The following is a 72089-nucleotide window of genomic DNA, read 5'->3' as shown; positions in this document are numbered from 1 at the left end:
CAAAGAGTTGGGAAAGTGCCTTGCATTGGGCCTAATCAGCGTCTCCTTCTCATCCTTGAAAGGACCGGTTAGTTGATAAAGGCTTCTGTTGGGGCCGGGCTTGTGAAATAAAGCTAATTGGTGGGCTGAAAAAAAAAACCAGAAAGTTTTAGCTGAGCCGGGTAGCGGTTTAGCGGTTCGACCTAAGGGTCTCCAACGGGCGGGCCGGGCCGGGCCGGGCCTGAAATAAGAGGCCCGCGGCCCAGCTCGGGCCGGGCCTATGGGCCCGTTGACCAGTCAACGGGCCGGGCCGGGCCGGGCCATGCAAGAATGGTAGGCCCGCGGCCCGGCCTATGAGCCCGCGGGTTGGCGGGCTGGTGGGCGGGCTTGGGCGGGCCGGGCTGGTGGGCGGGCTTGGGCGGGCCGGGCCGGGCCGGGCCGGGCGGGCTTTTTTATTAAAGCCAAAATGAAAGGGAAGGGAGAGGGGGGGATTCGAACCCCTCCCCTCATGGTTAAAGTTTAAAGCTTTAACCAACTAAGCTACAAACTTTTTATGTTTTATTAATGGACTTAGTTATATGTATATAAAAATACAGTATATTATTTTTAAAAAAAAAATTAAAGGCTCCAACGGTCATGTGACCGTTGGAGCCTTTAGCTCCATCCCATTATTCCCATATGACCGTTGGAGGCTCCAACGGTCACATGTCAAATTTTTTTTTTTTTTTTTTAATTTTTTTTTTTAAAATCTTCCTATAAATACATCTTCTTCCATTTCATTTTTTCATCAAATTCTCTCTATTTCTCTCTCTATTTCTCTCACATTCTACAATATTTCAAATTCTTTTATTTTTCCATCAAATTATACAATATTGTTGGTGGTGCAAAACAAGCATTGGTGGCTCCAAGAGTTCAAATTTGCTAGGAATTTCTGCATCGGTTCTCTAATTGAGTAACATACTTCACCCCTACTACTTTATTTTTTTGTTACATTTTTTTTTATATTTATTACTTTATTATTTTTGGCATAATATTTTATCAATAATTATAATATGACAAGTGCTTCTTCATCATCTAGTCCATGTGATGAAATATCATCAAACAAAAAATTTACTTCAAATATATGGAATTTTTTTGATAGAATAGAAATAATTTTAGAAAATAATAAAAAAGAAATAAAAGCAAAATGTAAAATTTGTAATAAATTTCTTACTGGTGGCTCAAATGCAGGCACAAGTCATTTAAAAAGACATCATGAAAATTGTAAAACTAAAAATAATGTAGATATTAGAAATTATATGCAATTAGGTAAAAATGAAAGTGGAAATTTAAAAACATTTTCTTATAATGAATCTAACTGTCGTGAAGAAATGATTGATTATATAATAAGAGCAGAACAACCTTTCAACATGATGGAAACTCATGATTTTGTAGGAACAATTCAACGAGGTATTAATCCTCAATTTAAAGGTTGGTCTGGAAATACAGTTAAAAGAGATATTATGAAAAAATTTTATACACAAAAAGAAATTTTAAAAAATTTTTTTGCAAATTTTGAAGGAAATATTTGTTTAACATCTGATATTTGGACATCTTTAACTCACACTGGTTTTTTATGTATAACTGCTCACTACATTGATAATGAATGGAAATTAAATAAAAGAATAATTTCATTTAAATTAATAAATGCTCCACATAGTGGTAAAAATATAGCATCTTTAATAAATGATGAAATTATAGATTTAGGCATTCGTGATAAAATATTGACAATAACATTAGATAATGCTGCTAATAATGATGCAGCAATACATAGATTAAAACTATATTGGCAAGTAAAAGAAGATCATGCTAAAATATTTCATGTGCGTTGTTGTGCACATATTTTAAATTTAATTGTAAAGGATGGATTAAAAAATGTTGATAGTACATTGGAAAAAATTAGAGGCATTGCATATAGTATTAATAGTTCTCAAGCAAAACATGAATTATTTTTTCATTGTTGCAAAATGTTAAATATGAAAAGAAAAAATATAAATTTGGATATGGCCATTAGATGGAATTCCACATATAAACTTTTACAAAATATTACAAAATATAGAAGAGTAGTCGAATTATATGAAATACAATTAATTAATAATGATTGTGAAGCAGATATTTATGCATTAAATGATTATGATTGGCATATTGCGGATCTTTTAAGAGATCTTTTTGAAGTTTTTGATATTTCAACAAACATTTTTTGTGGTGTATATTATCCAACTTCAAATCGAGTTATTACGCAAATAACTAATATTTTTCTTGTATTTCAAAAATATTTAAGTTTTGAAATATTTAATGATACAATATTTGCAATGATAGAAAAATTTAGAAAATATTGGGGAGAAATACCTTTAATTTTTTATATTGCTTTAATTGTGGACCCTAGATTGAAATTTGAAGCTTGTGATGAATGGTTAAAAGTTATTTATTTTAATGACCAAATAAAAATTGAAGAAATTAAAAATGAAATAAATTCATTATTATATAATTTATATAACTATTATAAAGAAAAATATGGTAATGATATTAATACTATTAAATTGCCACCTACATCTACAAACTCCTCATCTTTTTATAAAGGAGCTCTAGAAATGTTGAAAAGTCGAAAAAAGACAACAAATAGTTCTCCAAATAATACATCTGATTTAGATAAATATCTTAATACTGATACAATTTCATTTGAAGATCAAGAAGATTTTGATATTTTAATATGGTGGAAATCACATCAACACAAATATCCTGTGCTTTCTATAATTGCTCGTGATGTACTAACAATTCCTGTGAGTACAGTTGCATCAGAAGCTGCTTTTAGTGCAGGTGGAAGAGTAGTTAGTAAAAAACGATGCAACTTAGCGCCAGATGTTATTGAAGCAGGGATATGTGTGAAAGATTGGGAAATAGCAGATAAAAGGATGTATGATTCCATTCGAGAAACAGAGATGCTTGCCGATATGGAATCTTTAAAATTATCAAGATCTTCATGGATGCATGATAGTTCGCCATCACCGCCAGAAAATAATGACTAAATGTATATTATTTTATTTTTTTTATTTTTTGTGGTTGAAAAATACAGATGATTGACAAATAAATAGGTGCCAACCTAGTTGGGATGTATTTATTTTGTAGTGATGTAAACTTTTCCCACATTTTCAAATGTAATTATATATTCAATGAATAAAATTTTGAAATGAATATTTTTTTTAATAATTTTTATTTTTGTAATTTTTTTTTAAAGGGGCGGGCCGGGCCTACGGGCCGGGCCTACGGGCCGGGCCTATGGGCGGGCCGACGGGCCGGGCCGGCGGGCCGGGCCGGGCCTAAACTTAGGCCCGCGGCCCGGCCCGCCCAAAAACGGGCTCGGGCCGGGCTTGGGCCCGGCGGGCTTGGGCCGGGCTTTAGCCCGTCGGGCCGGGCCGGGCCTAAAGCGGGCCACGGGCCGCGGGCTTTTTGGAGACCCTTAGTTCGACCTTCAGCGCTAAAAATTTTCATTTTTTTATTTAAAAAATAAATTTTATATATATAAAAAAATATATTTATTAGCAACCAAGGGTACTCAGAGTGCATTTACACTAAACTTTAAGGATTGGGAATGAAATTAATCAAAATTTGTAATGAAAATCTAAAAATAAATAAAATAATGTATATATGATGTTATTTTTATATATAATTAATTAGTTAAAATGGATAACCAATTTACATAAAATTTATGTTTTTTCTTAAAGAGTAACCAATTTTTAATATAAATATTTATAACTATTTCAAATATTTACTTATAGGTTTTAAAAGAAATTTTTATTATTATTATTATTATTTAACAAATAAAAATAACTCATCCAATCTACAAAGAATAGGGAATGAGTATTGGTGGGGTCCTTTAATCAGGATGCTTCTCAGAAATGGGTGTGAGCATTGGACCAAAATCAGTCCACCGCACACGGGCAAATGGGAACGCTGACGGTTTTGGGGCTGGAAGTTGAAAGTCAAAAGTTGGTACCCTTTCTCTCTCTTTCTCTTTTGCCACATGGGAGACTTGGAACCAGTCGAAAAAGCAGGTTCATAAGTCTATTACTATAATACCCTTTTCTTTTCCGACACTACAAGCATAAGTTAGGGAGTGGAAAGAGTCAAAATTTGAATAGCCGAGAGACCATGCCCCCGACGCGTCATGGAAACTGAAAAGTTCAAAACCATTGTTTGATCGAACTCGTTCTCGTTTCTATATATATCTCGTGTGCATTCCAACTTCCAAACTCAGCAGAAAGCGTTAAGCGTTTCCAAATTGAGTGCTACCATGAAGGCTATTTCATCCTCCTGCATCCACCACCATCTCCCGGTGGCTCACCACCGCCGCACCAACCAGACTTTCATTATTCGTGGCTTTCAAGAAGTTGCCACGCTCCCCAAACAGCAGAGCGCCAGCTCTCGCCTATCCCAATCGCTCTCAAACCTCCTTCGTCTCCATGTTGACACCCCTCCTAGAACTGACTTTCAGAGTTCTACTGGTATTTCTCTCATTGATGAGAAGCACTCCACTCCAACATGTTCTCCCAAAGAAGACATATCGAACAAATGGAGCGAAATTCATGGTTCCTGTGATTGGGACAATCTTCTTGACCCTCTTCAACCTTGGCTTCGCAGAGAGATTGTCGAGTATGGAGAATTCGCGCAGGCGACTTATGATGCATTTGACTTCGATTTATTCTCGGAGTATTGTGTTGAGATATTATGAATGCTTTCCTTATATCATTATTTCCTTATATCATTTAGTGTTGAGATATTAGGAATGTTTAGATATTAGGAAAGTTGAGATATTATGAATATTGAGATATTAGGAATATTGAGATACTAGGAATATTAAGATATTAGGAATATTGAGATATTAGGAAAGTTGAAATATTAGGATATTAGTTGTTATTTCCTTATATCATTCTTTCCTTGTATCATTCTTTCCCATTCTTAGAATGGTGATTACCCTCTATATATACTCTGTACATGAACGAATGAAAGGATGAATGAAAAAACTACAATTTATCAATTTGAAGATGGTATCAGAGCCATGGAACTGAAATCCTGGATATTTTGTCGCTATGGTAGTCCGACAGCGATCAACCATCCTAAGACAAGCCCTAATATTGATAAGTCAACCTTCAAATGCACTCACTGCAATAAGACTGGTCCCACCAGTCTGGATATCCCACAATTTCAAAGCAACGACTCTTGGTATGACCAGGAAAACAATAAGGAACCGAGGGTTTGAACCATGGACCTTTAGATCATGTTTAGGCTATCAACACTTTGTTATTAATTATAATAATCGTGATCAACGGAAGAAGGATTCCAAGAAAACCTCGACTGCAATTGTTGCCGAAATAAAAACAGAGGCTAATGTTGCTGAGAAAGCCTCTGCATTGGTAGCCGCTACTGATCATGGTGGTAAGTTTTTAAATACTTTTACACCTGTTATTAATAGTACATGGATAATTGATTCTGGTGCTACAGATCATATGACTTTTGATTCTAGACAGGTTTCACCCCTTAGACCTTCCTCACAAAAAATTGTTTCCACAGCCAATGGTAACATAACCCCAGTTATTGGGGAAGGATCCTTAACTCTTACTGATACTTTGAATTTGGATTCTGTTTTAGTTGTTCCATCTTTAGATTACAATCTTTTGTCAGTTTCTCAAATCACTACAGCCTTATCTTGTATTGTCATTTTTTGGCCTAAATTTTGTGTGATTAAGGACATCCAAACAAGACAAACGATTGGTTGTGGTATTAAACGAGGAAAACTCTATTACTTGGACTTGCAGTCAAAGGATTCAAATAAGTTGCAACAAGCCTTGATGGCAGATGGATCTGAGGAGGAGAAGAAAAATTCTGAAATTTGGTTGTGGCATCGACGTCTGGGACATGCTTCCTTTGGTTATTTAAAAAAATTGTTTCCTAGTTTGTTTGCAAAGAGTGATATTTCTGGTTTCCGTTGTGATATTTGTGAATTGGCTAAAAGTCATCGTGCTTCGTTTCCGTTAATTTTGAATAAAAGTCCGTTTCCTTTTATGGTTATACATTCTGATGTTTGGGGCCCATCCAAAGTCCCAACTTTGAGTGGCTCACGTTGGTTTGTTACTTTTATTGATGATTGTACCAGAATGACATGGTTATGCTTGATGAAGACCAAAGATGAAGTGAACTTGTTGTTTCAAAAATTTCATAAAATGATTGAAACTCAATACAATGCAAAGGTTCGGGTTTTGCGTAGTGATAATGGTGGAGAATATCAAAGTTCTGATCTTCAAAAGTATTTGGAAGGACATGGCATCATTCATCAGACTACTTGTTCCAATACACCCCAGCAAAATGGAGTCGCTGAACGAAAAAATCGACACTTGTTAGAGGTTGTTCGTGCTTCCTTGATAGCAGCAAAAACACCAATATCTTATTGGGGAGAAGCAATCACATCTGCCGCATACTTGATCAATCGGGTACCTTCTAGCTCAATTAACTTTCAAACACCTCTCCAAACTCTTACTAATGCTGTAGTTGCCCCAACCGTCCCAAATCTACCTCCTCGTGTTTTTGGTTGCGTGGCATTTGTGCATCTACACAAGCACCAACTCACCAAGTTAACTTCCCATGCATTGCAATGTGTGTTTGTTGGATATGCATTGCACAAAAAGGGATATCGATGTTACCATCCTCTAACTCGACAAATGTATATTACAATGGATGTGGTGTTTCATGAAGATTCAATGTATTTTTCATCTGAGTCTGAACTTCAGGGGGAGTACCATAAGGAAATTCAGACTCTCGATTATGATTATCATATTTCTGAGGAAGATGAATCTGGACAATCTGAACTAGTGAACCAGGAAGTGGGTGAGTTGGATATGAGTGGTCAACAATTTGGGTCCGAAGATGTCTTCATTGAAATACCAAACCAATCGTCGTCTGTTGAGGGTGTTCTTAATTTGGAGCCTGATCCATTCATGAAACGGTTACCACATCGTCATAATAGAGGTATTCCTAAACCCACATATGAACCTGAATTGTCTACTAAAGTCAAATATCCCATGAGCAACTATGTGTCTACCCATCGTTTGTCTGAATCAAATAAGTCATTTGTAAATCAATTATCTACTGTAGCTATTCCTAACAGTGTGCAGGAAGCCTTAGCTGATCCAAGGTGGAAAGCAGCCATGAATGAAGAGATGAAATCATTGCAGAAGAATGAAACATGGGAACTCGTAGAATGTCCACCAGGAAAGAAGCCAGTTGGGTGTCGTTGGATCTATACTGTGAAGTACAAGGCAGATGGTAGTATTGAACGATTTAAAGCAAGACTGGTAGCAAAAGGGTACACTCAAACTTATGGAATTGACTACATAGAGACATTTGCACCTGTAGCTAAGATCAACACAATTCGAGTATTACTGTCTTTAGCTGCAAACCTAGATTGGCCATTACAACAATTTGATGTGAAAAATGCCTTTTTGCATGGCGAGTTATCTGAAGAAGTATATATGGATCTTCCACCAGGATGCATGGTGTCAGAAAAGCAATGTCAGAAGGTGTGCAAATTGAAGAAGTCATTGTATGGGTTAAAGCAATCCCCGAGAGCATGGTTTGGAAGGTTCACAAAGTCAATGAGAGCTTTTGGCTATCGTCAAAGTAATTCAGATCACACTTTGTTCCTAAAAAAGCAACATGGTAAGATTACGGCACTCATCGTATATGTGGATGACATGGTAGTTACAGGAAATGATCCTGAAGAAAGAAAAGCTCTACAAAATTATCTATCTAGAGAATTCGAAATGAAAGATCTAGGTCATCTGAAATACTTTCTTGGGATTGAAGTTTCTCGATCAAGTGAAGGAATTTTTCTGTCTCAAAGAAAGTATGCCTTAGATCTTTTACAGGAGACTGGAATGTCGGGATGTCAACCTATTAATACACCAATAGAAGAAGGTCTGAAATTGTGTGTTGAGCCTAATCAAGTATCAACCGATAAGGGAAGATACCAAAGACTTGTGGGGAGATTAATGTACTTAGCTCATACAAGACCAGATCTTGCTTATGCATTGAGTGTAGTGAGTCAATACATGCATAATCCTGGAGAACAACATATGAATGCAGTCATGCGTATTTTGAGGTATTTGAAGAATGCTCCTGGGAAGGGAATTTTATTCGCAAAAAATGTTGATCATCAGAGTATAGAAGTATATACTGATGCTGATTGGGCTGGTGCAGTGGATGATAGGCGATCTACATCTGGTTACTTTACCTTTGTAGGTGGTAATCTTGTGACATGGAAAAGTAAGAAACAGAATGTCGTCGCTCGTTCAAGTGCAGAAGCGGAATTTAGAGGTATGGCTCTAGGACTTTGTGAGGCATTATGGCTAAGACTCCTCTTACAGGATTTAGGTTATCTATCTAGGTAACCAATCCGACTGTTTTGTGACAATAAAGCCGCATGTGATATTGCTCATAATCCAGTACAACATGATCGTACAAAGCATGTCGAGGTGGATAGATTCTTCATTAAGGAAAAGTTGGATGATAAGATTGTGGAATTGCCTAAGATTCGATCAGAAGATCAATTGGCTGATATCCTTACCAAAGCTGTCTCAAGTCAAGTGTTCTCAAAATTTTTAGACAAGTTGGGCATGTGTGACATCTATGCACCAACATGAGGGGGAGTGTTGAGATATTATGAATGCTTTCCTTATATCATTATTTCCTTATATCATTTAGTGTTGAGATATTAGGAATGTTTAGATATTAGGAAAGTTGAGATATTATGAATATTGAGATATTAGGAATATTGAGATACTAGGAATATTAAGATATTAGGAATATTGAGATATTAGGAAAGTTGAGATATTAGGATATTAGTTGTTATTTCCTTATATCATTCTTTCCTTGTATCATTCTTTCCCATTCTTAGAATGGTGATTACCCTCTATATATACTCTGTACATGAACGAATGAAAGGATGAATGAAAAAACTACAATTTATCAATTTGAAGATATTGTGGGAGCTGTAGATACAATCAGCATAAGCTGTTCAAAGAACTAGGCCTAGAAAAGAATGGTTACATGGTGAGCAAGTATATCTACGCCATGTCCCATATCGATGTGCCCCAATGGTTGGAAAGGTCTCACCTGCTCGACACATGGAGCAAAGATTCCAACTGGATGGGCTCCGTAGCAGTCAGCGATGATCAAGAGTCGCGCCGGATTGGGCGAAGAGATATTGTCGTGGCATGGCGTGGGACAGTGGCCCCATCGGAGTGGTACGAGGATTTTCAGAGGAAGCTAGAGCCTGTTGGGCATGGAGAAGCTAAAGTTGAGCACGGCTTCCTTAGTATCTACACATCCAAAAGGGAGTCTTCAAGGTATAATAAGTCAAGTGCCTCAGATCAAGTGATGAAAGAAGTAACAAGGCTAGTGCAATTGTACAAGCAAAGAGGTGAACAAGTGAGCCTTACAATCACTGGACATAGCTTAGGCGGTGCCTTGGCCCTCCTCAACGCATGCGAAGCTACCACCTCTCTTCCAGGTCTTCCAATTAGTGTAATATCGTTCGGTGCTCCCAGGGTTGGCAACATTGCCTTCAGGGATGAACTCCACCAGCTGGGAGTTAAAACCTTACGGGTGGTCGTGAAGCAAGATATAGTCCCTCGGATGCCAGGACTTGTCTTCAATGAAAGATTACAGAAGTTCGATGATATCACAGGAACCCTAAAATGGGTGTACACGCATGTGGGAGCGGAGTTGAAGCTCGATATGCAATCTTCTCCTTACCTCAAGCGCGGGTTCAATCTTCCCGGGTTTCACAGCCTGGAGACGTACCTCCACCTTATTGATGGATTCCATAGTAAAACCTCGACGTTTCGGGAAGGTGCTCGGAGGGATATTGCCCTAGTGAACAAGGCTTGCGATATGTTAGTGGATGAGCTTAGGATCCCACATGCTTGGTACCAATTTGCAAACAAGGGCCTAGTCCGCAATGCTCACGGTAGATGGGTTAAACAAGTAAGAGACCCAGAAGACATACCTTCACCTGCCAGAGAAACCCATCATCAGGCTTTTTCAGTTGAGATGCTTGCAACTGATGAAGGACTCGCCCTTACTTTGTGTTAATTAAGCCATAAATTTTATGGGTTTATACAGCTTGAACCACAATTGTAAATTATGTTATTCATATACGGATCATATGACAATACCATATAAATTATTTTGGTTACTTGGATACTTTTTGAGTAAACATGTAGTACAATTTGGTATACTTTTTGAGTAAACACGTAGTACTGTTTTGTATTGGAGAAAGGACGTGATTGAGCCATTTAAGGGGTAAAAGATATGATTGGCCAAATAAATTAAGGATGTTCTTATGATATGTAAAAGCATATATGAAAACGCTATAGAACTGTAGTGATATGTATCGAGCAAGGGATCTAAGTCATTGAATACGTTAAATAAGGGCGCACACGAATAACATCGAGATATAATAATACAAATAAACGTATGTCTTAGAGTATAAATGAAAGGCTGTTTGAGTTTTTATGGTCATTGAAGGCTTAAATGTACTCCAAGACTGTTTGACTTGTGGCATTCACAATTAATGAAGCCGACACAAGATCATATTGGATCCTTGCGCCTTGACTTCATAGGCCTTGGAAGCACCAATCTGATGAAGGTAAGGGTCACCTCATATTCACTCCTCCTTGAAGCCCTTGGTAGAATTAGCTAAATTTTGTTGAGATTAAGATTAGCACAGAAATTGAATGAAACTTTGAGAAAACAGAACACATCTCAAGCTCGTATAATTCTTTTATGAGCAATGAACTTTTATTCATCTATTTGACGAACACTTGGTAGAGGAGAACTTATCCTTCTCCCCGGTCGAGAGGATGTATCTATGAGTTCCTTGACCATAAACCTTCCAAAAAATTGTTCTCTTTTATTTCTTGTTTTCTTTTACAGGCTTTGCATGTTTTGGTGCAAATAAAAGACATGTGATTTCTTATTATTCTCGTGCTTATTGTAGTCTTTTTGTATTTTTATACAAATCTTCATCATGCATAAGATTTTCCTCAAGCTATTTGAAGGTGGTTCAATTTGGAGGTGTTTCCCTTTTGTTGAGGAGGAACTAGTTTTTAGCAAATAAACTCTAAATTAAACAAAATTTAATACATTAGATTCATTAATAAGCCTAATAATTTTAAAACAAGTTTGGTAATTTTTAAAAATAACTTAAAAATAAAATAATGATTCAATCAATACTAGAAATTTTTGAACAAAAATTGGCTTAAAATGACTATTATTTCTCTAATCATTATTTTCTTTTTCTTTTTCACTAAGTGGATAAGTTCCAAATTAAACAATAATTAATGTGTTGAATTTATTAACAAGTTTAGTAATTTTTAAAAATAATTTGAAACTCAAATAATAAACTCTTTAAACTCTTTAATACTAGAAAATTATAGATAAAAATTAGTTTATAATAACTTTATTACACTTTGTTTTGAATTTGTTAATGGGTTTAACAAATTTTAAAAATAATTTGAAACTCAAAAAATAAATTTAATCATTAATAATAAATAATAAATCAAAACTAATATATTAATGTACATTGTTTCTGTTAGGAATTTGAGACTAATTCAACTTATGATAATCATCCTAGAGGGGGGGTGAATAGGGTGATGGTCTCTTTTTCACAAATTTAAATTATGCAAAAATAAGAGACAATTATATGCAAGTATATAATAAACAAAATAAAGACAATTGCATATAATTTAAAAGAGTTAGGGAAGAGAGAGTGCAAACACGAGAGTTTATAGTGGTTCGGCAGTTCCTTGTCTACGTCCACTCTCCTCAACCTTATAACCGAGTGAGGGTTCCACTATCTTGAAGTTTCAACCAAGCTTCCAGTCTCTTTACAATTGGATTATGGTTTCAATTCACCCTCTTAGACTTTTGGCTCCAAGCACCCTTTACACTTCTCAAGAGTTATCCCACTCTTGAATAACCTCTCAAGTGATACCCCTCACTTGAGAAAATTCCTCTCAAAGAAATACAAAGATTGGATCTCACAAAATCCTAGTACAAGAACTTTTAAGCTCAAAGATACAAGAAGAACTAGGATTGAATGGTGCACTAAAAATATGCAAGTTATGAAACAATGGTGCACTAAAAAACACTCTTCCAAGGCTCAAATATAATCAAGAATGATTTGGGAAGGTTAAACTTATGAAACAATGAAGATTGGAGCCTTTTTATAGAAGAAAAAAGTCAAACTAGCAATTGGGGGTTCGATCGATCGAGCTAGGGGTCGACCGGTTAATTAGCCATTAGCATTTAATGTTTGGCAAGTGACCGTTGGGTCTCAACCGGACCTCAACCGGTTGAGGTTCAACCTTGACTGATAAGGGAAGGCCACTAGGAGAGAGAGAAACTTTTTGGCTTCCCTCAACCGGTCCTCAGCCAAACGAGCACAACCGGCCGACCAGTTGAACCGATTGAGCCATTTTTTGGCTCAACACCCAACCTTTTTCAACTTAAAACCTTTTAACACAAGTTTGAAAATCATTTAACATAAGGTTTTAGTTGAAAACATGAAATCATCCAATTCTTAAGATATTTAAAACAATATTACTCTTGGATGATTTTGGTGCATAAATAAAGAATGAAATACATGAAAGTCCTAGTGCACCAACAACCTTACAAAGAGATCTTATGAAACTTTAGTCTTGAAAAACTCTTCTCTTTGAGGTGGTCTTCTTCTTCATGATTTCTCCTTGGCTTGATTTGTCTTTGTGATTGTCACTTTGGAAATCGTCTTACCTAATCACACTTGAAATATGATCATTAGTTCTAAACCTAGTTTTGTTATCATCAAAATCAAGATTAACCAAACATTGGTTTCACAATTTCTCTTTTACAAACAACCATATTTTTTTAATTTAGGCAAATAAATTATAAATTAAATAAGACATAATTAATAATTAAAATTATTTAATAATTTCTTTTAAAATGTTAAGAGTAATTTTGAATTCAAGAAACCAATATAATTAATTCCAAATTAAATCAAATCATTTTAAAATATTATATTTGTAATTCTAACAAAATGTGTACATAAAACGAACTTGACTTATTTAAATGTTAAACTTTATTCACTACTTATTTTAAATAAAAATATCGTTATAAATTATTATTATTATTCATTTTTAACCAAAAAATTTAATAAAGATGTTAATATTCTTACATTTCTAACATATAATAAAATAATATATTTTTATAAAAAATATAATTTATAATTTTATTATAATATTACTATTCATTTTTATTAAAAACTATCTAGTTTTTAATTTATTTGTAATTATAATTTTTCATTTTTAATAGGGTTTGAATTAAATTTAATATATATTTTATAAATTGAATTTGTAATATTTTTTATAAAACAAAAACAAAAAAAAAATTATATTTTTAAACACAATTTATCCCAATAAGTTTTTTGTTTTTTATTTTTAAAAACAACTTGTTAGACATCCTTATTTTTATAAAATACACAAATTAAATATAAACATAACATATCACATTGTATATAATATATTAGGATATCATGTTCATTGGATATACTATCCAACACGATATCATATTAATAAAATATAATATCCAAAGATATCATATCTTATAAAAAATCATATCTTACGATATTTATTTCTTATTTAATAAAATATAACATCTAAATATATACATATTTGTAGACCCAAAATTTATCATAATTTTATTTTTACATTGATTTTGAATCCAAATTTTTCCTAAGATTTCAAATCCAATTATATTTTATTTTTTCTCCTTTTCTTTGTTACCTCATCTACTCCACCTACTCTCCATTTTTCTCTAATCTCCCATACCTTCCCATTCCCAATACCATCGCCCCCTCCTTTTCCCCTAATTTTATTTTATTTTATTTTTTCTTTTTCAAGCTACCCACTTCTTTTCGACTCCCCATTTTTTTTTTCATCTCTAGTTCCTTCCTTCCCACACACTGCCACACCATACCTCACAACCGCACACGACCTCTTCATTTTCCTTTTTTTTTTTTTCTTTTTTTTTTCTTTTTTCTTTCTTTCCTTTTCCCCTCATACCCATTTCTTACCTCACCCATAAACCCATCAAAGCTCAGCGCTGCCTATAACACCGTCCACCAGCCGACAATACCACTGCCGATCAGCAACACCACTCCGACAATCCCTTTCCACCCATCACTCATTTCACCATTTTTTTTTTTTTCCAATTTAGCTGGTTGAATACAAATTTATGACATATGGATAATAGAATTTCATGGAAGAAAGTAAAATTCAAAAAAATATAAATGAAATATTAAACTTGTTGTAAACATATTAGATATACATTTTATTTCTAATTATTATTTGATTTTATTTTTATTTATTTTTGTAAATATTTATTTATATATGTTTATTCGTTGCGTGTACAAAATTGAATATCAAACAAATCATAAAATTTGTTTAAATCAGAGAAACAATTCAATACACAAGTTTTAATGAAATAGTAGTTCAAAAAATATTCTTTTTAATAAAAGTAAGCTTTCTTAATAACAATTTAGAAAAGTGTTTTTAGGAAAATCTTGAAATTTTTTTAATAAATTTTTTATAAAAAAAAATGTTTTTAATAATGATTGTTCGAAAATTATTTAGTAAATAAAGTTGTCCCAAAAATTAATTTTTAATAAAATTGTCCAAAAAATATTTTTTAAAATAATTTTTATTTAGGGAGTAAATATTATTTTCCTTGATCTTATTATTTAATAAATACAAATATATTGTTTTAAAATGAAAATAAAGAAATTGTTTTGAATCATACATAAATTAAAATCACTAAATTCATTTGTCTATAAAGAAATCAATTTTTGTTTTTAGTCTAAAAATTTATACAATAATATTATTGTCTGTCTATTTTTAAAATTTAGAATGTAGAAAGTTGAACTATTTATTTGGCGAATTGTTGTAATTTACCAAGATAGCCTCACTATACTTTGAGGCTGATTTTGTACAACCAAATCATATTTGCATATTAAACGAAATCCATCTTCTCAGTTATTAGACTTTACCTGCCACATTAAAATAATAAGACTTGAGACAAATTAATATTGTTGAAACTAAAGTCAACTTCTAATATTTGGGGCTAACCATCCTCATTAGACAACAGTTGATGTAAAGAAGAGATTATTATTAATTTAATCAACCCTTGAATAGATCCCATAAAGAAGACAGCGCCCAACAAAGTCTTAAGTCTTTAAGACGATATGCTTCATCTCAATTACCTAACCTAGCTAGGTTAAAAACACAATTTTCCCGTAAAAAAATAAAATAAAAATACTACATTTAACAAATAAAAATTACCCATCCAATCTACAAAGAATAGGGGATGAGTATTGGTGGGGTCCTTTAATCAGGATGCTTCTCAGAAATGGGTGTGAGTATTGGACCGAAATCAGTCCACCGCACACGGGCAAATGGGAACGCTGACGGTTTTGGGGCTGGGAGTTGAAAGTCAAAAGTTGGTACCCTTTCTCTCTCTTTCTCTTTTGCCACATGGGAGACTTGGAACCAGTCGAAAAAGCAGGTTCATAAGTTTATTACTATAATACCCTTTTCTTTTCCGACACTACAAGCATAAGTTAGGGAGTTATTCCCGATGGACGTCATGACAATTTCTTGGAAACCAAGGTCTACAGTCTAATACTTGGGAAAGAGTCAAAATTTGAACAGCCGAGAGGCCATGCCCCCAACGCGTGATGGAAACTGAAAAGTTCAAAACCATTGTTTGATCGAACTCGTTCTCGTTTCTATATATATCTCCTGTGCATTCCAACTTCCAAACTCAGCAGAAAGCGTGAAGCGTTTCCAAATTGAGTGCTACCATGAAGGCAATTTCATCCTCCTGCATCCACCACCATCTCCCGGTGGCTCACCACCGCCGCACCAACCAGACTTTCATTATTCGTGGCTTTCAAGAAGTTGCCACGCTCCCCAAACAGCAAAGCGCCAGCTCTCGCCTATCCCAATCGTTCTCAAACCTCCTTCGTCTCCATGTTGACACCCCTCCTAGAACTGACTTTCAGAGTTCTACTGGTATTTCTCTCATTGATGAGAAGCACTCCACTCCAACATGTTCTCCCAAAGAAGACATATCAAACAAATGGAGCGAAATTCATGGTTCCTGTGATTGGGACAATATTCTTGACCCTCTTCAACCTTGGCTTCGCAGAGAGATTGTCAAGTATGGAGAATTCGCGCAGGCGACTTATGATGCATTTGACTTCGATTCATTCTCGGAGTATTGTGGGAGCTGTAGATACAATCAGCATAAGCTGTTCAAAGAACTAGGCCTAGAAAAGAATGGTTACATGGTGAGCAAGTATATCTACGCCATGTCCCATATCGATGTGCCCCAATGGCTGGAAAGGTCTCACCTGCTCGACACATGGAGCAAAGATTCCAACTGGATGGGCTACGTAGCAGTCAGCGATGATCAAGAGTCGAGCCGGATTGGGCGAAGAGATATTGTCGTGGCATGGCGTGGGACAGTGGCACCATCGGAGTGGTACGAGGATTTTCAGAGGAAGCTAGAGCCAGTTGGGCATGGAGAAGCTAAAGTTGAGCACGGCTTCCTTAGTATCTACACATCCAAAAGGGAGTCTTCAAGGTATAATAAGTCAAGTGCCTCAGATCAAGTGATGAAAGAAGTAACAAGGCTAGTGCAATTGTACAAGCAAAGAGGTGAACAAGTGAGCCTTACAATCACTGGACATAGCTTAGGCGGTGCCTTGGCCCTCCTCAACGCATACGAAGCTGCCACCTCTCTTCCAGGTCTTCCAATTAGTGTAATATCGTTCGGTGCTCCCAGGGTTGGCAACATTGCCTTCGGGGATGAACTCCACCAGCTGGGAGTTAAAACCTTACGGGTGGTCGTTAAGCAAGATATGGTCCCTCGGATGCCAGGACTTGTCTTCAATGAAAGATTACAGAAGTTCGATGATATCACAGGAACCCTAAAATGGGTGTACACGCATGTGGGAGCGGAGTTGAAGCTCGATGTGCAATCTTCTCCTTACCTCAAGCGCGGGTTCAATCTTCCCGGGTTTCACAGCCTGGAGACGTACCTCCACCTTATTGATGGATTCCATAGTAAAACCTCGACGTTTCGGGAAGGTGCTCGGAGGGATATTGCCCTAGTGAACAAGGCTTGCGATATGTTAGTGGATGAGCTTAGGATCCCACATGCTTGGTACCAATTTGCAAACAAGGGCCTAGTCCGCAATGCTCACGGTAGATGGGTTAAACAAGTAAGAGACCCAGAAGACATACCTTCACCTGCCAGAGAAACCCATCATCAGGCTTTTTCAGTTGAGATGCTTGCAACTGATGAAGGACTCGCCCGTACTTTGTGTTAATTAAGCCATAAATTTTATTGGTTTATACAGCTTGAACCACAATTGTAAATTATGTTATTCATATACGGATCATATGGCAATACCATATCAATTATTTTGGTTACTTGGATACTTTTTGAGTAAACATGTAGTACAGTTTGGTATAATTTTTGAGTAAACACGTAGTACTGTTTTGTATCGGAGAAAGGACGTGATTGAGCCATTTAAGGGGCAAAAGATATGATTGGCCAAATAAATTAAGGATCTTATGATACGTAAAAGCATATATGAAAACGCTATAGAACTGTAGTGATATGTATCGAGCAAGAGATCTAAGCCATTGAATACGTTAAATAAGGGCGCACACGAATAACATCGAGATATAATAATACAAATAAACGTGTCAGAGTAAAAATGAAAGGCTGTTTGACTTTAGAGTTTTTATGGTCTTTGAAGGCTTAAATGTACTCCAAGACTGTTTGACTTGTGGCATTCACAATTAATGAAGCAGACACAAGATCATATTGGAGGATCCTTGCGCCTTGACTTCATAGGCCTTGGAAGAACCAATCTAAGGAAGGTAAGGGTCACCTTATTCACTCCTCCTTGAAGCCCTTGGTAGAATTAGCTAAATTTTGTTGAGATTAAGATTAACACAGAAATTGAATGAAACTTTGAGAAAACAGAACACATCTCAAGCTCATATAATTCTTTTATGAGCAATGAACTTTTATTCATCTATTTGACGAACACTTGGTAGAGGAGAACTTATCCTTCTCCCCGGTCGAGAGGATGTATCTATGAGTTCCTTGACCATAAACCTTCCAAAAAATTGTTTTCTTTTATTTCTTGTTTTCTTTTACAGGCTTTGCATGTTTTGGTGCAAATAAAAGACATGTGATTTCTTATTATTCTCGTGCTTATTGTAGTCTTTTTGTATTTTTATACAAATCTTCATCAGGCATAAGATTTTCCTCAAGCTATTTGAAGGTGGTTCAATTTGGAGATGTTTCCCTTTTGTTGAGGAAGAATTAGTTTTTAGCTCCTCCGATGTCCCTTTTAATCGGAGTAAAACTTAACCTTCTACTAGAAATAGAAACTAAAAAATCGTACTACATTGCACAATTTAAATTTCTATGGTATTTGAGATTGAAATATACTCTCAAGATTGTTTGAACTGTGCCCTCATCAACAATACAACAATCACAAGCTAATGTTATATTAAGATTAGTTTGATACGGGAAAATACTATAAAAATGATTTATTGATTTTAAATCTAGTTTTTATTTTTCTTCTCATTTTCCTCTTTATTTTCTTTCTTTTGCATTATTCTTTCGAATTTTCTGAAACCAAACATAACATAACTGTGGATCCGCATTTTTCACGTGCGTCCCCACTCGATCAATAAGACTCGCTTTTTATTTGTGAAAAAAATATTTAGTTTTGGAAAAGTTGGAGCCGCCAACTATTTTATTTTTATTTTAAAGAGAAAATAAAATAAGAAAGAAAAACCTTAAAAGTGACTCCCTAGTTTTGGAAAAAGCATGTCTTTGGGAAACCTGAGTCTAGGTCCGGGGATCAGGTTACTTATTGGGAAGGTACCTCTAGGAGGTAGCACCCCTCTAAGCCCTAAAGATGTCTTTACTGACTAAGTTGTGAGAAATATAACAATTAACCGATTAATCATGGATACCTAAGTAGGCTAGGTGATTTCAAAAATAGTATGCTTAGCAGGAAAACCAATCACAGTCATGAAGAAGATTTAGGGTACGTACCTGGACTGCTTCTTAAGCGCTATCACAAGACATCAAAGGTTAGTTTGAAAATATGATATAACATTTGTTTCAATCAAGCATATATCTAAACACCCAAGAATCACATCATGTATGGATATAATCGCCAATAGCATATGTGCCCATATAATTCTCGAAAAATAGGTGAGGAGGAGCGTACCTGGATAGCAAGCTAGTACTCCTTTATGGGAAACAAAATTAGCCAAATAACATATCCAAAATAATATCATATATACCACAAAATGAAGCACAATCAATCGAATATCAAATAAGAAATATTTAAGGAAATATCATGAATGTCAGGCCCCTCTCCAAAGCCCTAATCAATTTCGCATGAGTTGATCCTATGAATTCCATTGTTTGGAATCGCGAAAGTTATTCATGCTTGTGAAAAATCAAGAAGATCAAGAAAATGGTTGAAAGTCAAAGAAAATAGTGAAAGTGCGTGCCGAGAGGAAAAAATGGCAGCAAGGGATTACTAAAGATTGATTTTTTTTTAATGCTGAGAATATTTAGTTGAAAAAAATGATTCAAAAATTCAATTTAAAAAAATAATAAATTCCCAATCAAAGAAGCAAATAGAGGAGAGGATGGAACGTTGGCCGGACAGAATTTCGGATGTGAGACATCCGGAGGAGATGGAATGTTTGGCCAGACAGAATTCCGGATGTGAGACATCCGGATGAGATGGAATGGCGGCGGGACAGAATTCTGGATGTGAGACATCCGGATGAGATGGAATGGCGGTGGGACAGAATTCCGGATGTGAGACATCCGGATGAGGTGGAATGGCGGCGGGACAGAATTCCGGATGTGAGACATCCGGATGAGATGGAATGGCGGCGGGGTGGAATTCCGGATGTGAGACATTCAGATGAGGTGGAATGGCGGCGGGGCGGAATTCTGGATGTGAGACATCCGGATGAGATGGAATGGCAGCGGGACAGAATTCCGGATGTGAGACATCCGGATGAGATGGAATGGCGGCGGGGTGGAATTCCGGATGTGAGACATCTGGATGAGGTGGAATGGCGGCGGGACAGAATTCCGGATGTGAGACATCCGGATAAGATGGAATGGCAACGGGACAGAATTCCGGATGTGAGACATCCGGATGAGATGGAATGGCGGCGGGATAGAGTTCCGGATGTGAGATATCCGGAGAAGGGGGACCGTTGGCCGACCAGAATTCTTCCCATTCTAAGAGTTCTAGAAATTGCTGCCTAACGGAGATAGGGTACCCCAAAAAAGAAACTAGAAAAAAAAAAAACGAACGCAAAGAGAAATAGCTCTAGAAAACAGAGTAGAGATAAGAAAAAATAAAAATAAATAAGAAAAGAATAACCAAGCCAAGCCACATTCCATTGCTTTGTCAATGGGCTTGGAATGGTGAGAGAGGTACGAGCAGACTCCAACAAACAAGTATAGCCATAATTCTCATGTAATGCACAGGAAATTAAAAAGAATAGAACCTTTCACCCCTAAATCAAAATTAGAGAACTCCAAAGAGACAAATCAACAACATCTATAGAAGCAATCAAGTACCAATTAGACAAACATATGACCTCCGTCATTCTACCCCCTAGCATCCAAACGAGACTCAAAATCCAACTAAAATTCATTCATCAGAAGGATAATCGGAACCAAGAAGGGGTCCATAGTAAACATACCTGGAAACACTTGCTTTCGGTGAGAAAATCTCCACTGGTTTTTGTATTCTCATATTTTTCCCACTGGTCTTTTCCGTGCTTTCTTCCTCTTCCCTTGACAACCTCTCCTTTTGCCCTCGACAATCCCAAAATTTTTCTTCCTCTCTCACGTATATATATCAACCTTTCCAAAAGAGACCCTCCAAATCTGCTCGAGAAAAATCCCCTCCTTTCTTCCTTTTTTAAATCTACTTTCCTTTCTTATTTTCTTCTCTTTTTATAACCGATTCCCCCATAGAAATAATATATGTGCTATCCTTCTAAAAAACAAAATCTCCTTTTTTTCAAAATTCTGTTGATTCTCCTTCCAAATAGATGGCGGCCTATTTCCTCATACCTAAAAGCCAAGAAATATGATTTAGAAAGCTTGTAATAAGATGAAATAAAATAAAATAAAAAATGATAAAGAAATCCGTATAAGTCACACAGGTCATGTAGGTCATGCAATCATGCAACCATCTAAGAAAGTGAGTCAATAAATGAACTAAATGGGTTGAGGCCTAGTGGTGCCTAACGAACTAAGTGTCTTAAAGTGATTGGGATATTGTCTAAGTGACCTAAACATGCTTAAGAACTATCCTAAAAAGGAATGGAAGGCTTAAGTCTAAATCAAAACTGCCAAGGGTCACAATAAGGGGCTAGGCAATCCCTCAACCAGAGTCTCCAAGGTGGCTCAAGAAAGGTAAGTAACGTGAGTAGCTATGGGCCACCAAGGAACTACTGTAAAGTATCGAACAAGTATCTAATAGGACATGTTCCAGGAGGACAAAATTGAGGGTCTACAATAACATAAAGCTTTACATATTAGCATTATAAGCCATGTAAGAACAAATCTGACCTAAGGGTCACCTCATATTCATTCCCCATTGAATCTTTTAGGAGAATTAGCTAAACATCTTTAAAATTAAAATTAAGGTGATGTTTGTTTTTTATTTAATTTTAAATACAACTTAAAACTAATAATATTTAATAATGTTAAATATTAAGTTATTTGTTTTTTTATTAAACATTATAAAATAAAGAAAAAAATAACATTTTATTTTTTCTATTTAGAAAAAAATAAATATTTTGACTTTTTTAATTCAATAAAAAATTTATAATAAGTCATGAAAAAATAGAAAAACAAATAACCTAAAATCTCCAAACAAATTGCTTTCAACAAAAAAAACAAGCACCCTCTAATACAAAACGAAATAAAATTGAACCTTCTATTGAAAATTCAAATTAAAAAATGATGCTATAGTGGACAACTTAAAATTCGAGAAGATATACAAAAATAAGAACAGTTAAAGATGCAATAAACTATGGCTTTCCTCAAAATTACAAAACCCAAGGAATACTCCCGAGTCCTAACTGAAGCTCTCCCATTTGGTAAAAAATAAAGGTTGCAACAAAAATTATAAAAAAAGAAAAAGGAAAAAAAAAATTATACTTCAATGGTGGGATTGTGAACGTAGTTTCCAAGAGTTAAAGAACAGATTAGTGACAATTCCTATTTTGACTATCCCTTCAAGCTCGGGAGGGTCTGTAGTGTATAGTGATGTCTCTCGTCATGGTTTGGGTTGTGTTCTTATGCAACATGGGAAAGTTGTAGCTTATGCCTCTAGACAGTTGAAACCTTATGAACGAAATTATCATACTCATGATTTGGAGTTAGCTACAGTGGTTTTTGCACTTAAGATCTAGAGACGTTTTCTTTTTTGTGAAACTTGTGAGATATTCATAGATCATAAGAGTTTGAGGTATTTATTTTCCCAAAAGGAATAGAACATGAGATAGAGGAAGTGGATTGAACTACTTAAAGACTATGACTGCATTATTCAGTATCACCCAGGGAAGGCGAATGTTGTGGCTGACGCCTTGAGTAGGAAATCTGTTGGTTCCTTAGCAGCTATTAGAGGTTGTCAGAGGCAATTATTGGAAGATTTGAGGAGTTTACATGTCCATATGAGAGTTTTGGACTCGGAAGCTCTTGTGGCGAACTTTAGAGTACAATTAGACTTAGAGGAGTTTACATGTCCATATGAGAGTTTTGGACTCGAAAGCTCTTGTGGCGAACTTTAGAGTACAATTAGACTTAGTTGGGAGAATTAAGGCCCTACAAAAGAACAATTTGAATTTAGTGCAACTTATGGAAGAGGTTAAAAAGGGCAGTAAGCCTGACTTTGTTTTATCAGATGATGGAATTTGAGGTTTAGGGCTAGACTGTGTGTCCCAAATGATGGAAAGTTAAGAAGAGAGCTTTTGGAGGAAACTCATTGTTCTAGGCTTGCGATCCACCCAGGAGAGACAAAGATGTACAAAAATTTGAGACAGAATTATTGGTGGTCAGATATGAAGCGAGATATTACGCAATTTGTGGCTTAGTGTTTGGTGTGTCAACAAGTGAAAGTTGAGCATCAACGACCAGTAGGGTTTTTGCAACCACTTTCTATTCCCGAGTGGAAATAAGAACATATTACTATGGATTTTGTGACAGGGTTACCAAGGACCTTAGGGGGCAACAATGAGATTTGGGTGATTGTTGATCGATTGACAAAGTCTACTCATTTTCTACCTATGAAAGTCAATTTTTATATGGATCGTTTGGCTTCTCTTTATATTAAAGAGATTGTGAGAATGCATGGTGTACCTATTTCTATAGTATCTGACAGAGATCCTCGTTTCACTTCTAGATTTTGGCATAGTTTATAGAAAACATTAGGTACTAAGTTGAGTTTTAGTACTGCTTTTCATCCGCAAACTGATGGTCAATCAGAGAGGGTAATTCAGGTCTTGGAAGATTTGTTGAGAGCTTGTGCTTTGGACCTAAAAGGTAATTGGGATTATTATTTTCCCCTAGTGGAGTTTGCCTATAATAATAACTTTCAAGCTAGCATTAGGATGACACCTTTTGAGGCGTTGTATGGTAGGAGATGTCGATCTCCTGTTTGTTGGGATGATGTTGGAGAGAAGAAACTTTTGGGGCCTAAACTTGTGCAGTTGACTGTTGTGAAGGTCTCTTTAATTAAGGAAAGATTAAAAGCAGCACAAAGTAGACAAAAGAGTTATGTTGATAATCGCAGACGAGATTTGGAGTTTGAGGTGGGTGATCATGTTTTCTTGAAAGTTTCACCTATGAAGTCTATAATGAGATTTGGAATAAAAGGGAAACTCAGTCCTCGTTTTGTGGGACCATTTGAGGTATTAGAAGGAGTAGACATTTTGGCTTATAAAGTGGTCTTGCCCCCAAGTCTATCTAAGATTCATAATGTATTCCATGTTTCGACTTTGAGGAAATATATTTATGATCCTTCTCATGTTGTGGAGTTGGAGCCTGTTCAAATTTCTGAGGACTTGACCTATGAAGAGGTACCCATTCAAATTGTGGATGTGATGCATAAGGTACTACGACATGCTGTTGTCAAGTTGATAAAGGTCCAGTGGAGCATTCATAGTATCCGAGAGGCCACTTGGGAGTTAGAAGAAGAGATGAGAGAAAATCATCCTCAATTATTTCAAGACTCATGTATGTCAAGTTTAGAGGACTAAACTTTTATTAAGGAGGGGAGGATGTAACGCCCAAGTTTTTTTTTTTAGGGGTAATTTAGGAAAATATTAATAATAATTAAATTAATTAATTAATCAATTTAACAAAATTGAAAGAGTGGTAAAAATGTAATTTTATGAATAAATACCCTAGGTATAAATTAGAAATTCTTTTCTTCCTGTTTTTTTTCTAAATAGCGTTCCTGTTCACATAATTCCAGAGAACGTAAGGTTGGAATCGAATTTCAGGGTTTGAAGAACAGATCTCTATAGGTAAGAGATTATAACCCCTATATTAATATTTTAGATTCATTAGTTAATTTCAAGCACATTAGATTTTTTTTGGAAAACCCAAATCTAGATTAGGGTTAGTTTTTTTTTTAAATTCGTTTTAATATCAAAATGGTGAAAATTTAAGATTTTGATTTATTGTTGGAAATTGGGAAATCTTAAGTTTTTAGATGAAAAAAATAAAAAAATAAAAAGGATTCTTTGGAAAATTTTGATTTAGGTTAGGGTTAATTTATTTATTTTTTAAAAAAAGAGTAAATAAATATACTATTAATTGTGGCTTAAGGGATTAGAAAAGAAAAGAAAAAAAAAAGAACGTGTGTGCACTGGTTGCATGCGTGTGGGAATTGTGCATCCACTTTTTGTAGCATTATGTAAGAATTTCATGGTTGAAATCTAGTTGGTGGATTTTATTAGACTTTCATGGATACTTGGGTATGTAATATTTAATATTAGCAGGATTTCGCATTATTAGACTTTGATGGGTAGTTGAGTACTGTATTATTTAATAATGGCAGAACTTTGTGTTATTAGACTTTGATGGGTACTGTATTGTTTAATAAAAAAAAAAGATGTGTACGGATGGTATTGGGGTGGTTAATATATATATATTAGCAATGATGGAGAGTTGTTGCGTATAGGCTATGTTTGGTGAAAAAAAAAACTTGAAAGTGAGAAAATGTAATTTATAAATAAAAGAAAGTAAAGTTTTTGGTATTATAATTATATTAATGATGGGTGTAAGTTAATAAATACCATATAATTTAATTAGTGAAATAAATTACAATTTAATTAAATTATGTTGTGTCCCAAAAAATAAATTGAAAATAAAATTTAAGTTTTATATGAATTAGAAATTTATTAAAATTTCTAAAATAGGAATAGATTAAATTATATTTCATAATTAAAAAAAAAAACATTAATTTGAATACCTAAAATTTTAGGATTGTCAAACCTATAATTTTAGATAAATAGTAATAGTTATTTCTCTTATATTTTGTTAGGTGAAAAGTAGATTTTCAAGATCATTTTTCTCCAAAATTTTTGAGGACTTCTTTTAAGGTAAGGGAAATTAATGCAATTATTATTTTTTTTATAAACAAATTTTATATACATCATTTGGAAACATTTTGAATTATTATTCGTTTTATGCATGGATTAAATGTGTTTTGCATGAAAAGTATATTAGAACCTTATATTTTATTTACAACAGAGAAATGTGGAGATATTATGTTTTGCAAATTTAAATAATTGAAATAAGTGTTTGGCTCTGATTTGTTTGGCCCTTATCAACGGGATACAATAGTTGACTTTTGACTTTTTTGCCCTTGTCAACGGGGTATAATAGTTGACATTTACATTTCTTGGTGGGGAATGTACTTGATTTGGATCCTAACCTCTAGGGGTTTGGTTAGAGGTTACTAGTACTAGTAGTGTTTGGTTTCGTTTACCTTAAAGGAACAATTTGAGGCTAGCCACCTATTTGAAAAGTCTCACCTAATTGGGCACCATTTGATGTTTGATGACCAGAGTAAATAAATAATTTGAATGTTTTGATCGAATTTGATATGAAAATGCTTGAATAAAAAATAAAAGTGTACAATTAAAAGTTTTGAATGTATTGGCAAAACTGACTCAAAGGTTTATGAAAATAATTAGTTATAATATCTCTTATTTTGTAAGTGAACTTGAAATATTTGATCAATGGACTGCATTAATGTTCCTTATTGGGCTTTGAGCTCATTCCCCTTGTTGATAATTTTTTTTCAAGTATCCATAGTTCGGGCGAGGAGTGACTAGGTCGGGAGATGGTCATCATTAGGATTTTGCTTAGGATGTTATTTTTGAACATTGTTAGCTTATAAGTTTATGTTCATTTGGATTATTTGGTTTTTGGAAGCTATTTAGATATTATTGAGCTTTTAAATATTTTTTTATGATAGTTTGAAGTTGAGATTTGGAGATTATGAAAATTTTGTTAGCACTTGCATTATTTCAGTTTGCAATATATTAGATAATGGATTTTGATCGATGGATACTTAGTTTTAAAGTTAAGTTTTGAAGATTTAGAATTTTGTTCCACTATCCTGAACAGATATTTGGTAATTGGTTACTTCCAGTTACAAGTTGATTGTTTGGGTTAGGTTACACTTTAAGCCTTCGGGTTTGGGGTGTAAAATGACCGTCACGCCCTTAGAGTGGGTCTTGGGGCGTGACACAAGGTCCCTCCTAGCATTCCACCAGAATTTCAACCTCTTTCCCACGTACCCATCTGTGAGATGCAGGTAGATCTCTAGGTTATGAAAACCTAGCAAATCAAATTCGCGCTTCAAGTAGGGAGACAATGACATCAAGTTTCAGCTCGCTTCCGACGTGTCTGTACACCCATTTCAATCTTCTAGTAAGAGCGTGGATTTGGCGAAGAATCTTGTTACATATAATCCCTGGAAGTTTTGGGACTATATCTTGCTTCACCACCACACGCAGTATCTTCACTCCCATTTCATTCATTTTGTCTCTGAAAGCGATGTTCCCCACTCTTGGAGCACCAAACGAGATGACGCTGATGTGATCAAGATCCGGGAGAGAGGACGCGGCTTCATACGCATTGAGGAGAGCCAACGCACCACCTAGGCTGTCGCCAGTGATGGTGAGACTGACTTCTTCCCCCCTTCCTTTGAAAAACTCAAGCAGCCTTTTCACTTCTTCCATGACCTGTTCAGAGGCACTCAACTTGTTATATCTAGTCGACTCACTCTTAGATTTGTAAATGCTATGGAAGCCGCTTTCAACCTTGACACCCCCTTCCCCGATTTGCTCTAGCGATGCCTTCATATCCAAGAACCATTCAGATGGGGCCACTGTCCCTCTCCATGCCACAACTATGTCTCTTCTTCCAATCCTTTGGGACTCATTGTCACTGCTCACAGCAACATAGCCCATCCAATTGGAATCTTTACTCCATGTTTCACCTGTGTTAGGCCTTTCAAACCAACTAGGAACATCAATGTTGGTCATGGCGTAGATGTACTTGGTGACCTTGTAACCATGTTTTGTGAGATGCAATTCATCAAAAAGCTTGTGTCGATTGTGTCGACAACTCCCACAAAAGTCCGAGAAAGAATCATAGTCGAATGCATCATAAGTGGCCTGAGAAAATTCTTCATACTTAACAATCTCTCTTCGAAGCCATGGGTGAAGCGGGTCCAGAAGACTTTCCCAGTTGAACTGGCCATGAATTTCACGCCATTTCGCCAATATATGCTCCCTGGGAGACCTGGTTGGTGTCATGTGGTTGCCCCGATCGATGAAATCCGCTGCTATATACGCCACGCGCATGAGGCTTTCCAGTGATTTACCCCCACGAGAAACATGTTTCTTAGGCTCTTCAGATTGAAGTTGTCGGAGGGGCGTCACCATGCCTCCATCGCTGATTCCGGAGAGCTGTTTTAAACTGGATGCACATGTCATATGAAGATGATGCTTCTTCATGGCAGATGATAGAGCCTTCTTGATGGCACTCCAACTGAAGCCAGACTTACGTGCCCTTTGTGTGGCTCTTATTGGTGCATTCTAGAACCACACGTGTAGGAAATACTAATTGTTTAATGAACAAATTCAGCAGCGTATTTGTTCGCAGTACGTAATTCTTACTAAATTCAAACCAACTACATTTCCTTCATTGAAACTAACCAAAGTTGAATATTAACCGATATTCTTACTAAGGAACTTAATTTTGTAGTATTTGTAATATTAACCGATATTATTAGCATAGACAAACATTAATGTCCAACATTAGAATGAAACATTAACATAATTGAGAGTCGTTTATATATATTTAACAAATTGAGATGCCGTCATATTAGATTACCGTTAATTAAATACCCGGTTTAGTGGACTTGACCAATCAAGACATAGGAAATTACAAATTCTTGAATTTAGCAGACATCTAAGAATGGCTACTGATCCCACAACAATGGTGTCTTTTTGAGGAAACAAATTGGGATCGACACACCATAACATCTAAAAATTTAAAATTATTTTTACTCACATCCTAAAAGTAAATCAATGTTTTCAAAATCCGACTAATCAATATATTAAAGAAATTATCAATTTATGATTCACTGGCTAAACCAATTATTGAACTACAATCAAACTGATAATGTTATAAATATATAATTTATATATTTTTAAAAATTAAAAACTTTTACATATTTCATCATTTTACCATTATTATTTATATTAAATTATAACAAGGATAACATGAAGACATATTAAAATTTTAATATTTCTAATTTTATTATATACCAATTTTATTACTTAAAGTTTTTTTAGATTTTAATAGTTCTATATTTTATTATTTTCAAAACTATTACTTGTTTTATCTATATTGTTTTGATATTTATTATCCTATAATGTTAGATAAATCATAAATGGTTATATTTATTTTTGAGTTTAGAATTATATTATATATATTTTAAAATTCTTTACAATGCAAAAATGTTTTGGTGCAATACCCAGGTTCAATCCTGATTCCCGTGCGCTCACAAGGCTTTTAGCCCTTAGAAAACAAGCCCCTTTGAATCCCACATCGAAACTTGAATGATCAAAACAATATTCGGAAATGGACTGATCAAAACAACACTATAAACTATCTATTCATGAGTGCAACAGTCAGCTCAGTCAAAAGAGTTGGGAAAGTGCCTTGCATTGGGCCTAATCAGTGAGTGTCCTTTTCATCCTTGAAAGGACCAGTTAGTTGATAAAGGCTTCTGTTGGGCCCGGGCTTGTGAAATAAAGCTAATTGGTGGGCTGAAAAAAAATTAAAAAAAACCAGAAAGTTTTAGCTGAGCCGGGTAGTGGTTTAGCGGTTCGACCTTCAGCGCTAAAAAAATTCATTTTTTATTTAAAAAATAAATTTTATATAAAAAAAAATATATACATATATATATTAGCAACCAAGGGTACTAAGAGTGCATTTACACTAAACTTTAAGGATTAGGAATGAAATTAACCAAAATTTGTAATGAAAATCTAAAAATAAATAAAATAATGTATATATTATGTTATTTTTATACAAAATTAATTAGTTAAAATGGATAAAATAATCCTCATATTTATGATTTTAACCTCTTCTATGTTTTTTCTTGAAGAGTAATCAATTTTTAATATAAATACTTATAATTATTTCAAATATTTACTTGTAGGTTTTAAAAGAAATTATTATTATTCTTATTATTATTATAAAAAAAAATAATAAGGGTATTATAGTCAAAATATGATTAAAAAAATGGAGTATTAGATAAATACTATTATCTAACTTGAGTTTAGCTTAACCAACCCGAATTTAACCTAAGTTTAAAAAAATGAGATTAGATTATATTTAGGTTGAATAGTTGGAGTAAGAGGTTGAATTGAGTTGATTGTTTCTTAATCGAAGTATGGTATTTGATTACTATCTCTTGATTCTTCATTTTCTCAATTCTCATTTCTCAATCTATGTTGTTTTTAAAAACTGTTCTGGAAAACAATTTTTTAAAGTGGTTTTTAAGAACGGTTTTTGAATATATATATATATATATATATCTATGTGTGTGTGTGTGTGTGTTTGGAAATGTAAAACAGTTTTTGTTCTTAAAAAAAAAAAAAAACATGTTTGATTGAATTAATAAAAAAAAAAAATTAGAATAAGTAAAACAAAAAACATATTTGAAAATTTATTTTTTTTTAATTAATAAAGTGTTTTCTTCCATTAACTTGATCTTATAAATATATAAATAATTTTCATATGCACAATTCATTTTAATTTTTTTTTAAATTCATTTTGAAAATTTTACACTAATTATAATTTTCTTAAACAAATGATAATTTTGTAACTATGTGTAAGTATATCAATTTTAATAATTTAAGGAAGAAGAAAGGGCTTGCACGGGTGGAGGTGTCGTATTTGGGTGGAGCTCACCTTTGTGGAAATATAAAAAGCAATTAGAAAAACACAAAAACAAAAAAAAACAAAAAAAAAACACGAAAAATAATATATTCTTTAAACAGTAAAAAAACGATGAAAACATTTTTTTTATTATTCTCAAAAAAATGGTTTTTGAGAACACAAAAAACAAATATACACCCCCTTCCCCAAACAAGTTTTTTTTGTTTTTTATTTTCAAGAACAAAAAATAGTTCTTGAAAACAGAAACTAAACAGACCCTTTGTATAACATAAACCTATCAGGTTATAAGAAGAATTGATAATTGAAACTGTGCTTTGGGCTCAACCTAGCCCCCATGGCGAATAGTTTAACCCACATAGATCTCCTGTTCAGTTTGGACTAGCCAAGCCCAATTTGCAGCCACATTAAGCCCACCTTGTTTGGTATCATACTATAATTGCATCCCCGAATCTCAAAGTTCACTTGTGGGCTTGGCCCCTCGCTTCCTATTCGATATTGCCTCTTGGGTCTTGGCCATATTTTGATTTCGAAAAAACCTATGAGCGGTGTTTGAGAACTCTTTTTTAAAATAGTTTTCTCTAAACTTAAACATCTTTGATAAATTTTGACAAAATAATAGAGCATATGTGGCCATATAATTTAAAAATAATTTTATATTCTTAAAAACAGAAAAAATAATTTAAAACCTAAAAACCTATTTAATTAATATTAAAAAGTCATAAAACTGAATAATATTAGAAAGTCATAAACCTATATATATACTTCAAATTAAATAAAACTCAATACATTAGATTCATTAATGAGTCTAATAATTTTTAAAAATAATATAACTCAAATAATGTACTAATTAATACAAAAAATTTGGTTTCTAATGATTTTATTGTTTTTCTTTTACATTGAATTATTATTTTCTGATTTTTTTTCATTAGGTAAATGAATTCCAAATAAAACAAAGCTTAAAGGTCTAATTAATTTAAAACTCAAATTGTAAATCAATTAATATTAAAACTCAAATAGTAAACTAATTAATATCATAAATTTATAATAAAAATTGGTTTAAAATGATTTTATTTTTTCTCTTTTATATAGAATTATTATTTACTCATCTTTTTACTATACAAATCAACTCTAAATTAAACAAGACTTAATACGTTAGATTCATTAATAAGACTAGTAATTTTAAAACAAGCCTGGTAGTTTTAAAAAATAACTTAAAAATAAAATAATGATCCAATCAATATCAAAAATTGACCTAAAATAACTATTATTTCTCTAAATGATTATTTTCTATTTCTTTTTTCACCAAGTGGATAAGTTCCAAATTAAACAATAATTAATGTGTTGAATTTATTAACAAGTTTAATAATTTTTAAAAATAATTTGAAACTCAAATAATAAACTCTTTAATACTAGAAATTTATAGATAAAAATTGGTTTATAATAACTTGATTACAGTTTTTATTGAATTTATTAATGGGTTTAACAAATTTTAAAAATAATTTGAAACTCAAAAAATAGATTTAATCATTAATAAAAAAATAATAAATCAAAACTACTATATTAATGTACATTGTTTCTCTTTTACAAACAACCATATTTTTTGAATTTAGCTAAATAAATTATAAATTAAATAAGACATAATTAATAATTAAAATTATTTAATTTTTTTAAAATTTTTAAGAGTAATTTTGAATTCAAGAAACCGATATAATTAATTCCAAATGAAATCAAATCATTTTAAAATATTATATTTGTAACTCTAACAAAATGTGTACATAAAATGAAAAACTTGACTTATTTAAATGTTAAACTTTATTCACTACTCATTTTAAATAAAAATGTTGTTATAAATTATTATTATTATTATTATTATTATTATTATTACTATTCATTTTTAACCAAAAAAATTAATAAAGATGTTAATATTCTTATGTTTCTAACATATAATAAAATAATATATTTGTGGACCCCGCATTTCGGTTCATGCGTTTCCCACTCGATGGCGAGCTCGATTTTTGTTTTGAAAAATGAATTTATTGTTGATTAAGAAAATGACTTGGAGTCGCCACTTATTTTTGTTTTATTTTTAAAAGGGTAAACAAAATAAGAAAGAAAAACCCTAAGTGTGACTCCTTATTTGGAAAAGGTGGTCTACGAAAAACCGGATCGGGTTCGGGAGTTAGGTTACTTATCGGGAATGTACGGTAAGGACTGTAGCACCCTTCTAAGCCCCTAAAGTCGGGTTTCTACTAATAAAATGAAGCAATCATGACAATTAATTAATCGAGCATGGATACCAGATAAATATTACTCAAAACAAAATAATTGAATGAATAGGAGAGGCAAAGAATTTACCTGAGTGATGAACCGGTTTACTTCAATGAAAGCGAATGTTAGCAATTAAACACAGAATAATCACCTGTGTTATCTCCCCTTCAACTCATTGCCTCTTCATGCCACTTTCCCTTTCTTTGTAGCAGCCTCTCTCTAAGTTCCAGAACACCTTTCATAAACGTACACCTTTCATAAACGTATCCTTCTTTTTTCTTTTTTTTTTTTCAGTCATTGCCTGCCCTCCCCCTTAGATAAAAATCTCTCTCTGTTCTCCTTTTCTTCAGCTGTTGCCTGCCCTCGAAGACTTTTTTTCTTTCTTTCCCTTTTCTCTTTTTTTCTGTTTCTATCTTCTTTGTCCAGTCACTACTTGCTTTACTGTTCCTCCGCTTAGCAAGCATGGCGTCCCTGACCACCAGCATGGCTCTAGCCACCTGCTCTGCTACGCGTCTCCAGCAGCTCCATTTCAAGAAGCTGGTCCCCCACTTCAGATGTCCTCCTCTGGGTGATCCTTAAAGTGACGGGAAAGCTTAGAATGAATGAAACAAATATATATATAAAAACAAAGCCAAAAGAGGGGTCTACAATATTTTTATAAAAAATATAATTTATAATTTTATTATAATATTACTATTCATTTTTATTAAAAACTATCTAGTTTTTAATTTATTTGTAATTATAAATTTTCATTTTTAATAGGGTTTGAATTTAATTTAATTTATATTATATAAATTGAATTTGCAATATTTTTTATAAAACAAAAACAAAAAATAATTATATGTTTAAACACAATTTATCCAAATAAGTTTTTATTTTTTATTTTTAAAAACAACTTGTTAGACATCCTTATTTTTATAAAATACATAAATTAAATATAAACATAACATATCACATTGTATATACTATATTAGGATATCATGTTCATTGGATATACTATCCAACATGATATCATATTAATAAAATATAATATCCAAAGATATCATATCTTATAAAAAAAAATCATATCTTACTATATTTATTTCTTATTTAATGAAATATAATATCTAAAAATATAAATATTTGTAGACCCAAAATTTATCATAATTTTATTTTTACATTGATTTTGAATCCAATTTTTTCCTAAGATTTCAAATTCAATTATATTTGTTTTTTTTTTTTTTTTGCGCACTTATATCATTTAAATGTTAATTTTTTGTTATTTTATTTTATTTTATATTTCGTTTTATTTTATTTTTTCTCATTTTGTTTTTTACCTCATCTACTCTACCTACTCTCCATTTTTCTCTCGTTTCCCATACCTCCCTATTCCCAATACCATCGGCCCCCTCCTTTTCCCCTATTTTATTTTTTTATTTTTTTTCTTCTTTAAGCTACCCATTTCTCTTCCCTTCCCATTTTTTTTTTCATCTCTGTAGGAACCCCTCCCCCTGATGACATGTGGCACACATTTCTATCCTGATTATCCCCATCCGGATTTCCCCAAGAGTACACGTGGCACACTTCTCCTATCCGGACTTCCTAAAAGGAGAAGCATATGACACTCACAAACATCACATTCGGACGACCGCCATAGCACATCGGGACAACCAACATAACCTATCCGGATATGTTTGTCCGGATCATTGACGGAAGTAAGCAGGTCTTGCACGTCATTCCAACAGTCCGCCATGGCCCACATTCCGCCACCTGCAGAGTGAAAGGACATGAATGAAGTGACAGCAAGTCACTTCCCACGATCTCTGACAGCCGCGGTGCCTCCCACGTCTCTGTCAGCTGCCTGTAAGGTGATAATGGCCCTGCCATCACCTAGAGGCATCATTACAAGCCAAAATATCTCCCTACCATTAAAAAGGGAAACAAAGCTTCTGATACTATATATATGGACCTTCATACAAGAAGAAGGTAAGTTTTGTTATACCTAGTAAAAGACCAACTGATTATTCTCTCTAACCATGGCTGACAAAACCATCGGAGGGTGTGTCCGGACACCCTGTCCAGACGCCTTTTGTAGGAACGACTGAGCTAAGAATCTATATTGGTTGAGATCGTGCGTCCATCCATTTGGCAACTACGTGGATCATTAGGGACGCGAGCCCTCAACATTGGCGCCGTCTGTGGGAAGATCACTGATTCAGTCACCAGCAAAGATGGTCACACCTTCCCGAAGCCGTTCATCTAGTAGAGGAGAGGAAGATAATTCTGAGTGGCGCCGAGCCATCGAAAGGAGACAGTTGGCAAGCGAACGACAACTGCAAGCTCTCCTCCAGGAGACAGTAAAATTGAGAGAAGAAAACGCGGTGCTACGCATCTAGGCTTCATCGACGGGGCCTCCCCGTCATCAGCGTTCAAGATGCCAAGTAGCAAACTCAAGGCCAGAACCAGAGTCAATATACCCTGGGATAGCGGGAGCTATCCCAGAAACAGGCAACGTGAGACCACACGAGCCACACACGCCCATGCACAGAATTCCCCATGAGGAAAGCTCAGACTCTACGCATTTTTCAGCAAAAAGACAACGCGAGAGAAAATCTCAGTTGTCAAACTCAATGCGCGCAAGACTAGGCCCACAGGAGCCTGGGAGGCCAAGGCCACCAGTAGCCACAACCTGGGCAGCGCGCTCTGACCCTATGGTCACCCCCATGGTGCAGAACGTACTCCCGCACCGTGACCCCATGGTCACCCCATGGTGCAGAACGTTCATCCGCACCTAGCGGTACGACAAGTTGGGAGAAACCTCCCAAACGAGCCACCCATTGGCTCCATCAGCAAAAGGCTGGACGACATGCTCTCCACGCCTTTCTGCTCTCATATCATTCATTACGAGCCCCCAAGGGGATTCCTTGTACCAAAATTCTCCACATATGATGGGTCCAGCGACCCCTTCGACCATATCATGCATTATCGATAGCTCATGACTCTCGATATAGGCAAGGATCCGCTGCTATGCAAAGTATTCCCCGCCAGCCTACAAGGGCAGGCTCTCTCATGGTTCCATCGCCTACCTTCCAACTCTGTTGATAATTTCAGAGACCTATCGAAAGCCTTCATGGGACAATACTTATGCTCCGCTCGACATAAGCAGAATATCAGCACTTTGCAAAACATAAAAGTGCAAGATAACGAATCCTTAAGGGAGTTCGTGAAGCGGTTCGGTCAGGCCTTACTACAGGTAGAGGCTTACAGCATGGACGCTGTCCTACAGATCTTCAAGCGAAGCATCTGTCCAGGCACCCCATTTTTCGAATCACTAGCTAAAAAGCCTCCCACGACGATGGACGACTTATTTCGACGCGCAAGCAAATACTCAATGCTCGAAGATGACGTACGAGCAGCCACCCAGCAAGTCTTGGTTGCTGGACAGACATCCAGAGGGGGTGCCCAAAGAAATGCCAAACTTCCAGATCGGCCAAGGCCATCCGATCGAAGGCAGGAATGGCCAAGTCGCCCGGAAATGCCACCCCTCACACCCCTTTCCATATCCTATGAGAAGCTCCTCCCTATAATCCAAGGCATGTCCGACTTCAGGTGGCCTAGACCCCTTGGAACGGACCCATCCAAACGTGATCATAGTAAAAAATGCGCCTTCCATAAGGAGCATGGTCACACAACGGAGGAATGCAGATGTCTCCATTATTTGGTGGAAAGGCTCGTAAGGGCGGGACATTTAAAGCAATATCTCCGCTCAGATACCGGAGGTAGAGACGCTTCCCGAAATCACAACTCAGAAGCCCCCAAGGCCCCAGCCGCCCCCAAAGCCGTTATAAACTATATTAACGGAGGCCCATCTAACGAGGAGTACGACTCTAAACGAAAGAGACAAAAGTTGTTGCGGGCAGCATCGGTTCTTGAGCGTGTCAACTCCATCCAGCCTGGGATAATTGGGGGGGAGGGGGGGGGGGCCCTCGCCCCATAGATGGGACAATCATTTTCCCACCAGTAGACCCCACCCGAATATTGCAGTCGCACCACGACGCCCTCATCCTATCCCTAGAGATAGGAGACTTCGACGTGAGACGTATTCTAATTGACCCAGGCAGCTCAGCCGATCTTGTACAAGCGTCAATCATTAGCCACATGGGACACAGTCTCACAGGTCTCGAAAATCCTGGGTGAATCTTGTCCGGGTTCAACGGGGCATCAACTACTTCCTTGGGAGATATTGTACTGTCGGTCCAAGTTGGCCCAGTCACTCTCAACGTACAATTTTCGGTGGTACAAGATTTATCACCCTTCAATGTCATCTTGGGGCGCACATGGCTGCACTACATGAAAGCCATCCCCTCTACATATCATCAAATGGTAAGCTTCCTTACCAAGGATGGGCAAATTGACCTATATGGCAGCCAGTTAGCTGCTCGCCAATGCTACCAGATAGCACGAGAAGCAGGGACCAGCCAGGAGGATGCCCCCCTCCCTGAATCCAGCCATGCACGTGACCAATAGCAATTATTGAGTCCAGCGGACAAAGATCCCCCGGCAACAGATCCCTTGAAGGCGATCCAAATTTCGGAAGAAGGTACTCACCTTACGAATGTCAGTTCCCTCCTGACACCAAAAGAGACCCTGAACATGCAGAACGCCCTCAGACAAAACCATGACATCTTCGCATGGGCATATTCTGATATGAAGGGAATTCATCCTTCCATCACCTCTCACAAGCTTAACGTCTTGCCAACAGCAAGACCCATCCTGCAGAAAGTTCGACGTTTTCACCCGGACAGGCAAAAGATTATTCGGGATGAGATGGACAAGTTGCTGGAAGCCGGATTCATCAAAGAGGTGGAATATCCGGACTGGTTAGCAAATATTGTGGTAGTGCCCAAAAAAGAAGGCAAATGGCGGGTGTGCGTCGACTACACCAACCTCAATAATGCATGCCCAAAAGACAGTTTCCCATTGCCGCAGATAGATCAAATTGTGGACTCCACTGCTGGGCAAGGGATGCTCTCTTTCTTGGACGCCTTCTCCGGATACCACCAAATCCCCATGTCCCCAGCTGACGAAGAAAAAACAGCCTTCATAACGCCACACGACCTCTATTGCTACAAAGTCATGTCATTCGGACTCAAAAACGCTGGCGCCACTTATCAGAGACTGATGACAAAGATCTTCAAACCTCTAGTCGGCCGCACAGTAGAGGTATATATTGAGGATATCGTGGTTAAAAGCAAAACCTGAGAGGAGTATGTCCTCCACTTGCAAGAAGTTTTTCACCTCTTGAGGAAATATGGCATGATGTTGAATCCTTCTAAATGCGCCTTTGGCGTCAGTGCTGACAAATTCCTGGGATTTATGGTCAGTCAAAGGGGGATAGAGGTTAGCCCAGATCAAGTCAAGGCAGTCATGGAAACACCACCCCCCAGGAGCAAGAAGGAACTACAGCGCCTCACAGGCAAGCTCGTCGCGCTAGGGCGTTTTATAGCCCGCTTCACTGATGAACCGCGACCCTTCTTCCTGGCAATACGAAAAGCCGAAGTAAGCGGATGGACAGACAGCTGTCAAAACGCTTTTGAAAAAATTAAACACTGCCTCATGCAACCGCCCATCCTGAGCAGCCCCCTCCCCAGAGAAAAATTGTATATGTACCTGGCTGTGTCAGATTGGGCAATTAGCGCTGCTCTGTTCCGTTGCCCCTCACCCAAGGAGCAGAAACCTATTTACTATGTCAGCAGAGCGTTAGCAGACGTAGAAACAAGGTATTCAAAAATGGAGCTAACGGCCTTAGCTCTTCGAAGTGCCGCCCAGAAACTCCGTCCTTACTTCCAAGCTCACCCGGTGGTCGTGCTAACTGACCAACCCCTTCGCAACATCCTGCACAAGCCAGACCTAACCAGAAGAATGCTTCAATGGGCCATAGAATTGAGCGAATATGGAATTAAGTTCCAACCCAGGTTGTCCATGAAAGGCCAAGTGATGGCTGACTTCGTGCTGGAATACTCCCAAAAGCCTATCCAGCACAAGGAACCAAGCGAAGAAGAATGATGGACTTTGCGAGTCGATGGAGACTCCCGATCATCAAGATCCGGGGTAGGGCTCCTGCTGCAATCCCCAACAGGAGAACACCTAGAGCAAGCCATCCGGCTAAGGTTCCCCGCCTCTAACAATGAAGCAGAATATGAGGTCATCCTATCCGAATTGGACCTCGCCCTGGCTCTATCCGTCTCCAAGCTCCGAGTCTATAGTGATTCTTAACTCGTGGTAAGACACGTCCAGAAGGAATACAAAGCTAAGAATGCGCGCATGACGCGATATCTAACTAAAGTAAGGGACACCTTACAGCAATTCGCCGAGTGGACGATCGAAAAAATTAGGCGAACTGAAAATGGGCGCACCGACGCCTTGGCAGGCATAGTTGCCTCCCTCCCCATCAAAGAAGCCATATTGTTGCCTATACATGTGCAAGCCAACCCTTCCATCACGAAAGTCTCCACTTGCAATACCATTGAGGCAAATTAAGCAGACAGCCAAGAATGGACGAACGACATTATAGGGTACCTCCGGACAGGTACTCTACCCGAGGACCCCAAACAGGCACACAAGGTCCGGGTACAAGCCGCCCGTTTCACCATGGTTGGGGGGGCACTTATACAAACGGTCTTTCACAGGTCCCTACCTTCGGTGCCTCAACCATTCAGAGGCCTTGTATGTATTAGCCGAATTGCACGAGGGAGTATGTGGAAATCATTCTGGAGGGTGATCTCTGGCGCATAGGGCCCATTCGCAAGGATATTACTGGCCCACAATGAACAAGGACGCGGCAGCCTATGTCAAAAAATGTGACAAATGTCAAAGGCATGCCCTCATTCCACATATGCCATCGGGGGCATTGAAACCAATTTCAGGCCCTTGGCCCTTCGTGCAGTGGGGCATGGACATAGTGGGACCCCTCCCAGCCACACCCGCCTAGAAGAAATTCCTGCTCGTCGCCACGGATTACTTCAGTAAATGGGTGGAAGCTGAAGCATATGCTAGCATCAAAGACAAAGATGTCACCAAATTCGTATGGAAAAACATCATCTGCCGCTTCGGAATCCCCCAAACCATTATAGCCGACAACGGTCCACAGTTTGATAGCATCGCATTCCGGAATTTCTGTTCGGAACTAAACATCCGGAATTTATACTCCACACCGCGTTAACCTCAAAGTAATGGGCAAGCGAAGGCCACAAACAAGACTCTAATAACTGCCTTGAAGAAAAGGCTCGAGCAAGCCAAAGGAAAATGGGTGGAGGAGCTACCCGGCATCCTATGGGCTTATCGAACCACACCCGGACGTCCGACAGGAAACACTCCCTTCGCCCTCGCATATGGTATGGACGCAATCATTCCTACTAAAATAGGACTACTTATTATCCGGACCGAGGCATGAAGACAAGATGATGCAAATGCAGAGTTAGGAAGAAACTTGGACTAAGCAGACGAAGTAAGAGAAACTGCATCCATCCGGATGGCAAACTATCAGCAAAGGGCATCAGCTCATTACAATCGCAAAGTAAGGCCCATAAGCTTTAAAAATTACGCTGGTCCTTAGAAAAGTTTTCGAAAATACTGCTGATATAGGAGCGGGAAAATTTCAAGCCAACTGGGAAGGCCCCTATATAGTATCTAAGGCAAGTGAAAGTGGAGCTTATCATCTACAAAAGCTAGATGGAACCCCATTACTCAGACCATGGAATGTGTCTGATTTAAAGCAATATTACCAGTAAAAGAAAGAGACAAGTACAATTTGAATAAATATGTTTTATTAATACTTGTAAAGTTGTATACAGAGAGTTCTTCGGACTACAAAATACAGGGAGAAAATAGCAGTAAAAAATTACAAAAAGAAAAAGCTCTCATTGAGAAGGCTTGCCGCGCAACTTCTCATCATCACCCGGAGGAATCGAAGGGACGTCCTGCTTGATACCATGTTTTTTCATACAGCAACGGTAGCCGAAGAAGTACATTTCGTCTACTTGTTTCTGGTAGTCCGCTTCAAGTTCCTCCCTTTCCGCAGCAAACTCAGCATCCAGCTCTTCTTTTTGCGCTGATAAACTCAGCCTCTGTCCGGAGTTGCCTCACCTCTCCCCTCAGTTGGGCCATCTCGCCCTCCGCCTCATACAGACGGGCATCTATAGATTCCTCCCGACTCTTTGCCTCAGCAAGCTCTACCCGGAGAACTTCGTTGTCCTCTCGAGCAGCAGATAAACTGGCTTCGGCCTGCTCCAGTCTCAAGCACAGCTTTTCTTCATTGTTTTTTCGCTGAGAAACGAAGGCCTTCATATAATTAGCAGTCCACAGCAGGTCAGAAAAAAGATCACGTTGTTGAGCCATGCTGCGAATACCACTCACCAGCTGTAGAAAAACACACAAACAAAAAGAGCAAAGTTACAAACCATGCGACAAACACATCAGTATGGCGAGAAAAATCAAGAAGTAAACTATACCATTTCCACCGCTTCGAACATTTTTGCTGAAGGCATAGCAACATCTGAGCCGGATAGAATCCGTTTCAGCCTCTCTTCCAACTCCGCATAGCTGAAAGGGCTAGCGGAGATGCAAGCTGCATCATCAACAGAACTTCCCCCTGACGAGGCATTAAGGAGTGACTCCTCCTCCGGGTCTAGGGCCCCATCATTCTCGGCCGATTGGGTCTCTCCGGGTGAAACCCCATCCGGGACCAGCACCGGGGTGGCTGGGTTCTCTTTTGTCATCTCCGTCTCACTACCTTCCGGGTGATCCTCCTGGATGGACGAGCAGCTGACTTCGATGGTTTCCAGAAAACGATCCTGAAGTCGCCCAATGAGGCCAGACTTCAAGTCACGCGCTGGACGCGACCTCCTTGTAGCTGGCCCCTTCACCAGTACAGGGGCAAGGGGGCTTGGCTCGCAAGAAGGCAAGCCCAGACTTTCTACCCCCATTTCTTCCGTTAGGGGTGTCGAAGGAGGCAATGTTGCAGGACAAGAGGCCCCGGCTGCATCCGCATCCGGATGGGGAGAGCCGGGCTGATTTATTGAAGTCGCTTCCTCAGCTAGAAGAGCCAAACGTCCAGCCACTGACATTAAAGGCCTCGAATGGTTTAGACCCGCAAGGCGACCGGAGCCGCTTGAAATAGAAGGCAAGACGGGGTGATCTGGCTCTCTTATTGTTATTTCCTTTACAAAAGTTGAAGGGGGTGCTACAAACTCATTCGGGGGATTGAGACTTTTATTTCTTTTCCTTTATTCAGAACCAGCTTTCTCTTCTTTTTCGCTGGATCGCCAGCAGGTGGAGAGGACGCGGGTCGTTTGTCACCAGGAGCCTTCCGCAAAAGACCTTCTTGTCTTTTCTTCTCCCGCTTGTTGAGACGGGCTTTGCGTGACCGGGCATCTGCCTTCCGCACCGCCGCGTAGAATGGAAGGTCTTTAAGAACAAAATGCTCCATAGCCACCACCTCTTTGGGCAGCCGCCTCGGGAGAATGTTCAGCACGTACGGCTGGGGCTCTTGGGTGACCGAGCAGAGATTCCGCGTGGACAAAAACGTTTCACAACTCCGCTCGGCCACCGCAATCTCAAAAAGCCTGTTCAAACGATTAAACGAGGCTTTCTCCACCCATTCCACCAGCTTCCCCTTTTTATCCTGGCCTGCACTCAAAAAAGCAAAGTATGTCAGCTACCTAACAATGCTGACCTACACTCACAAGCCACGGAAAGACAGGAAGTAATGTAGTCATACCTGGGACCTTCAACGACTGGTTGGGAGCGAACGGCCTGTTCGGATGCATCGCCAAACCCGCCCATGAGCCCTTGACCAGCACATGTCCCTTGGCGACCCCCTTGATCGAATCCGGAAGGCTGGTCACCAACTGCAGGGATGGGAGGCTGGCGACAAAACTGAAGATGTCGTTTTTCACCTTCTTTATCGAATAGATAAAGAGAACCTCCAGCAGTGAGAGGTCCAAATTGAACAGCATGCCCAAAATGCTGCACCCCATCAGCACCCGGACCATGTTGGAATGAATATACGTCGGGGGAATCTGGGTGAAATGAAGAAACTCTTTGAAAAGCGACGAGATGGGGAACCGAAGCCCAGCATTGAATTGTTCCTTGGTAAAAACGATGGCATTGCCCTCAGAATTTTCGGTCGAGACGACCTCTCCATCCATAAGTTCAACAGACATACCGTTGGGGATGCAGAACCGTTCGCGGAATTCCTTCACACTCAACTTATCCACAGACTTCTCGGCATGAGCATCGCCGGACGAGCCAGATGAGGTAGCTTCTTTGTTCGCAGACATTTTTTAGCCTGGGGCTGAAATGGAATCTGCATGAAAGAAGACCAACAGTCAAACACAGCAACCCAACCCCACAAGCTTAACTCTACCACAAAGAAAGATTGACAACCCACAAAAAATACAGGAGGGCAACAGAAATCCTAAAACACACCCAAAACACAGACAAAAACCCCTCGAAAAAAACCCCTAGAAACCAATATCAACACTTAGTCGCAAGCAACTTGCCCAAGCAAGCCAAAAACAACCCAACAAAGCAAACACAACAAGGAGAAGACAAGAATAGTGCATGTACTAAGTGTAAACTGGAAAAATAGGGTTGAAAACCACAAATGCAGTCACCGTCACGACGCGAATATTACCGGTAGAAAACCCTAGAGCTTCACTAAAAAACGAAGATACGCAGAAGGTAGAAAAGAAAGCACTAAACAGGAGACAAGCACAGAAGGAAAAATGCTAAGCGAGGACTCAGTCTACTATTTATAGGGAGACAACCCCTCAGTATCCCAAACGCTCAGCTAGGTCATCATTGAAGCAACACGCTGCCTCGGAATACCCAGAGACGGCGGCTCATCATAAATACTCTTCTCTCTCTCTTCGCCCCTGCTCGCCACGTGGCCCAATGAGCGCAAAAAGTAACCTCAGTTTCAAAAATAATTATTTTTTAACCCGCCCATTCTGCTCAGGCAAAATCGACAGGTTAAAAGGGGGGCATTGTAGGGACCCCTCCCCCTGATGACACATGGCACACATTTCTATCCGGATTATCCCCATCCGGATTTCCCCAAGAGTACACGTGGTGCGCTTCTCTTATCCGGACTTCCTGAAAGGAGAAGCACACGACATTCACAAACATCACATCCGGACGACCGCCATAGCACATCCGGACAACCGACATAACCTATCCGGATATGTTTGTCCGGATCATTGACGGAAGTAAGCAGGTCTTGCACGTCATTCCAATAGCCCGCCATGGCCCACGTTCCGCCACATGCAGAGTGAAATGACAGGAATGAAGTGACAGCAAGTCACTTCCCACGATCTCTGACAGCCGATGCGCCTCCCACGTCTCTGTCAGCCGCCCGTAGGGTGATGATGGCCCTGCCACCACCTAGAGGCATCATTACAAGCCAAAATATCTCCCTACCATTAAAGAGGGAAACAAAGCTTCTGATACTATATATATGGACCTTCATACAAGAAGAAGGTAAGTTTTGCTATACCTAGTAAAAGACCAACTGATTATTCTCTCTAACCATGGCTGACAAAACCATCGGAGGGTGTGTCCGGACACCCTGTCCGGACGCCTTTTGTAGGAACGACTGAGCCAGGAATCTATATTGGTTGAGATCGTGCGTCCATTCATTTGGCAACTACGTGGATCACTAGGGACGCGAGCCCTCAACAATCTCTAGTTCCTTTCTTCCCACACAATGTCACACCACACCTCACAACCGCACACGACCTCTTCATTTTCACTTTTTTTTTTTTTCATTTCCTTTTCCCCTCATACCTATTTTTTACCTCACCCATAAACCCATCAAAGCTCACTGCTGCCTATAACACCGTCCACCAGCTGACAATACCATTGTCGACTAGCGACACCACTCCGACGATCCCCCTTCTACTCATCACACATTTCACCATTTTTTTTCAATTTAGCTGGCTAAGTACAAATTTATGACATATGAACAATAGAATTTCATGGAAGAAAGTGAAATTTGAAAAAGTGTAAATGGAGTATTAAACTTGTTGTAAACTTATTGAATGTACATTTCATTTCTCATTATTATTTGGTTTTATTTTTATTTGTTTTTGTAAATATTTATTTATATATGTTTATATGTTGTGTACAAAATTGAATATCAAATAAATCAGAAAAATTACTTAAATAAAAGAAACAATTCAATACACAAGTTTTAATAAAACATTAGTTCAAAAAATATTCTTTTTAATAAAAGTAAGTTTTCTTAATAAAAATTTAGAAAAGTGTTTTTAGGAAAATCTAGAAAAAAAAAATTTAATAAAATTTTTATAAAAAAATACTTTTAATAATGATTGCTCGAAAATTATTTTGTAAATAAAGTTATCCCAAAAATTAATTTTTAATAAAATAGTCCAAAAAATATTTTTTTTAAATAATTTTTATTTAGGGAGTAAATATTATTTTTAAATGACAATAAAGAAATTATTTTGAATCATACATAAATTAGAATCACTAAATTCATTTGTATATAAAGAAATCAATTTTTGTTTTTAGTTTAAAAATTTATACAATAATATTAATGTCTGTCTATTTTTAAATTTTAGAAGGTAGAAAGTTGAACTAATTATTTGGCGAATTGTTGTAATTTACCAAGATAGCCTCACCATACTTTGAGGCTGATTTTGTACAACCCAATCATATTTGCATATTAAAGGAAATCCATCATACCTTGCTTCTCATTTATTAGACTTTACCTGCCACATTAAAATAATAAGACTTGAGACAAATTCATATTGTTGAAACAAAAGTCAACTTCTAATATTTGGGGCTAATCATTCTCATTATAAACCAGTTAAAGTAAAGAAGAGATTATTATTAATTTAATCAACCCTTGAATGGATCTCATAAAGAAGACAGCGCCCAACAGAGTCTTAAGTCTTAAGACGACCATAATTGTACGGATGAATAGTTCATTATTTCAGGATCGTACGAAAGGATTAGTCCTACCAATTTAAGATTTATCTTACAGTGTCACCCAGACATCGGCCCTTAATTTATGGGATTATTGTTTTCTAATGTCTTATTTTGGAATGGACAACAAACAATTCAATAAAAAAAAAAAGGGATAATTGTGTTTTCAATCTATATTTGATAATTAAGGTAAAGTTCTTTAACTACCCATAATTGATTACAAAGATATGAAATAGTAATTAATAAAAATACTTATTTAACTCATTTTTGTCTTTATTCTACCACTCTTCACATTTTTAATCATTTTTAGATTTTTTATTATTTTTTAAACTCTTTTATAAATAATTGAAAAATCAACAGTATTTTTTATTTTAAAATTATAAATAAACAAAAATCATATTAATGATTCAAAGACCATTTTGGAAATTTTTTTTTAAATATTAATTTAAATAAATAAAAATTATTTTTTAAATTTATTTTTATCTTTTACATTTTAGAAGTAAATAATTTAATGATTAAAACACATTTTAATAAATATATTCACTATTTTAATTTCTTTTATACTAAAAAGTATTTTAAAGTTTTTTTTTTTTTTACTATTATAAAATAAAAAGTTTAATTTTTTTAAATCTTCTTCCTTCCTTATTTTAATAACTTTTTGAACATGACTTTTACTAATAAGTTATATGAAATGTTACAAATTTGTTTACTAAGGATTTTTTTTTTAATAATTTGAATTAATTGAAAATGTATTAAAATAAAAAAAATAAAAAAATAAAAAGAAAGAAAAATAATGAATGAAGAGTTTTTATTTTAAGTACTCAGTTAAAATGTTTTCATATAACTTAATTTTAAAAGTGGATTATATCAATACATAGTAGAGATTGATTTTTTCTTATATAAAAAGGTTGAAAGATATATTTACTTATTTTAAATAAAAACAAGTAGTTAAAAATTATATAGATTATATTTGAGTTTAGTTTTAAAATATTTTTCTAGTTTTTATTATTATTATTATTTTTAAAATAATTTTTATTTTCTATATTGTCTATTTTTTAAAATACGTTTAATTAAAAAATGAAAAAAAAAACTATTTTTAAAAATGAAAATTGAATACCTTGTTTAATACTATTTTTTTATATGAAAAAAAAATCATTTAATCATTTATTACGCCACTATACAATTATATTACATTAACTATAAAGGAAAATGTACTAAGTGTACAAAGGTGAATAAGGCTATCATTTGTGAAATATTACAATCGATTATAAGTCGTTCTTTTATTTTTCTTATCACTCATGAATTGTACACATAACTTAGAAAATATATGAAATTTGTGTCATTGTACAAGGGTATTACAATAACTGTACAAGGAAAATGTACTAATTGTACAAATGTGTACAAGATTATCCTTTGTGAATAATTTCATTCAATTCTAAACCACTTTTTTATTTTCCTTATCACCTAAGGATTGTATACCTTTGTCATGCACTTTATTTAACTCTCACATGAAAATTTCAATATTTTCCCCAATAATGATATTTGGGGGAAAAAAAATTGACCCTAAGTCATTCATTATTTTCTCAACCAAACCATTGAAAATATGATTAATACACCTATATGGATATATAACTTAGGAAAGATATGAAATTTGTATCATTGTACAAGGGTATTACACTAATTGTACAAGGAAAATGTATCAAGTGTACAAGGATGTACAAGACTCCTAATAGGTTTTGTATTATTTTTAAACAACTTGAGTTTGACATTAAGACGATTATTGATAGTTTTTTTTTTTACCAAACTATGTCATTAAGACATTCCCTATAAAAATTAACACATAGGAAATAAAATTAAAATAAATCAATTGTTCATTATAAGTAAATTAAATAAAATATATATTTTTACTATTTTGCCGCTATAAACATAATTTCATTATATCAATAGAGATTAAAAAAATCATATTTAAATGGAATTAAAAATAAAAAAAATTATTTTTATAACATTTTTATTTTTTTAAATCATTAATTTAAATTATGAAATTAGTTTTAAAATTAAAAATATTTGTTGTAATTATAGTTTTGAAGATTTCATGATTTTTATCTTATTACTTTGAAAAAATTGTTTTAATAAGAAAGCATTTATTTTAATGGTTTTAAATATTTAAATCTTTATTAAAAAATATTTAGGATTAGTGTGGGGAACAATTAGATAATTTTGGAATGGATACATTTTGAATATTTTGAAAACTTTAATTTGACCAATTACCCTATTTGCACTTTCAAAATTATTGAAAGGTTGGTAAATTAGTCTTATATATATATATATATATATATATATATATATATATATATATATATGCATGTGAGTGTTTACATTATTTTCGAAATAATAAACATCATGTGTTTAATTTGTAAGTTAAAAAAAAAAATTAATAATTTTTTATGAGGTATTTAAAATGTATTTATTATATGTTCTATAAATTTAAAAAAGAATAATATTTGATGATATATAATTTACAAGTTAGAACAAACAAATAATACTAATATTTTATGAGGTGTTTAAAAATTATTTAATATATATGAGATATAATGTAAGTTTGAAACAAAGAATAATATTTATTATATATTATATAAGTTTGAAAAAAGAATAATATTTAATGAGGTATTTAAAAGTAATTCATTACAAAAATGCATTTGGTAATAATAATTTTTAACCATATTTCATATTCAATTTGATGAAGAAAAATTATTCAACTTAGGTGGTGTTTGTTTTTTTACTTAATTCTAAATAGAACCTTAATACTTAATAGTGTTAAATATTAGATTGTTTGTTTTTGTAGTATTTTATTTCTATTAAGTATTAAAAAGTAAAAGAAATCAATATATTATTTTTTCTATTTAGAAAAAGCTACATATTTTGGCTTTTTCTATTTAGTAAAAAGTTTACAATAAGTCATGAAAAAGTAAAAAAACAAACAACCTAAATTTTAAAACTAAATTGCTTTCAGTAAAAAGCCAAAAAAACAAACACCACCTTAGTTTCATTATTAAATAGGTGAGAGAAAAGTAAAAGAGTCATAAAAAGAATGAGATAGGTGGTTAGTTTTTTTCATTTAATAGTCAAGGGTATTTTAGGGATTTTTAAAGACACTATAATTTCTCTCAATTTCTATTCTTTTATTGGATATTGGGTTTAATTATGAATGATAGGAGGATATTACCTCAGTTATATAATCTAAGTGGATGAAAAACACAATTCTCCCGTAAAAAAACAAAAATACTATATTTAACAAATAAAATAACCCATCCAATATACAAAGAATAGGGTATGAGTATTGGTGGGGTCCTTTAATCAGGATGCTTCTCAGAAATGGGTGTGAGCATTGGAAATCAGTCCGCCGCACACGGGCAAATGGGAACGCTGACGGTTTTGGGGCGGGAAGTTGAAAGTCCAAAGTTGGTACCCTTTCTCTCTCTTTCTCTTTTGCCACATGGGAGACTTGGAACCAGTCGAAAAAGCAGGTTCATAAGTCTATTACTATAATACCCTTTTCTTTTCCGACACTACAAGCATAAGTTAGGGAGTGGAAAGAGTCAAAATTTGAATAGCCGAGAGACCATGCCCCCAACGCGTGATGGAAACTGAAAAGTTCAAAACCATTGTTTGATCGAACTCGTTCTCGTTTCTATATATATCTCCTGTGCATTCCAACTTCCAAACTCAGCAGAAAGCGTTAAGCGTTTCCAAATTGAGTGCTACCATGAAGGCAATTTCATCCTCCTGCATCCACCATCTCCCGGTGGCTCACCACCGCCGCACCAACCAGACTTTCATTATTCGTGGCTTTCAAGAAGTTGCCACGCTCCCCAAACAGCAGAGCGCCAGCTCTCGCCTATCCCAATCGCTCTCAAACCTCCTTCGTCTCCATGTTGACACCCCTCCTAGAACTGACTTTCAGAGTTCTACTGGTATTTCTCTCATTGATGAGAAGCACTCCACTCCAACATGTTCTCCCAAAGAAGACATATCGAACAAATGGAGCGAAATTCATGGTTCCTGTGATTGGGACAATCTTCTTGACCCTCTTCAACCTTGGCTTCGCAGAGAGATTGTCAAGTATGGAGAATTCGCGCAGGCGACTTATGATGCATTTGACTTCGATTCATTCTCGGAGTATTGTGGGAGCTGTAGATACAATCAGCATAAGCTGTTCAAAGAACTAGGCCTAGAAAAGAATGGTTACATGGTGAGCAAGTATATCTACGCCATGTCCCATATCGATGTGCCCCAATGGCTGGAAAGGTCTCACCTGCTCGACACATGGAGCAAAGATTCCAACTGGATGGGCTACGTAGCAGTCAGCGATGATCAAGAGTCGAGCCGGATTGGGCGAAGAGATATTGTCGTGGCATGGCGTGGGACAGTGGCACCATCGGAGTGGTACGAGGATTTTCAGAGGAAGCTAGAGCCTGTTGGGAGTGGAGAAGCTAAAGTTGAGCACGGCTTCCTTAGTATCTACACATCCAAAAGGGAGTCTTCAAGGTATAATAAGTCAAGTGCCTCAGATCAAGTGATGAAAGAAGTAACAAGGCTAGTGCAATTGTACAAGCAAAGAGGTGAACAAGTGAGCCTTACAATCACTGGACATAGCTTAGGCGGTGCCTTGGCCCTCCTCAACGCATACGAAGCTGCCACCTCTCTTCCAGGTCTTCCAATTAGTGTAATATCATTCGGTGCTCCCAGGGTTGGCAACATTGCTTTCAGGGATGAACTCCACCAGCTGGGAGTTAAAACCTTACGGGTGGTCGTGAAGCAAGATATAGTCCCTCGGATGCCAGGACTTGTCTTCAATGAAAGCTTACAGAAGTTCGATGATATCACAGGAACCCTAAAATGGGTGTACACGCATGTGGGAGCGGAGTTGAAGCTCGATGTGCAATCTTCTCCTTACCTCAAGCGCGGGTTCAATCTTCCCGGGTTTCACAGCCTGGAGACGTACCTTCACCTCATTGATGGATTCCATAGTAAAACCTCGACGTTTCGGGAAGATGCTCGGAGGGATATTGCCCTAGTGAACAAGGCTTGCGATATGTTAGTGGATGAGCTTAGGATCCCACGTGCTTGGTACCAATTTGCAAACAAGGGCCTAGTCCGCAATGCTCACGGTAGATGGGTTAAACAAGTAAGAGAGCCAGAAGACATACCTTCACCTGCCAGAGAAACCCATCATCAGGCTTTTTCAGTTGAGATGCTTGCAACTGATGAAGGACTCGCCCTTACTTTGTGTTAATTAAGCCATAAATTTTATGGGTTTACACAGCTTGAACAACAATTGTAAATTATGTTATTCATATACGGATCATATGGCAATACCATATCAATTATATTTTGGTTACTTGGATACTTTTTGAGTAAACATGTAGTACAGTTAGGTATACTTTTTGAGTAAACACGTAGTACTGTTTTATATCGGAGAAAGGACGTGATTGAGCCATTTAAGGGGCAAAAGATATGATTGGCCAAATAAATTAAGGATGTTCTTATGATACGTAAAAGCATATATGAAAACGCTATAGAACTGTAGTGATATGTATCGAGCAAGAGATCTAAGCCATTGAATACGAATAACATCGAGATATAATAATACAAATAAACGTGTCAGAGTACAAATGATAGGATAAAAAATCATAGATGGGGTACCATCTGATTGATGGTATCTTTTCGAGAGGTAATGAAAAATTAAAGACCCTTTCGCCATAACCAAGTATATAACATGATTAAAAAAATTATTGTATTACAGCTCGTGATAGAGAGATTTCCTAATAATTAAGAAAGGAACTGAATGGAGAAAATTCCTACATAGTCTTTGTCACTAACACCAGAGAGTATTAAGGCGAGGCTGTGGAAATTAAGTCCTCCAAGTCTAGAGCTTCATTCATAGTATTCTCATTCTTATTAATGGCTTCACGAAATTTATGGTAGTTGTGCTCAGATTGGTCTTCTGTCGATGTTCTCCAAACATGAGAATTCTGGATGTAATATCCTGGTGAATGATCCCAAAGTTGACACTAGAAACGGTCGACAGAAGCTTATTAATGATGCAAGTAGAGGAACTCAAGAAATTCAACGAGGCTTGCTGGAGATTTCTAGGCTTTCATATTAACTATGTCAAATGTGGCAGGTTTCAATTGGTTAGCAATCTACTAAGACTCCCATTTCAAATTTGGTCTCCTCCTTAACGAACCGCGTCTGACCTAAGGTCAACGTAGGATCAAGGACTAAGGGCGGTGGCCTTTGGCCTAAGGTCTAATCGTTAATCCTATTCAAATTAAAGGCTGTTTGACATTAGAGTTTTAAGGGTCTTTGAAGGCTTAAATGTACTCCAAGACTGTTTGACTTGTGGCATACACAATTAATGAAGCAGACACAAGATCATATTGGATCCTTGCGCCTTGACTTCAAAGGCCTTGGAAGAACCAATCTAAGGAAGGTAAGGGTCACCTTATTCACTCCTCCTTGAAGCCCTTGGTAGAATTAGCTAAATTTTGTTGAGATTAAGATTAACACAGAAATTGAATGAAACTTTGAGAAAACAGAACACATCTCAAGTCTATATAATTCTTTTATGAGTAAATGAACTCTTATTAATCTATTTGACGAACACTTGGTAGAGGAGAACTTATCCTTCTCCCGGTCGAGAGGATGTATCTATGAGTTCCTTGACCATAAACCTTCCAAAAAATTGTTTTCTTTTATTTCTTGTTTTCTTTTACAGGCTTTGCATGTTTTGGTGCAAATAAAAGACATGTGATTTCTTATTAATCTCATGCTTATTGTAGTCTTTTTGTATTTTTATACAAATCTTCATCAGGCATAAGATTTTCCTCAAGCTATTTGAAGGTGGTTCAATTTGGAGGTGTTTCCCTTTTGTTGAGGAGGAATTAGTTTTTAGCTCCTCCGATGTCCCTTTTAATCGGAGTAAAACTTAACCTTCTACTAGAAATAGAAACTAAAAAATTGTGCTACACTGCACAATTTAAATTTCTATGGTCTTTGAGATTGAGATATACTCTCAAGATTGTTTGACCTATGCCCTCATCAACTATACAACCAACACAAGCTAATGTTATATTAAGATTATGTTTGATATGGTAAAATTAATACTAAGGGAAGAAAAAAGAAGTCTTGAAAAATGATTTTTTTATTATTTGATTTATCTATAAAAAATATAAAACAAAATCAAATATAATTAAAATTAATTAAAAAAATTTACATTTTTAAATTATTTAATCTATACATAAAAAAAAGTGAAATAAATTTGAAATAGTATATAAAAATAATTTATTGATTTTAAATCTAGTTTTTATTTTTCTTCTTATTTTATTTTCTTCTCATTTTCCTTTTAATTTTCTTTCTTTTGCATTTTTTTCTTCAATTTTTTTGGAAACCAAACATAACATAAAGCTTTACATATTAGCATTATAAGCCATCTAAGAACAAATTAACCTAAGGATCACCTCATATTCATTCCCCGATTGAATCTCTTAGGAGAATTAGCTAAACATCTTTAAAATTAAAATTAAGGTGATGTTTGTTTTTTTATTTAATTTTAAACCGAACTTAAGACTAAATAATATTTAATAATATTAAGTATTAAGTTATTTGTTTTTTACTAAACATTATAAAATAAAGAAAAATCATTATATTATTTTTTTTATTTAGAAAAAATTAAATATTTTGATTTTTTTATTCAATGAAAAATTTATAATAAGTCATGAAAAAATAAAAAAAAAAATATCTTAAAATCTCTTAACAAATTACTTTCAATATAAAACCAAAAAAACAAACACCCTCTAATACAAAACGGAATAAAATTGAATCTTCTATTGAAAATTCAAATTAAAAAATGGTGCTATAGTGGACAACTTAAAATTCTAGAAGATATACAAAAATAAGATCAGTTAAAGATGCAATAGACTATGGCTTTCCTCAAGATTACAAAACCCAAGGAATACTCCTAAGTCCTAACTGAAGCTCTCCCATCTGGTAAGAAAAAGGTTGCAACAAAAATTATAAAAAAAGAGAAAGGAAAAAAAAAAAAAAAAGGATTTATACTTCAATGGTAGGATTGTATGTTTTACTTCATAAGAATTTATTATTTTCCAAATAAATAATTTGAGAGAAAGAGGTGTAAGGGGGTTCTCCACATAATAAAATGAAGTGATGTATTTTTCTGAGTATGTTTGATGGGGTGTAAACGTGAGGAATGGGTTAGATCTGGCCGAACAATGAGGAAAGAAAACATTTCTGTGTGTTTTCATTAATGAGGATTAAATGAAGGAGCATGATTGAGAGGGTTGTGGCTGTATACGTGGGCCACATTGCATAAGTTGTCGGAAAATCGGCCAAAAAAGTCTGTGAAGAAGCTACAATTCTTCATGAATAATTGAATGTTATTTCGCCATCAGGAATGATACATAGAGATTTTGCTATGGGGTGGACCCCTTTTTCTCTGTTGCCTCTCCGGCATTCTTCCACATTTTTTCTATTTTTTTCTGCCGACATTTTTCCAGCCCCTTGTGTACAATATGTCAACAATAATTGACTTCAATATTAAATTAATCTTCTGCACCCATTGCTGACTTTTGCCATAAGCTATCGAAAGTAATCGAAGATTTGCCTTTAATGTCAGGTAGAAAAACAAGTTAATCTCTCACGGAGGGTCTTACTTACAAGTGAGATGATTTTTTGTATCTTCATTGTAAAACTTGTAAAAGACTTTTTAAAGATTATCAACTTTAGAGCAAACTCGTGTTGCTTGTTAGGGATTAGGCATTTTAGTTTATAATTTCAATGGTGGGACTATATGTTTCACTTCATAATTTCCTTATTATTTGTCAAATAGACCAATGCTGGCATATGGGCTTCTGCTCTCTCCAATATGATTCTTTGGGCAAAAAAATTAATAATAATAATAACTTGGAAGAATCAATCTAAGCTAGGTAAGGGTGACCTCTTATTCACTCCTTGAAGCCCATCGGAGAATTAGCTAAATATTGTTGAAATTAAGATTAACATAGAAATTGAATGAAATCGGGAGAAAACATAACACATTTAAAGATCATAAAATTCTTTCATGAGTAAATGAACTTTTATTCATCTATTTGGTGAATGCAGAGAAAGCTCTGGTAGAGGAGGACTTGTCCTTCTCCTGATTGGGAGGATAGATAGAGACTTGATAGAGGAGGATTTGTCCTTCTCCTGATTGGGAGGATAGATAGAGACTTGATAGAGGAGGATTTGTCCTTCTCTTGATTGGAAGGGTCTACCTACGGGTTCCTCGATCATGAAATTCCCAAGAAATTGCTTTCTTTTACAAGCTTTGCATGTTTTGATGCAGTGTAAAAAGCGAATGACTTGTGACTTCTTATAGTCTTTTTGTATTTTATGCATGTCTTCTACAGGCATAGGATTTTCCGCTTGAAGGTGGTTTAGTTTAGAGGTATTTCCCTTTTGCTGAGAAAGACTTATTTTTTTAGCTCCTCTGATATCCCTTTTAATCGGAGTAAAACTTAACCTTCTACTAAAAATTGTGCTACACTGTGTGATTTAAATTTCCATGGTCTTTGAGATTAAACTATACTCCAAGATTGTTGGACGTGTGTCCTTCATTGTCAATACAACAAATACAAACTAATCTTAAATATATAAGATTATGTTTGGTTTTGAAAAAGTATTAAAGAAAGGAAAAAAATGTATAAAAAAATGATTTGTCTTATATTTTGTTTATCTATAGAAAAAATATATATATATGTATATATAATTAAAATTAATTAAAATTTTATATATTTTTAAATAATTTAATTTTTACATTGAGAAAAAAAAAATGTGAAATGAGTTTGAAATAGTATTAAATGATGATTTATTAATTTTAAATCTAGTTTTTGTTTTTCCTCATATTTTATTTCTTCTAGTTTTTCTTTTTATTTTCTTTTCTTCACATTTTTCTTAAATTTCTTGGAACCAAACATAAGCTAAAGTTATACATCTTAGCATTATAAGCTATGTAAGAACAAATTTGGCGTAAAAGTCGCCTCATATTCATTCCTCATTGAAGGCCTTAGAATTAGTGGAACATCTTTGAAATTAAGATTAACACAAAAACTGAATGAAAGCAGAAAATAGAACACATTTTTTTAACTGGAAAAAAACTGAACCTTCTATTGAAAATTCAAACTAAAAAAGGGTGCTAGAGTGGACAACTTAAAATTCCAGAAAAGATACAAAAATAAGATCATTTAGAGATGCTATAGTTTTCCTCAAGACTACAAAACCCAAGAAATACTCCTAAGTCCTAAGTAACTACACCTCTGCCATCTCCACTCTACTCTGCTTTACCCCTTCTTCTACTCTTCCTACTGATACTAGAATGATAGTTGTAGAGAGACCTTTTAAAGGCTATCAGCTTTAAATTTATCAATTTTAAAGCAAATTCGTGCTACTCATCAGAGATTTAAGTATTTTAGTCAAATTGGGTGAATGCTACTACCCCGAGATCGCCTCGAGATTAAGTGGTTGAAAGGTAATACATGATCTTCAATGTGCAACATTAAAAAAAGTAATCAAGTAAAATAGAATACAAAGAGATTATACTTCAATGGTGGGACTATATGTTTCACTTTATATTTTCTTTATTATTTGCCAAATGAAAATTTCCGGCATATGGGCTCTTGCTATCACCAATTCTTTGTGCAAAAAAAAAAAAAAAGACTTTGATTTATTAATGCATGTATTAAAAAACCCTAAGCCAGTGAATTGCATTCATGGCAGTGATCGTCAGTTGACTCATTTATTAGTGAGATCCGAAACAGTATTGATCTTCAGACTCTGGGCTTCCTCTAGGATGTATAAAAATATGATCAAAACGTTCGGATACAACAACCAGCCAGGCCGTTCACTTGGTACTTAATGTACAACAACCGGTCTCCTTCCAAGTCTTGTTCGCCGCTAACCTCTGCCCTCCGAGATATGAATGGGTCTGCTTCAATGCTTACAAAAATGGCTTCCTTTAGGCTTTATTAGGTAGCCTTCCCACTTCAAGATACAGAACCAGTCATGTCACAGGTTCAGGTGGTTTTTGTTTTTTTACTTAATTTTAAATAGAACCTTAATGCTTAATAATGTTAAATATTAAGTTGTTTGTTTTTGTAATATTTTATTTATATTAAGTATTAAAAAATAAAAAAAAATCAATATATTATTTTTTCTATTTAGAAAAAGTTATATATTTTGACTTTTTCTTTTTAATAAAAAGTTTATAATAAGTCATGAAAAAGTAGAAAAACAAATAACCTAAATTCTAAAACTAAATTGCTTTCAATAAAAAGCCAAAAAAACAAACACCGCCTTAGTCTGATCAAGAACGGCTGCATGTTGAACTCACAAGACTATGAAGAATTCAGAAGATTTAACGCAAAAATTGAACAGATGGTTATTACATGACTAAAAAAATATTTTAGTTTTTTAGCCCAAAAGGTTCAAAACACCTGTTCATCCATGCTAGGTATTCCATAAAAAATATCTATAAACTTTCACTTTCTACTGATTCTATTGAAAATTCAAACTAGGAAATTGTGCTACAGTGGACAACTCAAAATTCAAGGAAAAGAAGCAAAAATAAGAGTTAAAAGAGGAAATAATTTTCCATTACAAAATCCAAGAAATACTGCCAAGTCCTAACTACAGCTCTCCCATCTCCACTTTACTCTCCTGTACCTTCTTCTACTCCTCTTTCCTATACAGTAAAATAAAGTGATGTATTTCTCTGCGCATGTTGGAGTTCGACGGGGTGTAAATGTGAGAAATGGGTTAGTTCTGGCTGAATAATGAGGAAAGAAAACCTTCCCACCGACCCTTTCATTATAATTTTTTTATTATTTGCTAAATCGACAATGCCGCACATGGTCCCCTCCCTCACCGTGGCTTTGTTCAAATAAAAATCAACTTGGATTTGTTAATGCATCTATTAAAAAAACCCTAAGCCTGTGAATTGCATTGATGGCAATGATGTAGTACTAGTGAGATCCGAGGCAGTATTCTTCAGGCATTGGATTCCCCATGTATATATATACACATACACACACAATAAAAACGTTCGGAAACAACCACCTGCGAGTCCGTTTCACTCAGTAATTAATATAAAGTACAACAACTGGTCTCCTCCCAAGTCCTTGTGCTCCGCTAACATCTACCCTCTGATATATGAATTGGTCTGCTTCAATGCTTACAAATTCCTTTATCAGGTAGCCTTAGCCTACCCACTTCAAGATAGAGCATCCAGTCATGTCACTGGCTCAGTCTGATCAAGAACGGCATTGCATGATGAACCCACTAGACCATGAAGAGTTCAGAAGGCAAGGTCATATGATCATCGACTTCATTGCTAATTATTATCGAGACATTGAGAAATATCCTGTCCGAAGCCAAGTTGAACCAGGTTATCTCCATAAACGTATTCCAGAAAATGCTCCATATAACCCGGAACCCATTGAAACAATTCTCCAAGATGTGCAGAACCACATTGTTCCTGGTTTAACTCACTGGCTGAGCCCCTACCACTTCGCTTACTATCCTGCAAACGCAAGCATTGCAGCGTCACTCGGTGAAATTCTCTGCACTGGTTTTAATGTTGATGGGTTCAATTGGATAGCCTCGCCTGCTGCAACGGAGCTGGAGAACATAGTGATGGATTGGCTTGGAAAGATGCTCGAGCTTCCGGAGTCTTTCCTTTTCTCGGGAAATGGTGGGGGTGTCATCCAGGGAACCACTGGTGATGCAGTCTTGTGCACAGTCATTGCCGCTAGAGATCAATTGCTGAACCGAATCGGCAGAGATAACATAGTGAAGCTAGTCGTGTATGGGTCCGATCAAACCCATTGTTCACTCCATAAAGCAGCTAAAATCGCTGGAATCCACCCCAACAACGTTCGATCGGTAAAGACAACAAAGTCAAAGGCATTTGCACTATCACCAGATTCACTCCGATCAGCGATAATATCCGATAAGGAAGCAGGGCTAATACCACTTTATCTCTGTGCCACTGTTGGAACCACTTCATCTGGTGCTGTTGATCCAGTTGGCCCACTCTGTGATGTTGCGGAAGATTATGGCATATGGGTCCATATCGATGCTGCATACGCCGGAAGTGCTTGCATATGCCCTGAGTTCCGGCATTTCATTGATGGCGTTGAGTGTGCAAACTCATTCAGTTTTAATCCACATAAATGGCTCTTGACGAACCTAGATTGTTGCTGCCTTTGGGTGAAGGATCCGAGTGCCCTTGTCAATGCTTTCTCAACTGATTCTGAGTACTTGAAGAACACCGCTACTGATTCTAAACAAGTGGTGGATTACAAGGACTGGCAAGTACCTCTAACCCGAAGATTTCGCGCAATTAAACTCTGGCTTGTGCTTCGGAGCTATGGTGTCGTCAACCTCAGAAACTACCTGAGGCGTCACGTTGAAATGGCCAAGCATTTTGAAGGTCTTATAGCCATGGACAAGAGATTTGAAGTGGTTGTGCCAAGAAAATTTAGTCTGGTCTGCTTTAGGATTTCACCATCTGCAAGAGTTAATGGCTGTAGTGCTGATGATGAGGAGAGTACTGCGAATGAACTCAACCGCAAGCTGCTCAAGTCCCTAAACGATTCGGGACGTGTGTGCATGACTCATGCCATTGTTGGGGGAATATACATGATTCGCTTCTCCATCGGCCAACCCCTTACTGATTATCGGCACATAGAGATGGCTTGGAAGGTGGTGCAGGAATACACAGATGCCATGCTTGGCACCTACCTAAAATAACTAAGTACTCCCATTTCCATGTTCACATTAAAAATAAAATTGGTAGTGCCTTGTCTGTGTGTGTGTTTTTCTTCTCTGAATGCTCTTTCTTCTGTCCTCAACTTTTCATTCCATTCCATTAATCCATCCCTCTGGATCCATTTATCATCTTGCTTAAAAGGTTTGTGATTAGTAAGTTCAATTTCCTTGTCTACTTCTAAGTTATTTAACCTATTCTATTGCTTAAAAAGAAAAATTAACTTTATATTAGTTTCAAACGTAGCAAAAATTGATTGTAAATAAAAAGTAACCAAAACTAATGTGAAATCATCAAAACAACCTATTCACTCTTTAAGTCCAAAACTAATGTCGATGGGTCTCCAACGGCTGGTCAACACCGGTGGGTCTCCAACGGCTAGTCAATGCCGTTGGAGACCTCAACGTGGTCAAAGCTCAAAATTGAGCTATTGGGGGGATACGATTCAATATACATCACAGACTCCACTAGGGCAAGCTTGCCCTTTGATAAATAATATGTACTAAAAAATATATATATCAAAAGTTGGGATATAAATAAAATATTAAAAAAACACTTTAAAGAACAAATTAATTATAACTATTTTATAATTTGAATGAAAAATTTTCATTTAATTGATTAATAAAAATATGTCATAATTTTCTTCATAATGTTTTTAATATTATTAATATATTAATTAAATATTAAAAATTTATACATTTATCATCATTTATTTTATAATGTATCATAATTTTAATATTAAATAGATTTTAAAATTAAACCTATTATAATCACATATTACAATATTATCATCAAATAATATTTGATATAATTTAATAATCAATGTACACTTGTCAAATTTATATTTTTTTATTAACACTTACAATATTATATATATATATATACATTAATTTATTAAAAAAAATAACTTTAAAATGTTTATTATACTTTTAATTTCATTTTTAAAAGTTTTATTTTATATTTTTATAAGTTTTGATCAATTTTAGGTCTATCTATATTTTATGTCAAAATATTCATCTATATATTTTCGATATATCCGTAAAATTGAAATACTAATATATCCGTGATTACCAATATTTTCATCATTGATTTCAACACAATGTATTCAATTCCAAGAAAATAATGAAAATGTATTGATAGGAAAAAGAACATGTAATGTATTTAATAAATCATCACTTCAGAAAAACACAAGTATGGTTCTTTTTCTCACACTCTTGCCTTTTCTCTTCCCTCTTCCTTTCATCTCTCTTCCCTCATTTCCTCACCACGACACTACCACCCCACTCTCACTCTTCACGTCGCCACCACCCTCATCACTGAGTTGGAGAAGCTCCCACGCTCAGCCATCTCTCTTCCCTCACTTCATCATCTCCATAGCGACCACCACTTCACGCACCTTCGCTGCACCACTCCATCATTATTCTTCATATTTAGGGCTCCAAATACAAAGGTAATCCTCATTCATCCCTACAATAATTGTATATGAACTTGGGCTTGGGCTTGAAATTGATTCTGATTTAGGTTTTGTACGTTGGGCTATTATTCATTTGTTGTGAAATGTGAGGCTTTGTTTTCAGGCTTGGATTGTTGATTTGGGCTTAGTTTATTTTCTTCTTGATTGCTTGTGTGGGCCTAATTAAGTTTATTTAGCATTGGGTTGGCTTGATTTGTTAGATTTAATTTACTTCTCCTAAGCTCGTCTTATTTCCTTTTACATTGGCTTGATTTGGTCTATTGCTGAAAACCCATTCCATTGGCTGAGTTGTTTACTGGATGAAGTTGGTGATATTCACCATGTGGAGAGCTAGATTGCATTGGAACAATAGAAGGCTCGGGAAGATGATATAAGGGACACGAAACCCTAGGAAAACGGGGGAGACGGCTCTTTTTTTCTCTCTTTCTCTCTTATTTGCTGTTTCTTGTACTCTTGGTGAGGGAGAGTTCTTGATATTGTATCTAGGTACATAACTTTTTCCTTCATCTTTGTTTGATCTTATTTTTGTTAATTTTTGTGTACTGGTATATGAAGTCGAATGTATTGCTTATTTTTATTTTTTTTACGTGATAAATATTTTATCCATGTATATATTTTTGTTTATGTATTAAACTGTTACAAATTTTTTGTTGGTTTTTGTACATATGTTATTTCAATTTAAATTTTCGGGATGTTAGTGTTAGCATTTTCTATTTATGTTTATCTGTGCTTGTTATAGTTTATTCATTGTTGCTCATTTATGTATAAATAATTTATTCATTTATTGTTGTTTTATTTATTCATTTATGTATAAATCTTGTTTTTTTCTAAAAAAAAAATAATCCAAAAAAATTATTTATGCTATAAAAGTCTGAATACAAGTTTTGTTATAACTTTTCCTACCTTTTTATCATTAGTTATTTCGACATGAAAAAAAGATTTGGATCAAGCGATTGAGTGGAAGATGAAGAGTTAATTTCATTTTTGAAGTGAATTTTGAATTTCACGGAAGTCAAATGATAAATTAGATCCACTTAAATGTTGCCTTAGAATTTTGACAAATGATTTATGTGCTAAATTTGGTATTTTGCGCTAAATATGGTATTCTTAGAAAAAAAAAATTTGGGAATTTCAATTTTTTTGAGATAAAATAGAGTTAATGGTTGTTTTTTCAAATATTTACCATTCTTTTTATTTAATGCAAATTAATATTTATTTACTATATAAGATTGAAATATAAACATTTTCTTAATGTATTTGTATTTAAAAAAACAGGTCGAGTAAAATAATATTTATACATTATTCTAAAATATTTTTTAAAATAAAAAATACATATAATTTTTTAATTAATTTTTTTCTTTAAATTAGAATTTTCTCTTTGAAGAGTGGAAAATAAATAAATTATATGGTATAAAAATAATTACACCTGGATAGAAATAATTTAAAAAAAAAAAAAAAAAAAAAATCTCAATCATATCCTTTTTTTTTCCATTTTTATTTTTAGTAAAAATAAAAATAAAAATAAGATATTCATCACAACAAATATTAATGATCATAAAATTAATGTTTATCAAATATATAAAATTAAGATATAAATTATTCATAATTTGGACTGATATTTTAATTTTAAAAGAAAAAGAAAATATAAAAAAATTTGTTATATTCTTTAGAAATATATATATAATTACAAAATTCTATCCAATTCTTTTCTATTTTTCTTTTCTTTTTTCCCTAAATAATATTTTTATTTATATAAAATTATAGATAATGATACATTGATTTCAAAATTCAAATAATTATTTGAATTTAAAATTAAAGTTTCTTTTTAATTTAAAACATATTTATTTTCTAATTATGATAAAAGACCTACTTTTTTTTCAATATTTATATTTTGTTTTAGTTTTATAAGAATTAGAAATCTTATTTGAATAGGATTATTATTTTAGTTTTCAAAATTTAACAAATAATAAAATATGTTTGTTTCTATTGAGCTGTAAATAAAAATAAGAGAATTATTTTCATATTATGTTAGTTTCCTATTTCTGTAAATAAATAGTTTTATGATTTAGGAATAAGTTAATTTCCTATTATGTCTCTTGTTTTCTATTTCTTCTCTTTGTAATCTCCTATATAAATTGTGTGTATAATCAATCTAAGAGACAAAATTTATTATTTTTCATCCCATATTTCGTGTCATAGTATTAGAGTTGTAGGTTTTTAAGACCTGAGCATCATTCTAGCCTTCATCGCCATTTTTCTGGCCTTCATAGCTAGATTTTTTTTTATTCACGTGTTCTTTTAGCCTTCAAAGCCATTGATTTTTTTTTTTTTTTTTTTTTTTTTTGTTTCGTGATCTACCTTAATTCCAAGATATCAGGTTTTTTCGTGGAAGATGTTGGAAAATTTAGGTACACCTTCACTCTCTTTTTGCATAAATGTCTCACATAGAGTTTATGATAACTCTTGGATAATAGACTCCGGTGCCACAAACCATATGACCTTCAAATCTCAACTTTTCAATACATATACCCCAAGCCCAAGTAACAAGAAAATTGTAGTGGCCAATGGCTCTTTAGCTACCGTTGCAAGTTTCGGAGACATATACATCACACCTACCCTTATTCTTAAAAATGTCCTTCATGTACCAAAATTGTCGGCCAACCTTGTTTCCATTCAAAAGCTTACCCATGATCTTAAATGTTATGCTATTTTTTTCCCTTCTTATTGTGTTCTTCAAGAACAAGGCTCGAGGAGGAGGATTGGACTTGCTAAGGAATGGAGCGGTCTTTACCACCTTGAATCATCTCAGAAACCTAGTAATGATTTGTTGTTGTGTCTTTACCACCTTGAATCATCTCAGAAAACTAGTAATAATTTATCGTTGTCTTTTCTCAGTTCCTCAAATAAAGATACCATTTGGTTGATTCACCTACGTCTAGGTCATCCATCTTTTAGGGTTTTAAAGGTTATGTTTCCTCATGTTCCAAGGATTAGATATTTCTGAGTTTCATTGTGAAACTTGTGAATTAGCAAAACATACTCGTGTATTTTTTCCTATTAGCTATAAAAGAAGTTCTCATCATTTTCATTTGATTTATAGTGACATATGTGGTCCTTTGACTATACCTAATGTTTCTGGGGCTTGTTGGTTTGTATCCTTAATTGATGACTACACTCGGGTTACATGGATCTTTCTTCTTAAACAAAAATCTGATGTTAGCAGTGTTATATCTAATTTCCACTCAATGGTTCAAAACCAATTTGGGGTTAAAATAAAAAGCTTTAGGACAAACAATGCTAGAGATTACTTCAACCAAACTTTGTCACCCTATTTTCAATCACAGGGCATTCTCCATGACTCATCATGTGTTAACACACCCGAACAAAATGGGGTAGCCGAGAAGAAAAATGGGCATTTACTCAACACAACCCAAGCCTTACTCTTTCAAGGGAATGTTCCTAAGTCTTATTGGGGGAAAGTTGTTCTTACTGCCACAAACATGATAAATAGAATTCCCTCACAAGTGTTAGACAACAAAAGCCCCGTAGAGATACTTAAGAGTTTCTATTCACACTTCAGAACCTCAAATGAGCTCACTCCTTGGGTATTTGGGTGCACTGCATTTGTTCATGTCCACAACCAACATAGAGATAAGCTAGACCCTCGAGCCATAAAATGTGTCTTCCTTGGTTACTCATCCACTCAAAAAGGATACAAGTGTTACAATCCCTCAGCCAGAAAATTTTACATCTCTGCAGATGTCACCTTCACAGAAAATAAACTTTTTTTCCCCAAGCCCTCTCTTTAGGGGGATATTTCAATGATGGAAGATAGTCCTTATGAGTCATTTGAACCTCTTGACCTTCCTCATGTCTCAACCCATAGTGATGAATAACCTGAGTCATTCGAGTCAATCACACCCGAGTCACCTAATTTGACCATTGAACCCGTGTCATCCCCTGTTCCAGCCAGTGTCACTCGCAATTTTCCACAGGTTCCTAAGGTGTATTCAAGGGACAAGGTCATTCCAGAACAAAAGCAGGTTCAAGAATCCAACTCAGACCCTGGGAATGAAATCACGGTAAGATCATACCCACCTTTACATACACAACTTGGTGAAACTTCCACTGACTCAACAGACAACCTAGACCTAGACCTTCTTATTGCTGTTAGAAAAGGCACCAGAGAATGCACTAACTAACCACTCTATCCACTATCACACTATGTGTCTCTTAAGCACCTATCACCAGCCCATAAGAATTTTATTGTGAGTCTAAACACCACTATCATCCCTAACATTGTTTCTGAGGCATTGACAAAAAAAGAATGGAAGGATGCTATGAGAGAGGAGATGAGCGCATTAGAAAAAAAATAAAACATGGGAGATTGTTGAAAAACCGAAAGAGAAAAACATTGTTGATTGCAAGTAGATTTTCACACTGAAATATAAGGTTGATGGATCTCTTGAGAGACATAAAGCAAGATTGGTAGCCAAATGGTACACTCAAACTTATGGAGTTGATTATCAAGAGACTTTTGCTCCAATTACAAAAATGAATATTATAAGAATCTTGTTGTCACTTGCTGCCCACTACAATTGGCAACTCCTACAGTATGATGTTAAGAATGCATTTCTTCATGGTGATTTAGATGAAGAGATTTACATGAACATCCCACCGGGATTTGAGGGAAACACAGGTAACAAGGTATGCAAGCTTAAAAATGTCCATTATGGGCTAAAACAATCTCCTAGGGCTTGGTTTGGGAGATTTGCAAAAGCCATGAAAGAGTTTGGGTACAAACAAAGCCAAGGTGACCACACTCTCTTTCATTAAGCACTCGACTTCAGGCGAAGCAACTGGTCTTCTAGTCTATGTTGACGACATCATAGTGACTGGAAATGATGAGAGAGAAAAACATGAATTGAAGTAGAGATTAGCAACAAAGTTTGAGATAAAGGAATTAGGGAAACTGAAGTACTTCCTCGGTATTGAGGTAGCATATTCCACACAAGGGATCTTCATCTCTCAACAAAAGTATGTGACTGATTTATTGGCAGAAACAGGGAAGATTGAGTGTAAACCAATCTCTATCCCAATGGATCCAAACCACAAGTTGGGAGAAGTTAAATAAGAACTAGTAGTGGATAAAAGAATGTACCAGAGGCTGGTTGGTAGGCTCATATACCTTGCTCACACTCGACCAGACATCGCCTACTCGATGAGCGTGATCAGTTAATTAATGCATGATCCAAGAAAACCTCATCTTCAAGCTGCTTACAATGTGCTGCATTACTTGAAAGACAACCCCGGGAAAGGAATTTTGTTCAAGAAGAACAATACTCTTGCTCTAGAAGCATACACCAACCTGACTATGCAAGTTCCATAGTGGATCGAAGATCGATTACAGGGTATTGTACTTTTCTTGGAGGTAATATGGTAACATGGAAAAGTAAAAAGTATAATGTGGTAGCAAGGTCGTCTGCAGAATTAGAGTTTAGGGTCATTGCTCAAGGGTTGTGTGAACTACTTTGGCTTAAGATTATTCTAGATGATTTGAGAATCAAGTGAGATGATCCTATGAAGCTCTATTGTGACAACAAGTCAGCTATCAATATTGGTCATAACCATATACAACATGATAGAACAAAACATATTGAGATTGATAGGCATTTCATCAAAGAAAAATTGGAGGAAGGAGTAGTGTGTATGTCCTATGTTCCATCAGAACATCAATTAGCTCATATCCTAACAAAAGGGTTGAACAGTTCAATGTTTCATGATCTTGTATTCAAGCTGGGAATGGAAGACATCTATTCCTCAGCTTGAGGGGAAGTGTTGAGCTGTAAATAAAATAGGAGAATTATTTTCCTATTATATTAGTTTCCTATTTCTATAAATAGATAGTTTTGTTAGTTTCCTATTTTTGTAAATAGATAGTTTTATTAGTTTCTTATTTCTGTAAATAGATAGTTTTATGATTTAGGAATAAGTTAGTTTAAGAATAAGTTAGTTTCCTATTATATCTCTTGTTTCCTATTTCTTCTCTTGTAATCTTCTATACAAATTGTGTGTATAATCAATCTAAGAGACCGAATTTATTATTTTTCATCCCATATTTCATGTCAGTTTCATTAAATAATAAAGAATAAATCATATAAAGTATAATTATATTCATTATAATGAATTAATTTAATAAAAACATGATAATTAATTTTCATTTAATATTTAAATTTTTTATTCATAATATTAATATTAGATCATATGCATAGATATATCATAATCCTTCTAATTTCAATATTTTTAATCAATCATTATATATTTGAGTTCATATTTAAATTTACCAATTAGGAAAAAGAAAAAAAATTTAATAAGAACAAAAATAAATAATAAATTTATTAAATTATTATAAGACTTAATTTCAATTTTGAATAAAATTAAATACTAATAAAAATAAATAATTCATTAATCTATTATAAAACTTATTTCCAATTTTAATCTAGATTGTATATCATTAAATTATATAACTTATTCCAATTTTGATATAGATAATAAATCATTAAATTATAATTTGATTTTTTTTAAAACAATGAATAAAATTTAATCTTATCTTCTCTTCAAGAAAATAGATATTATTTTACCTATTAATATAATCATTAATAAATATAAATGTTTTAATATATATATTCAAATACAATTGTAAAATAGATGAAAATTAATTTTTTTCATAATTTTTATGGAATAATTAAAATTAAATTCAAAAATATAATACTCTATTAGCTAACGGTTCACATGTCTTGGACGTAGAACAAACCTATATAAAGGCAAGTGAGATGGAAAGTATAATTAATTTATTTTTTCATTCATTATTTTTCATTTTAATGGATTTTAATGAATAATTTCTACTTTGTTGGATACTTGCATCTGCCCCTCCATTTAATTGGTTTGGAGGTATAATGTGTATTTATATTTTTCATTATAAATATTTATATTTTTTACATTTCTCAATTTAATATTAAAACATTAATTTGTTTCAAGGTTTGTTTATAAAGGTTCAAATTCATTTTTCAAATTTCATTTACATTATCACTATCTTGATTTGCATATGGTAAAATAGAGCTTTTATAAGAAGTAAAAAAAAGTGATAAAAAAATTAACTGGAATTAATCTTGGTCTGGATTTAAGTTGAGATGTTAGACAATCCATACCAAACTTAAGTATTTAATAGTTTTAATATTTTACATATAAAATATAATTAAATTTTATGTTATATTATTTAATTAGTGATGTTTAAATTTTAATTAATTTTAAGAATTTAATTAATACTTTTATACTTAGTTTTATTTATGTTTAAATCTAATTAACAATACAATTTATATAATATTAATTAATTAAATTTAACTGAAATCTTATTCAAAATGAAAATAATTTGTAATTATAAATAAATTAAAAAATAAATAGTTTTTCATAAAACATAAATAGTAATATTATAATAAAATCATAAATTATATTTTTAGTAAAAAATATATTGTTTTATTATATGTTAGAAACATGAGGATATTAACATCTTTTCATTTTTATTTTTATTTTTAAATTTTTTTTAATATATAAATGAGTCAAGTTCTTTTATTACATATGAATACATTTATTACTCGATTTTGAAAATAATATTATGCAATGTTGTGATTTAATCTACAATTAATTGGATTTTTTTATTGCAAATTATTGTTAAAAGTTAAAGGATTTGAATTATTAGTTATGTCTTACTTCATTTATAATCTATTGACCTAGTGACAAATTTTTTAAAAAAATATTTGTGTGTATAAGATAAATAGTAAAGTCACGACTTATGATATATCAGTTTAATTTCCTCTTTTATTTTTATTTATTTTTTCAATGGTTATATTTTTTTTTGAGTTCCAAATTATTTTTAAAAATTGTTAAACTCATTACTAAATTCAATAAAAAGTGTCACTTGGTTCATTTTTTTTAGTGGAAAATTTTATAAAAGTATAATCATGTGTAGAAAAGAAATAATTGAGTCATTATAAACCAATTTTTATCCCTAAATTTAAGGTATTAATAAGTTTATTATTTGAATTAAAATTATTTTTAAAAATTATTAGACTTATTAATGAATCCAACACATTAAGTCTTATTTAATTTAGAGTTCATTTGCCTAATGAAAAAAAAATAAAAAAATAATAAATTTATTGTATTAATGAGTTTATTATCTAAGTTTTAAATTATTTTTAAAATTTATTGGACTTGTTAACAGATCTAAGGTATTAAGTCTTGTTTAATTTGGAGTTAATTTGTCTAACGAAAAAAAAAAAATCCAAAAATAATAATTCTATATAAAAGAGAAATAATTGAGAATATTGTGTTTTTTTATAAAAAAAAAAAAAACAGGAAAAAACAACTTTTACTTGTTTTCTAAAAGTTATTTTCTATTTCACTTTATTTTTAAAAACTAAAACAATAACCAAACAGTATTATGATTTTTTAAAAACTAACCAAAAAATTGCTTTTTAAAAATTTCACCAAGTAGGCTCTTAATCTTTTTATAAGAAGTTAATTGATTCAACTAAGAGAACAAGTAAGATGAAAATAATATCAATTAGTATTATTGTTTTGGAAAATAATTATGTTATTTCATACAAGCATAAATGTTTTGGATGTTTCATCTATTCATGTTAGAGGAAGGATATATAGGAGACGTTTTAGCATTCTTTGCATTGGAGATAAGCCTAATACATTATAGTAACCATTTTCACATGACTTGAGTTATTTGGTTTTTTTTTTTTTCCTTTAATTAAGTTTTAAAGCATGACATTTAAAATAAAAAAATTGTTGACATATGCAGTGGCATGGCCGTGTCTAGAAGCAACTTGGAAAAGTGTAAATATCTGATGATTAATTCAAAGTATAACCAAAGAAGAAATACAATATTTAAGGATAGACCAATCTGAATAGATGTGCCTAGAATATTGACCGAGAATTTGCTATAAATACCCTCAATATGATTCTATTTCATTTCATCTCATAGGCAGAGAACACAGCGGCTTAAACTTTGAGCTTTGAGTGTGTACTGCCATGGCAAGCAGTGACCACATAGTTCTTTTAGATTTCTTGGGAAGCCCTTTTGGGATGAGGGTACGACTGGCCTTGGCAGCCAAAGGGATCGAGTATCAGATTGAGGAAGAAGACTTGACCCAAAGTAAAAGCTCTCTACTCTTGAAAGTGAATCCAGTTCATAAGAAAATTCCAGTTCTAATTCACAATGGGAAGCCCATATGCGAGTCCTTGATAATAGTGGAATACATTGATGAGGTTTGGAAGGATAGATGTCCTCTTCTGCCGGCTGACCCTTACCAAAGAGCAAAAGCCAAGTTCTGGGCTGACTTCATTGACAAAATGGTGCTTAATTAATTAATTAATTCTTTCCTCCTTTTCTACCCCCTTCATTTTTCTTAATACCCATTAGACTACTTGTTTTCTTGAACTGCTTTCGGTGTGTAGTAACATTAATTTTTTATTGTTTTTCATGTCTACCCACCCTCTGGTAAAGTGTTGATAGGCCAAGACGTTCTATAAGGAGCTATAAGCCAAATCCCAAGTATTTGGGATGAGCTTATACGTAAGAGATCATTGCATGCAGCATGCATGCAACATAGGCAATGGGCAGTGGGTCTTGCACGAGAAGAATAATGAGGGATTGGGTCGTGCAGTTGAGAGTTTTACGTGTGAATGGGTCTCCAGTTACAAATGGGTCAACAAGAATGGGTTGCTAAGCTTTTGGGCAATGATTACGAGATTAAATACAAACCGGGTGATCAACTTGCAAGACAAAGGAGGTATGAAAGGCTTGCACCACCAACGCGAGCTCCTCTAACTCTTCCCCCTACTCAACTAGCAGCACCACCAGTCCCTGTCGTTCCTATGCGGCGACTTTCTTGGGAAGAAATGCAGCGGAGACGAGCCCAAAAGTTATGTTTCAATTGTAATGATCATTTTACTGCAGGACACAAATGTCTGGGACCACGGATACTCCTGTTGGAAGGTTACAAGGATAACGGCGACCTGTTGTGCGACGATGTCTGTCACGACCCAAATTTCGGACGACCCAAAATTTGACCCGTGACCCCAGGTCAAAGGTTTGACCCTAAGGGTTCCTCCTATTCCACGTTGGCAGTCAACTGAAACACTCTAGATTTTTTTTTTCATACATCCCACTAGAATTCTCATAAACTATAATATCCCAAAACTACTCAAAACAACAAGATTAAATAAATATTCATTATAGTCCAAAATAAAAGTTCACAATTAACAACTTAATCAAAATAAAGCTTCATAACAAATCCATGAGTCATAATTACTAAAACAATTCCCAAAATCCAAAAAAAAAAAAAAAAAACACAATAACAGAAAATGCCACGCTCCACTAGGCTACTCCAGGAGCATCCTAAAGTCCTCCCTGCCCCACCTGTGGATCCTCAGGAGAGATATTTGCATCTAAAAAGGTGTAACAAGGAAGGGGTGAGCATTTCCATATTGCTCAATAGGGTGCCTAACACCCAAGGGGTTAAGGGGATTACTAAGTTTCAAATAATACGAAAAGAACACTTCAACACCACAGGAACAATTCAACAATATCAATCAAACCACATAGTTTAATATATAATTTTATATACAATTTCACAATATTCAACAATTACATGA

At 34.9% G+C, this 72089-nt stretch overlaps 5 protein-coding genes and 3 pseudogenes across 5 annotated transcripts; 7 read left to right on the top strand and 1 right to left on the bottom strand.

Annotated features, from left to right (window-relative positions):
• The first annotated feature begins 4281 nt into the window (after positions 1-4281).
• LOC117924122 (phospholipase A1-Igamma1, chloroplastic-like) lies at positions 4282-4786 on the top strand. The gene has a single exon (XM_034842689.1). It carries the CDS (start codon positions 4310-4312, stop codon positions 4745-4747), a length of 438 nt encoding a protein of 145 aa, XP_034698580.1. The 5' UTR covers positions 4282-4309; the 3' UTR covers positions 4748-4786.
• Positions 4787-6552: 1766 nt separating this feature from the next.
• Positions 6553-10275, top strand: LOC117923103 (phospholipase A1-Igamma1, chloroplastic-like). Its single transcript, XM_034841348.1, has 2 exons — positions 6553-6557; positions 9048-10275. Exons 1-2 carry the CDS (start codon positions 6553-6555, stop codon positions 10162-10164), a joined length of 1122 nt encoding a protein of 373 aa, XP_034697239.1. The 3' UTR covers positions 10165-10275.
• A 5669-nt stretch (positions 10276-15944) lies between these two features.
• Positions 15945-17614, top strand: LOC117923512 (phospholipase A1-Igamma1, chloroplastic-like). The gene has a single exon (XM_034841835.1). It carries the CDS (start codon positions 15971-15973, stop codon positions 17501-17503), a length of 1533 nt encoding a protein of 510 aa, XP_034697726.1. The 5' UTR covers positions 15945-15970; the 3' UTR covers positions 17504-17614.
• Positions 17615-26923: 9309 nt separating this feature from the next.
• Positions 26924-34887, bottom strand: LOC117923102 (annotated as a pseudogene).
• A 979-nt stretch (positions 34888-35866) lies between these two features.
• On the top strand, positions 35867-37527 carry LOC117923527 (annotated as a pseudogene).
• A 12225-nt stretch (positions 37528-49752) lies between these two features.
• LOC117924069 (phospholipase A1-Igamma1, chloroplastic-like) lies at positions 49753-51417 on the top strand. The gene has a single exon (XM_034842621.1). It carries the CDS (start codon positions 49775-49777, stop codon positions 51302-51304), a length of 1530 nt encoding a protein of 509 aa, XP_034698512.1. The 5' UTR covers positions 49753-49774; the 3' UTR covers positions 51305-51417.
• A 6835-nt stretch (positions 51418-58252) lies between these two features.
• On the top strand, positions 58253-60024 carry LOC117923377 (tyrosine/DOPA decarboxylase 1-like). The gene has a single exon (XM_034841637.1). The coding sequence runs from the start codon at positions 58357-58359 to the stop codon at positions 59875-59877; it is 1521 nt and encodes a 506-aa protein (XP_034697528.1). The 5' UTR covers positions 58253-58356; the 3' UTR covers positions 59878-60024.
• A 10413-nt stretch (positions 60025-70437) lies between these two features.
• The window catches only part of LOC117923101, a 4061-nt pseudogene continuing 2409 nt past the window's right edge, over positions 70438-72089 (top strand).

This window comes from Vitis riparia, chromosome 10 (assembly GCF_004353265.1).
Source record: "Vitis riparia cultivar Riparia Gloire de Montpellier isolate 1030 chromosome 10, EGFV_Vit.rip_1.0, whole genome shotgun sequence".
Classification (NCBI taxonomy): domain Eukaryota; kingdom Viridiplantae; phylum Streptophyta; class Magnoliopsida; order Vitales; family Vitaceae; genus Vitis; species Vitis riparia.
This window is presented reverse-complemented; position numbering and strand designations above follow the sequence as displayed.

Excerpts from the sequence above, each read along its gene's own strand:
- LOC117924122 (XM_034842689.1), top strand. The coding sequence starts at position 4,310 with ATGAAGGCTATTTCATCCTCCTGCATCCACCACCATCTCCCGGTGGCT.
- LOC117923512 (XM_034841835.1), top strand. The coding sequence starts at position 15,971 with ATGAAGGCAATTTCATCCTCCTGCATCCACCACCATCTCCCGGTGGCT.
- LOC117924069 (XM_034842621.1), top strand. The coding sequence starts at position 49,775 with ATGAAGGCAATTTCATCCTCCTGCATCCACCATCTCCCGGTGGCTCAC.
- LOC117923377 (XM_034841637.1), top strand. The coding sequence starts at position 58,357 with ATGTCACTGGCTCAGTCTGATCAAGAACGGCATTGCATGATGAACCCA.